General features: G+C 27.2%; 6 protein-coding genes across 7 annotated transcripts in view; 2 read left to right on the top strand and 4 right to left on the bottom strand.

Moving 5' to 3' along the window:
* The first annotated feature begins 18,925 nt into the window (after window positions 1–18,925).
* On the top strand, window positions 18,926–20,253 carry LOC145839411 (uncharacterized). The gene has a single exon (XM_082946983.1). The coding sequence runs from the start codon at window positions 18,946–18,948 to the stop codon at window positions 20,032–20,034; it is 1,089 nt and encodes a 362-aa protein (XP_082803109.1). The 5' UTR covers window positions 18,926–18,945; the 3' UTR covers window positions 20,035–20,253.
* Window positions 20,254–22,095: 1,842 nt separating this feature from the next.
* Window positions 22,096–41,781, top strand: LOC145839410 (uncharacterized). Its single transcript, XM_082946982.1, has 16 exons — window positions 22,096–22,250; window positions 22,769–22,879; window positions 23,072–23,180; window positions 24,699–24,862; window positions 28,176–28,348; window positions 30,160–30,319; window positions 30,858–31,049; window positions 34,547–34,708; window positions 35,069–35,266; window positions 37,839–37,932; window positions 37,999–38,030; window positions 38,206–38,314; window positions 38,972–39,451; window positions 39,664–39,818; window positions 40,138–40,335; window positions 40,680–41,781. Exons 1-16 carry the CDS (start codon window positions 22,155–22,157, stop codon window positions 40,815–40,817), a joined length of 2,571 nt encoding a protein of 856 aa, XP_082803108.1. The 5' UTR covers window positions 22,096–22,154; the 3' UTR covers window positions 40,818–41,781.
* A 12,391-nt stretch (window positions 41,782–54,172) lies between these two features.
* Window positions 54,173–56,044, bottom strand: LOC145838273 (leukocyte receptor cluster member 1 homolog). The gene has a single exon (XM_082945842.1). The coding sequence runs from the start codon at window positions 56,027–56,029 to the stop codon at window positions 55,277–55,279; it is 753 nt and encodes a 250-aa protein (XP_082801968.1). The 5' UTR covers window positions 56,030–56,044; the 3' UTR covers window positions 54,173–55,276.
* Window positions 56,045–57,747: 1,703 nt separating this feature from the next.
* LOC145837858 (ankyrin repeat domain-containing protein 13C-like) lies at window positions 57,748–60,242 on the bottom strand. 2 transcript variants are annotated; one of them, XM_082945321.1, is made up of 3 exons: window positions 59,546–60,242; window positions 58,847–58,967; window positions 57,748–58,760 (listed from the first exon to the last, which is right to left on the bottom strand). In XM_082945321.1, the coding sequence occupies exons 1-3, from the start codon at window positions 60,139–60,141 to the stop codon at window positions 58,119–58,121; spliced, it is 1,359 nt and encodes a 452-aa protein (XP_082801447.1). In that variant the 5' UTR covers window positions 60,142–60,242; the 3' UTR covers window positions 57,748–58,118. The 2 variants fall into 2 exon arrangements, with proteins under 2 accessions (XP_082801447.1, XP_082801448.1); XM_082945322.1 differs by having other exon boundaries at window positions 59,570–60,242.
* A 169-nt stretch (window positions 60,243–60,411) lies between these two features.
* LOC145837960 (GDH/6PGL endoplasmic bifunctional protein-like) lies at window positions 60,412–64,562 on the bottom strand. Its single transcript, XM_082945461.1, has 7 exons — window positions 64,140–64,562; window positions 63,491–63,627; window positions 63,181–63,372; window positions 62,954–63,016; window positions 62,631–62,750; window positions 61,560–62,257; window positions 60,412–61,199 (listed from the first exon to the last, which is right to left on the bottom strand). Exons 1-7 carry the CDS (start codon window positions 64,430–64,432, stop codon window positions 60,756–60,758), a joined length of 1,947 nt encoding a protein of 648 aa, XP_082801587.1. The 5' UTR covers window positions 64,433–64,562; the 3' UTR covers window positions 60,412–60,755.
* Window positions 64,563–68,355: 3,793 nt separating this feature from the next.
* The window catches only part of LOC145837937 (protein arginine N-methyltransferase 7-like), a 7,232-nt gene continuing 3,498 nt past the window's right edge, over window positions 68,356–72,089 (bottom strand). The window contains exons 4-9 of the mRNA XM_082945432.1: window positions 71,941–72,042; window positions 71,285–71,429; window positions 70,893–71,062; window positions 70,259–70,438; window positions 69,290–69,959; window positions 68,356–69,207 (exon numbers count right to left, since the gene is read on the bottom strand). Of these exons, the coding sequence (XP_082801558.1) occupies window positions 68,753–69,207; window positions 69,290–69,959; window positions 70,259–70,438; window positions 70,893–71,062; window positions 71,285–71,429; window positions 71,941–72,042 (1,722 nt within the window). The 3' untranslated portion in view covers window positions 68,356–68,752. The remainder of the gene's footprint in view (window positions 69,208–69,289; window positions 69,960–70,258; window positions 70,439–70,892; window positions 71,063–71,284; window positions 71,430–71,940; window positions 72,043–72,089) is intronic.

The following is a 72,089-nucleotide window of genomic DNA, read 5'->3' as shown; positions in this document are numbered from 1 at the left end:
GCAACATCCTGTTAGTATTGTTTTTACTTATTAATTTATACACAATATTTAAATGAGGTTGGATTTTTTTTTAATCAAAAGGATTTTCTTGTTGTATTTAAGCATTAATTTAAAATGTTTCAAGTAGAATACTTTCAGAGTATTTTAGTTATTAGAAACAGAATACTTTTAACCTTCTTATTTATACTAAAAAAAAGTATTCTGCTAAAATTTTGGTTAAAATTAGTGATCTACAGAATCCAAGATTCGGACTCGGATCTAGACAGATTTTAATTTCGAATTAAGATTATAAAATAAGAAATTTCGGATCCGGTAGACCACTTTAAACTTTTTGAATTTTACTCAATTGCTTGTCAAATTAAATGTAAAACTAAACAATAATTTAACGCTTGAGTTGGTAAAACAGTGCTTTTTCACACTTATAAAAGCCTTCTCAACTTTGAGTTTTGCACACAGTATAAAAACTATAACAAATGATTTTTGTTAGACTCTCGAAGAAAATTAAGTGCATACTTAGGCATTTAATCTCAGCTATTTAGATAACCGCTCTTATTTATTCATTATATGTTTAGTGTTTTATGTTTGCTCGTGAACCTATTTCAGTTCAAATAACATTTTGGCTTTTCTCTTACGAGAATATAAAAAGATAAACATACTTGTAGTTAATTTAGTTTATTTCATTTTAGTAAAGTTTTCCTAAGGTCACCTCAGTTCAGTGAAATCTTATCTGCATAGCTCAGGCCTTAACAGGATTTTTTTCTAAACATCTTTATTAAGGTTATCTTGAAAACTTATGACATATATTTTATGGATAAATTTATGGAGTTTTTAGTAGGGAGGTATAGTTTACAAAGACCATGTAATTATTTAAAGTATCTTTTGTGTGGTTAATATGGTTTTCAGCTTCCATTTAGATGTTATTGATTATTTATTTTATTGTGTCATAAATGACTTATGACAAGGATTGTAAGACTTATACATTTTATTTTACTTTTATCCTAATTAAAAAAAATCATATTATTGTGTCTTTTTCGGAGAGCCTGTTAGTTAAAATAAAAAATCTCAGTTATAATAAGGTGGTTTTTTTGTGATTTTTTATATAAAGGTCAATAATTTATACCAAAAAAAATCCAACTTAAATATGTAACATTAAAGCAGATGCTTGCATAGTTTTAGCTACATATTACTTTATGTTGATATTTTTTTATATATCTAAGTGGTAATTTTAATTTAAGACATATATTTAATAACTTCAAACATTCTAATATTTTGTTTACCAAACAATGTTCTAAAAAAAAAAAAAGGTTAATAATAAAATCTTAATAAATTTCAAATAAATTTTAATTTCAATTGATGTTTTATTTTTTGGAGTGAAAGATTGTTATGAAAACTAAGTCTTAACATAAATCAATTTATTTCATTCTCTTTAGCAATAGATGGGGACCTTAAATTGTTATTTATCTTTAAATCATATATCTCTTAAACCGCGCATTGGTTGAATGAAAATTTTGAGTTCAGACATCGTGTTTGGCATTGCCGGGAGATGGAGGGAGAGCAGACTGGTCAAAATTTTTGTAACTACATTCAGGATATGCTTAGTATTTGGAATATTACGTTGGAAAATTCAGAAGAACTATCAAGTGTTTGTAAAACTTTAGCCAAAAAAACAGGAGAGGCTTGAAAAAGAAGGTTCTATACTAGGAGTGGGCAACGTTTTTAATCGAGTCGGTTCTGGAAATTATTTTCTTTGGCAGGCCGAAGCATTTCGAATTAGTGATTTACCAGATCCAGTACCCGACCGGATCCTAATTTAAAAATATTATCCGGATCTGTTTGGATACTAATTTTAAATCAAAATCCGGATCCAGTCGAATTCTAATTTAAATAAAATTTTTATCTGGAATCTGATTTGTTAGATACTGTTGATCACATTTCTGAATCCTTCTAAATCACAACAATTTCTCAAACGTGAAAACTCAATATGAAGTTTAAGACATGTCAGATGTTTATGTAATGTCTAGAAATAGAATTGACATTGTAATTGACAAAGGTTGGTACGTAAAATATCAGATTTGAACAAACATTTTGCTTTGGGTAACTTGAAAAAAATATATTCTAACTAAGTTAGAACAACACAAAAATTTAAGACAAAATGGTTTTATATCAGTAGATATTAATTTGAAAAGCCATTTTTAAAGATGTTTTTATGTCAAAATCTTACAGTTTATTTTGTAACAATATGATACACAATTCTATAAAGAATTTCTAATATTGAACTTTGCGGGCCGATCATTTTTATCTGCGGGCCGGATTCCGTTGTAATTCAAAAAACGGTCGGGGACCGGTCATTTTAATTCCGCGGGCCGTACATTGCCCACCCCTATTCTATACCAATAACAGCAACTTAAACATGGATGACAATAATTTACTACTAGTCACAACATCTGTTGATCCACGTTATCGCCTTTCCGCTTTCCCTTCTTACCTCAAAAATAATGTTAAAAAGCAGCTAAAATTTATGTTAAAAAGCGTATCTTTTTCGGGACTGACCAAAAAGGTGATTCTCCTATATTGCACCAGAGATACCACAACTTTAACCCTCTGTAAATTTTGATCCGAAGAAGTTTTCAATTTACTATTCTTTGTTTAAAATAGAACCAAACACATATACACAGGAGGACGAGCAAAAGGATTCTATTGATGAAAAAAATGAAGCAGAAATAAAGGGCTTATTGCTACAGAGAATTTGAATGCAGAAACTGAAGAGGATAAAATCTTAAACTGGTGGAACTTGAACAAGACAAAATACCCACATCTTGCCAGCTTTGCAAGGAAATATCTTGCTGCACTATCATCTTCTGTGTATTCTGAAATATTATTTTCTGAACATGATAACTTGTACGAGGAAAAGCGTAATTGATTGCTTCCAAAGACCGGCGAAAAACTTTATTTCTCTACCACAACTTGAAAAAACAAGAATAGTCTTTTGTAGTATAACAGAGACATTTTTTGCAATTGTAGTTCGTTTTATATTTTTAAACAGTTGTTAAGGTTAATTTATGTTTCTTTTCTGTAATGGTAGAAGTTTAATCCTAAGTGGAATTTAAAAACTTTTTATTACAACTGTAATTCCTCAACTTTTTTAGGCCTTTACTTTAGTTGGTATTATATTTCAATTTATTACGGTTCCATTTTATTTTCAATTGCACTTTGTTTTATAGATATGAACACTTGCAAAAGTTTATGTTCTAATTCATTTATGCTTACAATAAAAACTAACTTTTAAGTTAAACTTAAAATATCTTAACCCTGTTTGTGATTTGTTTTCTGCTTTAAGCATTTATTAAAGTCGATGATTTATTTATTTTGCATTACAAAAATATAAGTTAATTGTTAGTGTTGCTTGCATGGATATCAAAATATTAAAACTTAGTTCTTGTGTATGTAGCTTAATCTTTTTTTCAGCAAGACATTCGTTTTTTGTTCGATTTAAAAATATTTTTTTCTTAAATAAAAATGTGTTTATTTATTAACACGTTAAAACTATTGTTCGAACTTAATTTACTAAATAAGTAATAATATAATAAGTTTTAGTATTTATAAACTTGTATTGTATTTACATTAAATGCAGCTTAAATTTAGGATTAAGCAATTATTAAAATATTCGGATTCGGATCCGAATTCAGCCGAATCCTAATTTGAAAATAAGACTCGGATTTGGATCCGGCCGATACCAAAATTTTTGGATTCGGTAGATCACTAGTTAAAAGTAATAGTCAGTTAAATTTTTCTTTTAATGTGACGTCATTAGTTTTTTTTTTGTAAGTTTTTTAGTTTTATTAAGAATTCTTTGCAAAACTCTTTTATCCATGAACTTATAAACAGACAAAAAAAATTGATTGTTAAGGTTTTTTAGTACATGTTTTTTCAAGAATAACTTTAATCTAATCTTATTTCTTAATTAGTAACCCATGAAAGAATGCCAATCAAAAACTTAAATCCACATCCAAAATTGACACCATGCAGTTATAACATTGAAAAATCAATACTTTTATTATCTGAAAACGAAAACAGTGATGAAGTAGGTTTACCAGAAAGTTGGAAAAAATTCCTAAGCAGTTCTCACGATGATGATTCAAAAATGATGCTTCCTGGGCTTAGATGTGCTTTAAGTAACAAATCAATCAAATTTACTCTTCAAAAGCTTTTAACAAAAACTGCAGAAATTTTGCCAGATAAGAAACTACCCATTGAATGTAGAAAGAAAATTGCAATTGAATCGGAAGCATATATGGTATGACGTAGTGAAAACCTTTTTTTTGTAAAGTTTTAATTTTACATTTATTTATGAACTGTAAATAACATATATTATTTAACAACTATAAAATGTTAGCAAAATACAAACAAACAAACAAACCAGCTTTAAACTTTCACTTAAAAAGCGGGTTTTTATAAAAGCGATAGTAAAGTTTATTTAGTGTACAATGTACATACTTTACATAAATTTAAAAAACATAAAAACTTTTAGAGCATGTGTCTTGAATGTTTAATTAAAACAGTATATGTTAATCTAAAGATATTTTGACATCGTAAATATAATAAAATCATTTTGATTTTTAAATAGCTTTTGTTTTGTAGTAAGAAATAATTATTTTATTAAAATTTTCTAACGCCTTGTTATTAATTTTAGTGCTTTATTTTTGTTTATAATTTTTTTTTATAAAATTAAAATTTTATTAACAATACAATGTTTCACTCGCTTGAAACTTCTCAAGCGAGATCTTCAGTTGTTTAAAATCTTATTCAAATGGAAGAGATTCCTAAGCAGTTCTCATGATTCAAAAATGATGCTTCCTGGGCTTAGATGTGCTAAAAGTAACAAATCAATCAAATTTACTTTTCAAAAGCTTTTAACAAAAACTGCAGAAATTTATTTTAAACAACTGAAGATTTCGCTTGACAAGTTTCAAGCGAGTGAAACATTGTATTGTTAATAAAATTTAAAATTTATAATTGATCATTCTCCTTTTATTTAAGTTGAGAACTTTAATTGTCATCTTTAAAGTATAAAGTACATAAAATTTTCTTAATGAAAAACAATAGAAATAGTTTATTTATACATACATGTAAAAATATAAAAGCAAATTACTGTATTAAGAGTGAGGGATAAGGTTTAAAAACACAAATAGTAATCGAAACATTGTCTACTGGTGTCACGAATGCTAATAACTAGCTTTTCGGCAAAATCATTGAAAAATTTTCAAAAAATACGTAACAATAAACTATCGATAACCGAAAGGTTTTTCGTGCACCAGGTTCTAGAACAAAATATTTTGAGCGTATTTGTTGTCGTTCAATAAACTATATATATCTAACTTAATTAATAAAATTATTTTACAAAACAACACAATACTAATTTCAACAGTTTTTTTCCGGTGCATAACTTGTTTATAAAATATAAGAAAGCACATTTCATTCTTTCTTTAAATTTATTTGAGATCTTTCGTAGTAAGTCTTATCAAAAATTATATCTTACTAAATTAAACCAAATTGAATCTGAAATAAGAATATACTGTAGTTGGTATGGTTTGATGGTCGTTCTGGGAAACCTACGAAAAAATACTTCTCGGCGATTGGACAATATTTGTTAGACAATCATGAATGTGCAAAAAGTTATAAAAAAGAGAACTTTTCAGTCTTATTTAGAGGGGAGAACTCTTATCAGCTACATACTCTGGAAGCCTTATGCATTCAATCTTTAAGGCCCAGTTTATGTAAGCAGAAAAAGTTCGTATACCAAACTAGACTTTTTAAATCCTTACTTTAAGTAATTTTAAAGTAACTAGTTTCTCGTAAAATTTTGTTTTTTTAAAGTGTAGATTTATTTTTATTTTTATCGCTGGTTTATTTTAGTTTGATTTTAATCTAACGAGTTTTAGTTTACAACAAAGTTCTACAGTATAAGCATTTAGTTAGTTTAGCATTCGATTATTACTTCATTTTATATTTTAAAACTTAAAACTACAGTATATTCTTATTTATATTTCAATTCAGTTTGATTTAGAAAGATATAATTTTTGGTAAGACTTACTACAAAATATCTCAAACAAATTTATAAAAAAAAATGAAATTTGTTTGTTATATTTTTTAAACAAGACTAACTATATTACAAAACGATTTGTTATCATTATATATATAAGAGACTATATTTTAGGGTAGGTGTCAGAAAAGCACAACGTCACTTTAGCACAAAGTGTCACTTTAGCACGGCGTCACTTTAGAAGGAGTGACACTTTGGCACGCTGTCACTTTAGCACAATGTGACATTTTAACACAAATATTTCAAATCTTTTAAAATGTTCATTTAAATAATGTTTAATTATTTCATAGTTGTTAAGTTAACAAACAAATAAGTGCAAAAATTACTTGTAACACTTTTGAAAGTATCGTCTTTAAAAAATTATTAATAAAGTTTTTATTAGCAGCACTTTAAATTATAATGTTTCTTAAAGTTTTAAAACAACAAAAACGTTAAAAAAGTTAAACGGGTAGAAAATTTAAGTTTATTTACCATTGTAGTAGTTTATATATAATTTTTATAACACATAGATAAGCATAAAAAAAGTCGCGAGATGCATGTAGAAATAAGAGGAAATTAAAATTTTATGTATTATGATGTTCAGAGCTATATGTATTTTAAATTTGAAATAAGTTAGTTTTCAACCTTTAAATATCTCACCTTTTATTTAAAATTTACGCTTCAAGTTTAATCTAATTAAAATCAGCTTTAGCATTTTAAAAAGTTTTAAGAATCCTAGAGCTTGTATATAGTGCTTGCTTTATAAAAATAGTTAGTAGAATCAAAATACTTTCATTTAAAATCATATAGTAAATTAAGTTAATAAAGTTTGTAAATTAACATATGTTTTAGTTTCAATTAAAACCTAAACTTGTAGCTCGCTTAAAGCTTGTTAACTTTTAGTTTACATGTTGCATAGTTCGTTTTTAGATTTTGAAAAATAATTAGTACAAATGTTATTTAAGCATAGAAAAAAGTTGCAAAATAAATTCTGTGCTAAAATGTCACACCGTGCTAAATTGTCCCTCCGTGCTAAAGTATCTCTCCGTGCTAGAGTGTCACTTTGTGCTAAAAAGACGCCGTGCATTTCTGACATGTTCCGATATTGAAAGCCAATAAGTATAAATAGTTAGTGTATGTAATTTTTATTGATGCTAGCAAAAGCATGACGACTATAAAATAATCGAGTCTGGTAAATTAAAAAAGCTTCGTTTAAAACATTTAAAGTATAAGAAATATACTGTAAATTTAAATCTAATTATTTTAATCTTAATTTTACTTATTTTTAGAAATTAAAACATAAAAAACTAAAAAAGTGGGAGGAAGGCTGGGCAAACAATTTTAAAGATTTTGGAAGTAAGTTTATTTTGCTTTTTCTTTGATATTTTTTTTTTATAAACAAAACTAATTTAGTAAATATTCATTTTTTATAACTCTTTGAATACATAGATTATTTGATTTGCAGGCGATATATTACACTAAGGTGATTTATACATTCCATAATCTTATATATTTTTAAATTTTAGTATCATAGTAATTTTGCTTTATCACTGTTTTTTCTTATTTATACAGTTCATAAAAATTCAGTGAAACTTACGATAAATATTTTTTTTCACCAGTTTACTTAAAATATAATTTAACTGAACTGTGACACGTACTTGCTATCTAAAAAACATCTTAATAACATCAAGATTATCAAGTATTCCAAGATTTAAAAGCCTACGCTGCTTACCTTTTAAAAGTAGAATAAAGAATTACGTAAAAAAAAAAATATTATGTTTATTAAAAGGTATCCAACTTGTTTGCGACTCAAAAACCGAAAGGTTTTTCGTATACCAGGTTCTTATACCAAATATAATGAGCACTTTTATTTTTGTTGTTCAATACAATTACTTGTACAAAATATTTATTTTTTTGTATTTTATAAGCTATATATTATAAAGTTTACAAAAAAATACATAGACAAAATGTATCTTAGAGGTGATCATTATTTTTTGTTCATAAAAAGTCTGAAAAACCTTTACGATCAAATATTTAGTTATACCTTTTTTTATAGTTCAAAACATAAAATTCAAAAGTTAAGAAAGTATTTTACTTTTAACACTTGTCCAAAATTTAATTTTAGAGTAACAACATCAGTAATAGTAGGCTACACAGAAAGGACTTTTTTTTGCTTTGAGTCTATTAAAATGTAATACATATAGTAGAAACAAAAAAATGCATTATAAATTTCTAAAAACATCAGGCCAATCGTTTGTAAAGCTTGAAAGACTATGAGAAGATTTGTTTGTATAAAAATAATAAAGACTGCTAAATTGTAAATTCTGGAATGTTTTTCAAAAGGCTTAATTGCTTCAATTTAATTCAATACAGATAAAGATTGTAAAGAAAATACTTGCACTAAACCGCAAAGTATAACATCACAAGTAGAATTTTTCGACCACTTCTGTTTAAAATCAGCTGGTAGAGTGTCTACGATTGAGGCTCATATTAAAAGAAATGGTTCAATTAAACAAGCTTATAACCATTTGACATTTTTTGGACCAATAGATGAAATTTGTATGGCCAGTGATAGATCGTTGAAAGTAGTTTACAAGTAAGTATTAATATTTAAAGTAGTTAAAATATAATAAATGATCAGAGTACAGTACGGACATCGATAAAGTACGCCTTTAAAACACAATGAATAAAAATTTACCTTTTTTGAACCGAATAATAGCTGATATCTACTTGTTTTTATTATCAATAACAGCATTGTATTTTTTTCAGAATTACTACATTTTAGAAAATTATAATTGTATTATAAATGTATTAATCATACTAAAGTAATGTTTTTAATCAATTTTTAAGATAATATTATCTTTTTATTTAAAAATACTTGGATTCCATTACTTTTGGAGATTTATTGCGTAACTTACGCGTGTACGTACTTTTTAAAGTGCGTACCTAATACCTTTACTGTACTTAAAGTATGTTTAACACTTTTAAAGCTGTTTCAAAACAACGTTATATAGTTAATAGTTAACAAATAAATGAAACATTAGTTGTACACTTTCTTAAAACTTAATCAAACTAATTAAGTTTTTGAACTAATTTTTAAAGTTTTTAAATCAAAATAGAGAAATATCTAGCGCAAGCAAAGCTATTTTGTACCACAACAAGAATATTGTTCAGTGTAAATGGTGGAATGAGGAGCAGAATTTACGCTTCTTTCAAGAATAATCTGTAACTATCTAATATGACACTTATGGTTGAGAAAAAACATTGTAAAATTGAAATTAGTTTTTGATTTTACAAAACAAGAATAAAGTTGAAATTTTTTAAAATAAATTCTAGGTGTGGTTTTATTTTACCTAAGTAATTGTTTAGTTTATTTCATCTGGGACATTAAAATAATTAAACACAAATATAATACTTTATTTTCACTATTCAAACAACCTTTAAGTCTTGTAATTTAACTGAATAGTAAATTCTGAATATATTTTTAAAGATTAAAGTATAAATATTTTTTAGTACATTACACTGCTCAATTTGCAGAGATAATAAATATTAGAGCCGCTTAGTTTTAGTTTATAAGCTATCGATGATAATGTTTTATTATTCTTTCGAAATATTTTTGGAATATAATTTTAAACTATTGTCATTTTAGAGAATAAAATTTTTACTAACCTTACGTTTACTTGTAGTAGCGTGATACAAAAAGAAGTTTAAATCAATTTTAAGTTAGTTAACAGCTACATAACCGCTATTAAATTGACTTAATACTTACTAGTATTTAAAAATTATTTAATATGTTAATGTATATGTACTAATAAAAAAAATCAGGTTAATCTTAATCTCATCTTTATTTAGATTTAAAAAAAAGTATGTAAAAAGTTATTTAGTTATTAAAACGAGTTTGAGAAAATTTATAAACTATTTGAAAATTTTAGATTTAAGTAATACAAGTTTCTATTTTTTTGCATTAATGTTGGTACTAATGATAGTATATTAAAAAAAGACAAGTCTATCTATTATACTAAATTTTTATACAGCATAAAATTAAACAAATAATCCGTTTTATGTAATATACATACACCTATTTTTATTGCTTATTATGCAGTTTTATAGTTTTTAAACTGAAGTCTTAAACCTAAAAAATGATAATGTGTAAACATGCGTTAGACCTAATTTATTCAAAATTTGTCAAAACGGTAGACATCATTGAAAATTAATTCTTCTTGAATGACTATAACTTGGCTACTGTTTTGAAAACTAAAAAGTTTTTTCGTACACCTGTTCTTCAGATCAATCTTTTTGAGCGCTTTTTGTTTGTTCAATAACCAATATCTTTAACTTGTCTTTGCACTAAACTACAAATATAAAGCTATGAAATTATCACCTCAATTTTTCTCAACTTCGTTTATTTTATATATATATATAAGTTTTTTTTTTGATAATTTTTTTTACTTTACCTTTATTTATTACTAACCAGATAGCATAGCAACAATCATGTTTTTATTTTAATAAAGAAGCTATACTTTAAATTTTTTAAGTAAACAAAAAAGTTTATAAATAGATTTTTAGATTTCCGTAACTATACTGTAAGCTCTTTATATAGTTTTAAAGTTGTTGAACGAAAGCTATATTATAAGAAAAGCTACACTACAACTATACGTAAAGAAAGTTTAGTAAGGTTATATTATTTTTCGGCGTGAAATTATTTATTTTTTTAAATTTTGGTTCAAGACGTATATTTAACGTAATACTCTGTTTAGTTATACATCATCAAATGGATGTCTAAAAAAATGTTTACAGTTAAATATCAAATATTTTTCAGAAAAAAACCTGTTTTTTTCACTTTAAGATTATAAAACTTTTAGGTTTCTTTGTTTTACTCTCATCAGTTGAAGCCATTAAAAAGGGGTGGCTTCAGATTTCCACAACTTTTTTTTTTTTGATTTTTTTTTATGTTTGGGTAATGTGGGTTAGGGATAAAGGTATAAATATTAAAGTCCAAATTATACTAAAACAAAGTGTTATATGTTGCAAGCAGCTTGGGCGTAATTATGGAAATCTTATAACTAATACTCAAAATTAATAGTATATGCAACAAATGCATGCATATTTGCAAAACAGATATTATAACAAAGAATTCAAAAAAACTGACTTAATTTTTTCATTAAAAAAATTTATATTAATAAATAATTAATAAGCATTGTTTTTCTGATAAGTGTTTAACCTTGGGTATTATTTAGCTGTACAACCCCTGTATTTAGTTGGTTACCACCACCATAGGAAACCTAAGAAAATCAGCCACATTAATGCAGATTACCATTCTTTTTAGCTCCATATTTTGGTCCAATGTTTTTACTTACATTGTTTAGAAACAGATGATATTTAAAAAAGAGTTTGAAACTGATGTTTTATACCTTAAAAAAAAAACTATTTTAACTTGTACTACACTAAATTAAACAAATCATATTTTCAGTTTTCAATATATGTCTTTAATTATATAAAGGGTTAATATAATTGAATCCACAAATAATAAACATTAAAATATATGCTACACAAAACAAAATAAGTTAATCAATTAATTTATTACAGTAAGTTTAATCATCAAACATTTAGTTTAATTTACCACAAGAAAGATTTGAACTAATTAGGATATAGGTGAATTCTTCCTTTTACATAGTTGGTTATTATTTAACTTACTAAGAGATCTTTAAGTCTAATTAACTTCAAAACAACACCTCAAATTATTTTAAATTTCATTTTTTATGAGCCATGACATTACTACAGTACTGTTTAAACATTTTTGAGCATTATAGTTTGACTAAAAAATAATTTTGATAATTTTAAAAGCTATCAACAGTAGTTATTATATTTACTGTAAAGATTAATTTATATAGTAAAAAAAAACCCAAAAAAAAAAATGTTGAAGTGAAAGTAGTAATTTATGTTAGATTAGTTGTATGACATCATTAGCTTCTTGTGAGCATAATAGAATTTCAATTTAAAATAGGTGTAAACATATGAAAAGAAATATAGTGGTAATAATGTACTGGAATCTGCTTTAAAATAATTGAAAAAAATACATAATTTTCCAAAAATCTACAAAAGAAAACTGTAATTCTGGTTATTCTAAAGCTGATTTTTTACTGGTTTTGAACATTCAAAGTTGTTTTTGAGTTATTAAAAATAAAAGTTGGAGATTCTATTAGATTCCTAGTAGAAGGAACTAACTAAAAAAACAAAAAATACTTTTGTTCAAGTTTAAAGGAAACAAACCTTTCAATATTTAGAAAAATCTAATGTAAAAAGTTTAAAAATAATTCAAGACACAAGTTTGGGACTAAAAAAAAATAAAAAATAAATGCTTTTTTTGACAGATTTTTACAAATGTTGCAAATATAATTTCTTGATAATTTGAGGTATTTTTTTCACAAAACTTAGGAAGAGATAGATTTGTAGTGATTTTTATTTAATCACACTTTTAGTTTTCTCCTCATATAGGAACTTGTTGTACTCTCAGAATTTAACTTTCTATATCTCAAAAATTAGTTAGAATATTTAAAAGCTGTAAAAAGCAGTTTATAGCTGTTAAAACTTTAAAAAAATAATTTAAACTGTAAGAAAAATGTTTTACTTCTTTTTAAGACCTTAAGGTTTTGTATAACTTTCTCTTTTATGTTTTTTTATAGCACAAATTTAAAAAATTGAATTTTTATGTTCTTAACAAAGGTTTTTTTACAGGCTTTTGTAAACAGTGGTAAGATACTTTTAAACAATTTTTTTAAAATTTGTTACCAACAACTTTAAAGTTAAGCATTTAATCAAACTTGACTTCAGAAAATAACTAATAAAGAACTTTTTAATTCAAGTATTTTTTTAAAAGTTTAGTGAATCAGGGTTGCCAAAAAACTTGTAAAAACCTGGAATTTGACTAGTTAAGTAAAAAAAAAACTGGAAAAACTTGAAAATTTTACATGTAAAGTAATGAAACTGCAATTAGATACCAAAAAAATATTAAATAGATAAAAAAAATTATCATTTTTTTTTTTAGATAAAAAACACATTTAAAGTAGCTTCAGAGTATCTTTTCAATATTGTATGCTATTTAAAACAGATTTTACTTAACTTTTTACTGAAAATAGAACAAAAATTAATCTTTTAAAAACCTGGAAGAAATTTAGAAAACCTGGAAAATAATTTCAAAAAATCCTTTGGCAACCCTGGTGGATCCTTTATAAAATGATATGATAATAAAATTTAAAAACAAAATTTTTATTAAAAAAAAAATTTGGTAAATAATATCTCATTTTGAATATGTAAAATCTTAAGTGTAAATAAACATTATTAAACTTAAAGTTTTAATGCATAGTTTGTTAAGAACATACTGCTAAAATACTGTTTTAATATAAATTATTTAAAAAAAGAAAATGTAGTTAGTTTCAAATCTATTCTAATACTGAAGTTTGTTTAGGACAGGGTTTTACTAACTTTTTTCCAAATGGCCCCCTTTAAAGAAGTTAAAAAAGCTATAGCACCCTTCAACAACAATACTCAAAAAACTACCATTAAAAGCAACTAAGACCTTTTTTTGCTCTTCATCGACAGCGCCAGAATATCTAGTGTAAGTTTCAAAACTACCATTTAAAACACCTAAAACCTTTTTATTTTCTGCTGTTCATCAAGAACTCCAGAATATTTAGGTGTAAGTTTCAATTTATGACCTCATGGCCCCCTTTTGCTGCTCATGACATGCTGAGTATCTGTCATGGCCTCTTAAGGGGCCACTTGGCCCACTTTGGGGAACCCTGGTTTATGATATGATCGACTCATATAATCCACAAATCTTTCACATAAAAAAATGTATTTTAACAACATTATTATTTAATAATAGTTACTTTTTATATGTAAAGTTTTTGACTAATAGAATATTATAAGTAGTGATTTACCAAATCCAAAAAAATTGGTATTGGCCAGATCCAAATCCAAGTCTTATTTTCAAATTAGGGTTTGGCCGAATCCAAACATTTTAATAACTGGAATTCTAAAGATTTAAGCTGCTTTTAATGTAAATACAATAAAACTTTATAAGTAATAATTACCTCTTATATTATTGCTTAATAAAAAAAAGTTTGAACAATATTTTTAATGTCTTAATAAATTAATACATACAAACAAAACAAAGAATGTCTTGCTGAAAAAAAAAGTTAAGCTACATTCACAAGAACTTAGTTTCAATATTTTGATATCCATGCAAGCAACATTAACAATTAAATTCTATTTCTGTTATGCAAAATAACTAATTAATAAATGCTTAAAGCAGAAAACAAATCACAAACAGGGTTAAGATATTTTAAGTTTAACTTAAAGAGTTAGTTCTTATTGTGACTATAAACGAATTAGAACATAAACTTTTGCAAGTGTTCACATTTATAAAACAAAGTACAATTGAAAATAACATGGAGCCGTAATAAATTAAAATATAATACCAACTATAGTAAAGGTCTAAAAAAGTTGAGGAATTACAGTTGTAATAAAAAGTTTTTAATTTCACTTAGGATTAAACTTCTACCATTACAAAAAAGAAATATAAATGAACTTTGCAACTGTTTAAAAATATAAAACAAACTAAAATTTCAAAAAATGTATCTGTTATACTACAAAAGACTATTCTTGTTTTTTTCAAGTTGTGGTGGAGAAATAAAAGTTTTTTGCCAGTCTTTAAAAGCAATCAATTACGCTTTTGCTTGTACAAAATACCAGCTTCAAAATAATTTTTCAGAATAAACGGAAGATTATGGTGCAGCAAGATTGCAAAGCTGGCAAGATGTGGGTATTTTGTCTTGTTCAAGTTACACCAGTTTAAGACTTTATCCATTTCAGTTTCTGCATTTAAGTTTTCTGTAGCAAAAAAGCCTTTTATTTCTGCTTCAATTTCTTCATCAAAAGAGTCCTGTTGCTTGTCCTAAGTAGATATTTTTGATTCAATTTAAAAAGAAGAATAGTAAGTTAGAAACTTCTTCAGATCAAAATTTACAAAGTGTTGTAGTTTTGGTATCTCTGGTGCAATATAGGAGAATCACCTTTTTGATCAGTCTCGAAAAAGATACGCTATTTAACTCTTAATTTTTAGCTGCTGTTTAACATTGTTTTTGAGGTAAGAAGGGAAAACGGAAAGTCAATATTAGGGATCAACAGCTGTTGTGACTAGTAGTAATTTGTTGACATTCATGTACAAGCTGTTGAAATTGGTATGAAACCTTCTTTTGCAAGCCTTTCCTATATTTTTGGCTAAAGTTTTACAAAAATTTGATACTTCTTCTCTATTTTCATAAAATTTAACAAACTTTGTCAGTGATCTTGCATGCGGGATCACTTTTGAGAGCAATGCATTGTTTTTACTACACTCCTTGAATGTAGATGTAAAAAAAAGTTTGAGCAGTAGAATAAAGTAATTAACCAGTTGCCATAGTTAAATTCTAATAATCAAATATTGATTGTTTTTATACTTAGGCACATAATGTACATTAATGTACATTTGATTTCATCATTTCCGTCTCTCTAGCATAAAATATTTTGACGTAAAGTTCCATCTTGTATCTAACTCTTGAACAAGAAGCAAGACTTTTTGTTTGTGCGTGATCAAAATCTATCTGGATTTTTTTTAGCAATTTGCTTGCTTTAAAATAATGGCTGAATTGGCAAACTAATTTTCGTACCTTTGCTAATAACAATTTTATACAAGTCTCCTCAAACAAAAAATTCTTAATGACTAGCTGAAGCGTATGGATAAAACAGGGTACTGACCAGTTTTTAACAATGGTATTGCCGTTTTATTGTTTGTTGCATTGTCTTGCAAAAAAAAACGTGAACACAATCCAAAGAAATATTTGATTTACTGAGCATATCCTCAATGTAATTACAAATGTTTTGGCGTTTGTGCTCACCCTCCATTTCCTGACGTTGCAAAACACAATGTTTGAACTCAAAATTTTCATTCAACTAATGCACGGTTAAAGAAATATATGAATTAGTTGTCAAAAAAAACAACCTTATTAAAAGTGAGATTTTTTATTCCAACTAACAGGCTCTCCAAAAAAGACACAATTACATGATTTTTTTTTAAATTTAGAAAAATGTTAAATGTATAAATCCTATTAGTCCTTGTCACAAGTCATTTATGACATAATTAAATAAATAATTAATAACATCTAAATTAGGGGTGGGCAACGTTTTTCAATCAACGGGCCGGATATGAAAAATTTTAGTTTTTTGCGGGCCGGAGCATTTTAAATTAGTGATTTACCGGACCCAACCGAATAATGAATTTTTAGATCCATATCTGACTGGATACTAATTTTAAGTCAAGATCTGGTCGGATTCTAATTTTAATAAAAGTTTTGGATCCGGCCGGAATCTAATTTTATGGATACAGTTAATCACTTTTTTGAACCCTTCTAATTCACAAAACTTTCACATATCTGACAACTTAAGATGTAGATTGAGACATGTCAGAAGTTTAAACAATTTCTATTAATAGAATTGACATTGTAATTGACAAAGGTATGTATGTAAAATATCGTACTTATAAACGCACTTTGATTGGGGGTAATTTGACAAAAAGATATTCCCACTAAGTTAAAACAATACAAAGTATTAGGACAAAATGGTGTGTTATAAGTACACATTAATTTATAAAGAAGTTTTTTAGAATGTTTTTAGAGTCAAATTCTTACAGTTTTGTTTTGTAAAAATATGATACAAAGTTTTATAATTATTTTGTAATATTGACCCTTTGCGGGCCTGTCACTTTGCTTGCGGATCCCATTAAAGTTTAGAAAACGGTTGGTGGCCGGTCATTTTCACTCTGCAGGCCAGATCCGGCCCGCGGGCCGTACGTTGCTCACCTCTAATCTAAATGGAGATTGAAAACCATATCAACCAAACAAAAGATACTTAAAATAATTACATGGTCTCTGTAAACTGGGAACGGGTCAAATACACACAAAGACACTTTTGCACAAGGGTTCACTCTTTCACAAAGACACTAGGGTCACTTTTGCATAAAGGGGCATTTTAGTACGAGAGTAGAAAAACAAACAAAAAAAAACAAAATAAAAAGCCACCTACCAAGGGTAAGGGTTAGGGGTAAAAGTAACAGAAAAAATGAAAAGTAAAAAACTAATAATAACTTATAAAATTAAAAAAAAAAGTTACTAACCGAGTGTAAGGGTTAGGATAGTAAAAAAAATCTATATTAATAAAATAGATACAAATTAAAGTTAACAAAAATAATATAAAATTTCAACCCATGCAAAAGTGTCCCTTTGTGCAAAAGTGTTCTTTCGTGCATATATGCCTTCTACCCTTGTTAACTACACCTCCCTACTAAAAACTTTAAAAATTTATCCATAAAGTATATGTCATAAATTTTCAAGATAACCTTCATAGAGATGTTTAGAAAAAATATCCTGGTTAGGCCTGAGCTATGCAGATAAGATTTCACTGTACTGAGGTGACCTGAGGGAAACCTTACTAAAATGAAATGAAATAAATTACCTACAAGTATATTTATTTTTTATATTCTTGTAGGAGAAAAACCAAAATGTTATTTGAACAGAAATAAAATAAAAATAGTAAGAACCATTAAAAAAAAAAATTCCATTTGAATAAGAATTGAAATTGTTTGTTTTTTTAATAAACAAAAGATCTCTTCAAAGTGCTTGTATAAGACTGTGACTGATTTTTTTAATGGTTCTTACCATTTTTATTTTGTTAATCTAAAATTCAATCCTGGGTCTTTAAAATCAAAAGAGGAAGACTACCTTCATCCCATTTTAATTTGAACAGAAATAGGTTCACAAGCAAACATGAAAAACTAAACCTATGATGAATAAGTAATAGTGGTTATCCAAAAAGCTGAGATTAAACACCTCTTTTATGTACTTAATTTTATTTGAGAGTCTAACAAAAATCATTTATTATAGTTTTAATACTGTGTGCAAAACTATAAATCAAAGTTGAGAAGGTTTTCATAAGTGTGAAAAAGCACTGTTTTATCCACTTAAGCGTGAAATCATTAACTAGTTTTACATTTCATTTAACTTTTAACAAACAATTGAGTAAAATTCAAAAAGTTTAAAGTGGTGTACCGGATCCAAATCCAAGTCTTATTTTGAAATATAGGATTTGGTCGGGTCCAAATTTAAATCTCATTTTGAAATAAGGATTTGGCCAAATCCAAGTCCAAAAAAGCTGGATTCGGCCAAATCTGAGTCCAAATCTTGTACTTGGTAGATGACTAATTATAATTCTTAAAGTGCTTAAAATTTTGAAAAAGAAATCGATAAAAAGCATTATTTTGTTATACTATTTTTTTTATTCTGTTTATGTTTAATAAAGTGCTCAAGTAAGTACGTTATAAATATATAAGGTAGTTTATATACTAAACAAGATTTCTACAATTTAAATCTATATAAATAGTGTGTTTTTAACATTCTTAATTACTTTTTAATTTATTTTCAAGTAAAAAAGCTAGTCTTAAATGTCTTCATTTTAACATTTTTATCTTATGAATAGCTTCAAACTAGTAAAGTATAACTTAATTCTAATTAAATCTTTAAAACCATTTCTTACATTAAATCTTTATGATGTAACTATTTTTAGATAGATATTTAAAAATCATTATAAATAACTTAATTTATTCTATATTTTTATCAGTTTTTAGCAAGTTTATTCTGACGATGTGCTAAATGAAATTAATCAAAAAACTTCCAAAATTTTAAAAAATGAGTGATTTGTGTTTGAACTTTAAAACAATTTGTTAGAAATTTATTTTATTGAAAATAAATTTATAAACTTGATTTCACAGTGAAATGTCAAGTAATAAACCAAATAACAGTTCTCCTCCAAAGCCATGGGAAAGAGATCTATCAGTTCTCCACTCTTCTTCAGCTGTGCCCACAAGTCAACACCCTATAAACACCAATATACCACAAAGTAACCAGGATACATTTGTTAGTTCATTTGACAACAATGCCAACTATACAGGAACAAACAATAATTACAATTATAGATCATTATTTAATTCAAATAACTCACCATATTTTGGAGCAAGTTATGGAAATAGTTTTGGAAATAACTTTAGAAGTTATGGAGGTTCAAACATGTATAGAAACAATGGTTATTATGGAAATTCAATGTTTGGTAGGAATCGTTCATATAACAATGCTTACTCAAGTCCTATGTATGGAACTAATAATAGCCTTAGTAGTTTCACAGATTATATCACACAAGCATCACGCTCAGCTGAGCCAACTTTTGAGTTGATTGAAAATATTGTGCAGTTATGCAATTCATTTTCGTATGTAATGGAATCTACATTTAGTGCTGCCCAAGGAACTTTTAATGCCATACTTAGTTTGGTAGAAAGTTTCGTTAGACTCCGGCATAGACTTGTAGACAGCAGCTTTTTAAAGCTTATTAGGTTTTTATGGAGAAGAGTGGTTAATTTATTGACAGGAAGAAAATCAGATCTTTCTGATGCCTGGTCTTCTCCTACAAAACCAGGTAAAAGCAATAAACCTTGGCCAATACTACTTTTCTTAGCAGTAGTTATTGGTGGTCCTATGTATGTTTTATCAATGGTCAAAGAACCAAAACCAGTTTCTATTGAAGATATTAGACTCGCTGCCAGTATGGGTAAGTTAAGAAAAGTAGTAGAAGAGCACACACCAAGTTCTTCAAAAGAAATAGGTCTTAGTAGAGGAAGCATTGTAACAGTTTTAAATGAGAACATAGGTCAACCTGGCTGGGTAGAAGTGCAGTGTCAAAAAACGGGAAACATTGGTTTCTACCCTGAAAAATGTCTCATTCAACCTCAAGCTTTAAAACAAAAAACAAGTATACAAAGAGATTTTAAACAAAATGAAATTAACAAAACAAATAAAAAAGACAATAAATAAGTTTATCTATGATTACAAAATTGTTTTAATAAACGTGAGCTCAATTTACAATTTGCTATCATAGTAAGTACATTCCATATTTATTAAATAACCTTGCTTTTTTAATACTATTGCAGTAAAGATAAAAAAAGTAAATTGTAAAATAATGTACTAAATTGTTTTATAACATTAAATATTTTTATCAGTTTATATTTTTAAAAAGGAGCAAATAATTTTAAAAAAACCTACGTTTATGTTCATGAACATTATTGAAGAACAAAAATAAATTGAGAATGAGTGCTCCCTTTTTTGTCATAAAAATATCAAACTTGTTTTTGAAACTAGGTTTTTTTTTTTAAGAGAGTATAAGTTTTAACTAAAATTTTTATTAGAACACAAAATGACTTTTAAAATGACTTAATTTTTGAAATGTTTAATTGTAGTAGTTATTATTAATAAGTTCTTGAGCTTTTAATATTTATTTGTTTGTATCTCTATATATAAAATAAATACTAATTATTGTATGCAATTATTTAAAATGATTTACTATTTAAACAACTACTAAATTTATTTAAATTAAATATATGTTTTAATGTTTGTTGTACCAAAAAGTAGTTTTGGTATATGTCTAAAAGGACTTATAGATTTAAGAATCATAATAAATGCATTAAATTTTCTGTATATCTAATGTTATTGGTTTAATCACTTTTAACTATATCTTTTGGAAATTATTAATTTTAAATATTATGTTACTTTTAGTAAAACTAAGATTTATTTTTATATTTTTATGTTTAATATAAACGTGTTTGTTTTGTTTTTGTTTGAATATTAGCTGTAAATAGTTTTAACTAAAACAATTAATTTAGTTAGCTTTGTATTCGTTTATAAATTCTTAAGTGTACTTTTATTTACATAGATTAAAATATGAGACATGGATGACCAGTTCATTGATTCTAATTTTGATTCAGTTGTTTTTAATTATCAAGACACAGAAGTTTCAAGTTTAAATGAATATTTAAATGAAACTAAGTTTAACTTTTCAACTGCGAAAGTAAATGATACTGTCAGTGAAAGAAATTTAGATGAAGACAGCAATGCAAGTAGTGCTGAAAGTTCAGAAAAAATTACTGTTGAATCAATTTCACCAATAACAAGCAGTGATGTCTTCAGCAAAAAAGAGTCATTTATAGAAAACAGTTCAACTAAAATTAAAAACAATACTTTAAATAAAGGATTATCTACAAAATCTGTAGTGACAATCTCCTCCGATCAAAAACATGACCATGAAAAGTCTAAACAAAAATCTTTGTCTCATGAGCCACCACTTAAAAAAGTTTGCCTTCTATCACAGTCAAAAGAATCCAGTGGAATAAATGTTAGTGAATGCATAAAAAAAAATAAAGATATCACAAAAAAGACCCAAAGAAATGATTTTATAGAAGAGCAGATTGAAACTATTCTTACAATGAAACAACTTGGCTTAGAAGCTCCTAAAAAGTATCCAAAAGAAAATGTCAGACCTGAATTAACGTCCACACAAGAACTGATTGAGTCCCAAGAAGCATCACAAGAATCAGTGGGAACAAAGCTTTTGCAGCAGGAACTAGCAGCTCAGTGGGGAAGCGATGAAGAAGAAGAAAAGGCGTTTGAGTCTCACCATCAGCACTTTTCCATGCTGCAAAAACTCAACCGTCATCTGCCTGAAATTCTCAAGCTTCCTTTGTCTTACATTGAATAATAAGATCTACAGTATTTTAAATGAAGTTCGAACTGCTATTATATAGTTGTATTTTAGGGAGAATGAAATACTATCCCTATGATGGATTTTTGTTAAATTGTTTAAGTTTGGGATTTTTTTTGGAACTTCTTTTTGTATATGTTGAATTGGCTTTTGTATTAATAAATATACTCTTATTTTTTATTACATGATAGTGTATTTAATTCAAACTTTTAATTAAATCTAAATGAGTATAATAAAAAAAATCTAAATAACTATTAATTATGCTACTTAACTGTTTTCAAAAGTTATTCTGCTGTGATTTTTTCTTATTTTAAAAACAATTAAAATTTTTATGCAGATAAATAACAATTAATCAACTTATAAATGTAAAATAGTTTTAAAGCTTGGTGATAAATAAAAAATGTCAATTAACGGTATCCAGCAACAAGAAAAAGTTAAATATGATGCAATTTTTCAGACTTTAAATCCAAAAAATGGAAAAGTTCCAGGAGATCAAGTAATTTTTATACACTTTTATCAAAACTTGTTAAATAAATGTTCTGATTTTAATAATTTTAAATTATAAACAAATGTTAAATAATAAATAGTAACACATTCTAATAAAAGTTTTATTTTAATTTTATAAATGCAACGAAAATATTATCTATGACTTTTTGTTCATGACGATTTCGTATTTTGTAATCTTTAGACATGTAAAAACTTGTTGTTTTTTAGCTCTTAAATATTCAAGTAAAAGTTTAAAATCTCGAAATTTATAATGTTAATCTCCTTGTCTTTTGTAGTTTCGTTCAAAAGTTAATTATATGATTTATATTAAATACTTAGCAATAACTGTATTTTTTTATAAAATATAATATGAATGCATGATTACTTTTATAATTTTTTTTAAGTTAAAAGTAACAAGCTAGTAGAATAGTATATATTAAATTTATAGACTAGTTTTTATTGTTGTTTACTTTAGTTTGGTAGAAAAATAAATTCATAAAATTTGAGGTAAACTTCTAATTTTAACAGGTAAAGCCTATATTGATTAAGTCAAATCAGCCAATTGAAGTGCTTGGGAAAGTTTGGGAGCTTGCTGACATTGATAAGGATGGTTGTCTGGATAGAGAAGAGTTTCATATTGTAAGAACTTTTTTTTGTTTAAATTGATGTAAATTAAGAAAACCTACAAATATTTTATTTGTATTCAAAACTTAATTGAGGTTTTTATTTGTGTTGATATTTCTCTAATGAAGAAAAACTCTTTTTAGTATAGTGCTGATAGTTTAAAAAATCATTAATCTCATTTGTTAGTGAAATCAAATAAATATACAGGCCATGCATCTCGTTTACCTGGCAATCAAAAATGTGCCACCTCCAGCTGTTCTTCCTCCTAGTTTGATTCCTGCTAGCAAGCAAGCTCCAAAGTCCTCTATTTTACCTGGTTTGTTCACGATAAATAATAATACTATAACTTTTTGAATATTTTTGCATTTTTTTAATTTATTAATTTGTAATAAGTTTTGTCACGTTTAATTCCTTAAATTAAGGGCATAGGGGGTTCTAACTTTTTTACAATTTTGTTTTAATTATAGAGTTTAAACAAAGCTACAAGATGTTTTTTACAGATTTAAAAGAAAAACAGTTTTTGAGATATAGAGGATCAAAGTTGGAGGCAACAATAGGCTCCTTATGGGAGGCACAAACTAAAACGACGAAAAAAGACTATTTCACTAAAAATCTATCTTTTCCTACGTTTTTGGAGAAAAATACCTCAAACCATTCCTTGAAATATTTAAAAAATTCTGTCTGAAAGAATTAAAAAAAAGTTGAAAAATAATAACTTTATAAAAAAATCAAAAGAAAAACTGTTTTTTTTTTTTTTTTAAATATTATTTTTTTAGAATTCTTCCCGACAAAATTTTCTAAGTTTTGAAGGAACATATCCTAAAAGTTTGAGGTATTTATCTCAAAAAACGTAGGAGAAGATCAATTTTTAGTTAAACAGTCTTTTTTTGATTTTAGATTGCGCCTCCCATAAGGAACCTATTGTTGCTTCCGACTTTGACCTGCTATGTCTCAAAAGCTGTTTTGATTTTTTAAAATCTGTAAAAGCATATTGTAGCTAAGTTAAAACTCTATAAAATAAGATTAAATTGTAATAAGAATAAAAAAGTAATTCACCCCCTATGCTCTTAATTAAGATGTTATTAAATTTTAAAATTATGTTTTAATGAGTTATGCTTAGTAAGTAGTTATGCATAAATGAATAAAAAAAGTTGAAGTTACTTAAAGTGCTTGAAAAATTGGAGAATATGTTTTACATATTTATTTTCTTCTTTGTTTTAGATTTAGTTATTTTTAAAATTTTTATTTCAAACCGTAATTATAGAAATAGTTTTTATGAAAAAAGTAAATACAATTTTATATTAAAGAAACAAAAAGAGTTTGATTACCACAATTATTTCAACTCAAAATGAATACAATGTTTTTTTGCTCTGAGGTTTAAAATAATTAGGAACATTTGTTACCTCTTTTATTTAGCTTTACTTGTTATAGTTTGTGTAAGGCTGTTATAAAGTGTATTTAAAAAAATAAAACTGTCATTAATTTACTTATAAATTTTTGTGTTATATGGTAAAAATAAATTATTCTTAGAAACAGCAACTTTCTAAGCTTTTTATGTTTGACCTTGTTATTATAAGAAAGCTTAGTTTATAAGACACAAGTAAACATTTAGATTTAAATATAAGTAACACTTAAAAAAAATTGTTTCCTTGTGTGTAATCAAAATAATTAGATTTTTTATATCTCTGTTGCTTCTATATAATATTCAAATAAGTTTTATTTTATTTTAACACTTTTTGGTTAGTTTTGTATATGAAAGAATTATTTGTTTTAAGTTTAACAAAACCATGGATTAGCATATCTAAAAATGACTAAATGAAGTATTAAACAACAGGAGCTGTTCAAGTTTTACCTACGATGCAACAAGCCCGAAGTACGCCGCCCACAATTCAGTCACCTGTCATGTTGCCGATGACGAAGGGTAGTCAAGAAAATATTTCAAGTTTGTCAAACAAAAGCAGTCCCTTGCATCAAATTCATCAAGCCAGCAATAGCATGGTTGGTAACTAGTTTTAAGTAAAAAAAAAGGTTTAAGTTGTTGTTTTGTTACAAAATCTTAATATTATAGTTGTTGTTAGCAAATTAAAACAAACAAGACGTAATTTTCTATTTTAAACAAACATTGATGCCTAAACTACAACTACTAGATTTGAAATGGATTGTTTACGGTTGTTAAGTTTTGAATAAGTTTTAGTTTAAAACATTTAATTAATTTAAAATTCTGTTATATTTATGCATACTAGTACTTCAGTATCGGTTTTGAATAAATTTTCATTAGAATTAGTTTAATTATTAAATTGATAAGAAAACTTGTTTTAAAATGAAGGTTTAAAACTCTAATATAAAGTAATTAGTTTTAAAGTGATGTTAAATGTCATTTGTTATTTTGCAATTTTGCATTTGGTACTTCAAAAGAATATTGTGCATTTGTAAGCTTTACTTACAATGTTTACAACGAAAGAAACATGTCAAAACATTCAAACAATGTTTTGCAGTATTCGCTTTTCAGTGTACTCAAACAAAACTTTGTTCTTAATAACTTACTTTCCATAAGACGACGTCTAGATTTTACGCAGCAATTTCTTTCTGACTGTTAAAGCGCATCACATTATTGTTATGATAGCTGAGCCAAACAGTGCGTGCAGCCGATCATAAACAAAACGGCAATAAAAAGCATGAAAGTTGGTTTTTATCAGATTTTTCAGCTGAAAATGGTTGGCAGATTGAGCTTTGATAGAGCATGCAACCGCCACTTGTGACTCACTTTCGGCTATTTTTGGAAATCGGCTGGTCGCCGCCGTAAATACCGCCTTTGTGTGCGGTGGTCGCCTGCCGACCCCTGAGCGTAACTCGCGTGTTGTTAATTAGCACATTGTTTCGCATTTGTTACAATTTGTTTAAACGAAACGCTCTCATGGAAGTTTGTAATTAAGCACTTGTCATCGAAACAAAAAAAGGATTGTAATGCGCGTTTAAAATTCCATAGTAAATCTCAATAGATTAATTATTTACTTTACTATAAATTGTATAAATGTATACTAAAATGTATAATTTACAGCTTTCGGCTTTAATAGTATTGAATAGACTTTTCAATAAACGTTCGAAAATTTGGTACGTTTGATGTATAAAAGCAGACTGCAATAAGTTTAGACGTTTCAAGAAAGTCGACGAGGTAAAAAGCAAGCGATTTCGTCATTAGATGGCTTTCAGTAAAAAAAGCTTTTGTTAGCACGAGAAAGCTGACATGGTGGGAAGACAAAGCGTTCCGTTCTTCCCTCAATACGCCTCCTTGAACGGTTGTCGTCAAATTTGTCCGCTAATCCGATGTTGTTGCTTGGATCATTTTTTACAACAAGTCTTCCTGCCGACGCGAAAACTCTTGATTTTTACCGTTAATTAAATGGCATTTACCTTGATTGTTTGACCTTTTAGTGTCAAATAAAACTTTTTTGTAATTAATTTGTTTTTGGAAAACATATGATTGTATTTTCTCATTTTTTCTATTAGCTATGAGTTTAAAATATTTTTGGCTAGAAAGGACATTATTATTTTTGACATAATTAGGTTTTAGGTTTAATAGTAATGCTTAAGTAAGATAAATATTTTATAACATAAACATAGGTTTTATGAAAAAAAAAACTTACTATATTAATATCAATTAATTTTCAAATGATGTAACACTTAATATTGTGAAATAGTATTTTTTTTTTTTGCACGTTTTATTGCTGTCTAGAAATAAGATAAATTATGTTGATTGAATAAGTTTTTAAAATGTCTCAAATATTTATTACATTTTTTTATTAAATTTTTACCATAAATTAAAAAAAAAAAATCAAAAAAACTATACGAATTTGGTGATAAACTAAAATTTCAAAGAAGTACGATCGTGATAAAAATATTTCTTTTATATTGTTTCTTTTTAAGTATTATAACTTAATTTTATGGTGTCAAAAAGTCTCAGCGTAAAAAGCTATAACTTAGTTTAAAAGTATGTAAGGTAAAAATTCTGTTTTTTTCTTTCCTGTGTCAATTTTTAGCTTATATATAGTTTTTAAAATCATAATTTTTACATTAAAAATTATCTAATAATTAGACGTGTTATCTCATTTTCACACGTATTATATTTCAAACATGTGCTAGCTTGAGTGCCTGGTTTGGTATTAAAATGAAGTTAAACAATAAGTGTTGCTGCCTTAAGCTTAAACCTTGCAATATTCAACTTGTATATGTGGTTTTTGAGTAGGCAGTTCTTTGCTTTTCAGTAATTACTTACCTGAGCTATGTGATGATGTTTTAACATGTGTTTTCTATACTATTGTTTTCTATATTGTTTCAAGTTATTTATTAGTTAATTTTAAAGTTATGCTATAAATTTAATCATTTTATAATTTTAAAGTTAATAACTATTCGTACGCACTATTTTATAAAATGTGTTTGCGAGTTCCTTATTAGAAAAAATATGTGCCAATGACTAGTTAAAGCTTTTAATAGCGTACATACAATGTTTAAAAAGTTATAAGAATATTAAAATATTTCAATCAAACTAGACAAGCCACGTTTTGCAGCGTTAGTGACGTAATAATTACTCACACGTGTTTCAGTAATACAAAATTATGTTTCAGTACAAAATTTCGATTGATAAACTTGGTTGAGGCATTACCTCATTTTTGACAAATGCTTTAGCTTTGTTGCTAGAGTTTTGTTCTTTTTCTGACAACTGTTATTGATTGGCTTATAATTAATATGTTTTAAACTTTTAAAAGTTATACTTCTAGTTATTTAGATATTTATGGCAATTTGTTTAGAAGTTGATTTTAGATTTATTTTTAGAATTTAGTATTTAAAGATTGAAGTAGCTAAGCAAAACACATACTTTTATTACTGAAAAGAAAATAAACTTTTGTTATAACAACAGCAACAAAATGCTTTTTACTTTTGTTTTATAAAAACCGGTGCTTTGATGTTTGTAATAAGTTTTCAAGGTTTTAAACTGAATGCTTTTTAAGAAGTCTAAGAAATTCAACTAAAAGTTTTTACATATAGTACAGTAACTTGCTGCGCAACTTTGCAAATTGAACCTTGAGTCACAAGTGTGACTACAGCAGGTTACTCTTACAATTATATAATTAATTATTTGTTATTGTTTTTACATTCGTATTTAAATTTTACCTATCAAACAGAGCTTAATTATATATAAAATTTCATACAGCAGTGTAGTGTGCATAGCATAAAAAAGTTAAAAACATACTAAAACTTATATCGCAAGCTTTCAATTACTGACGACTTATATATAAATCAAACTGATTTTCAGTTACCAAGCGCAGTGTCGCAGAAACAAAAGATTTTCATTCCGCCAGCCGACCATTCGAGATTCTCTGTTATATTTCATGATAAGAAAGACGCCATGGGCTACATCAGTGGCGTTGCAGCTAGAGAAATATTCGTGCAGAGCAACCTTAACCAGAACATTCTCGCTGAAATATGGTTAGTTTGTTGTTAGTCGAAGGTAGTTGTTATTATAATGCCTAACTATAAAACTTAAATACAATCAATACCTAGCTGTGCAAATTGTTTAATCATAACTTAATTGTACGAACAAAATAGAATATTCTTATAAAATTAATTAAAATCCTTCAGTTAAATATAATCCGGATGGTAATTTTACAGTGTTATGAAATGTTTAGGAACTAATTGAAAATGAATTACGTATATAATTTATAGGAAAAAATAACACATTTTGATTTTACTTTACCTTAAGAAAAAATAACAGCAGTATATAACTATTTTTAAATGTATAATTTTTTAGATTTGCTATAACTAATTATCAAAAAAAAATTTTTTGTAAAAAAAAAACTTAAATGGATGTTGATGTTTATAAGTTACTAGAGAATGGTGAAAATAAGCGTTAAAAAAACTATGTTGCTCAGTTAAAATTATTTAGTAATTTAATGATACCTTCTAAATTGAATGGTAGTATTTAAAGATACTTAAAAAACCTAAAACGGTTTTATTTATATATATATGTATATATATAAATGTAATGTTAATTTATAATAAAACTTTGCTAAATATTAAATTACAGTTCTGTATTTAGATTAACACTTATCACTTTTTAAGATGAAAATAATTGTGTTAAAAAAATGTCGTTCTTGTTTGTTATAATCTTATTGTTATCTATTATTTTTATAATTTGAGTTTTATTTATTAGTTATTGTTATACTTAATTTTTATTAAAATTAAACTAAAACAAAGGTTTTAACATTTTATAATAGTTTTTTTTTTTTACTTTTTAAAAGGTAGATTTAAGTAAAGTATACTTTACTTTTAATTTAAATGGAACATTAATTTCAATATAATCACTTTTTTTAGATGAAAAATATTTCAATTTGTTATGAAATAAAAAAAAGTGTATTTAAAAGCTGTTTAGTATAATCTACTATTATTAAAATTTTCAAGCTCTACCTTTTTATTTGAGGTTATCAAACATTCATTTCTTTATTTTATTGATTTCAGAAAAATGCATTATACTAAACTTAAGCTTCCAAACTACGTTTATCGATTATCCATTTAAGTTGTGTAAAATCTTTATTACTATTGGATTTTTTTATACAACTAATAAATTCCATGAGTAAAAGATAAGCATTAAAATGCAATTTTATATTGTTGTTAAAGTTTTAAAGAGTCTGTTTGTTTTTAAATTAGCCTGCAAGATAAATTTTTAGTTATCTGGTGTACCAAAATTTGCTATATATTTTGCACAGTTTAAAAGTAAAAAAAAAAAGTAGAGGTAGGTATACACCCTGAAAAGGAGATACAATAAAACTATCACATTTTTTTACATAACTTTGTTTTATTAATAATTAAAGTAACGCCGATACAATGGCTTGTTAGATCAATTACAAAGTTATAAAGCAAAAATTGGATAACTATGGTGAAGTAGTTTTAGTTTATATTATTAACAACAGTATTTTATTTTATTTTAATATATTAACATAAAAAAAATAAATTGTTTATACATATCTTTTGTTACATATTCCTATACTAAAACAACTATTTTTTTTTATAATTTTTTTTTTTTATTATTACAAATATTTTTATGTATATTTTTTAAAATGGAGTTTTGCTTTGTTGCTTTGTCAATTGTTTGATGAGCAGTTGAACGTCGAAAATAAAAACTTAAATTCATATGGAAATACTTTTAAACAAAATTCAAAGTATTAAATAAATAAAATAATTTTTGTTTTAATAGCTGAAAACAAACGTTTGAATTGTTTTTATTACTTTTATTTTTTCAGGGGGTTATGCGACCCACTACAACAAGGAAGGTTGAAACATGATCAATTTGTCCTGGCAATGCACCTCATCTACCAAACTGTCAAGGGTGAAGAAATACCAAAACAAATGTCCCCTGATTTCACTATTGTCACAACGGAAACTAACAATAATGGATTTGGGGTATTCTAATTTAAATTTATAGTTATTATCATTATAAGAACTTTAAAGTTAAATTTTTTTTTGGTTTAGGATAAGAGAACATTACAATATCGCATCATATTTTAGTCAAGTTTTCGAATATAATGCGCTAAATTAATATCAAAGTTTGTTTAAAACATTCGGCTGTAAAAAAAGAGTTATACATAAAATTTTATTTTTATCCTACCAAACAACTGTATACATTTTCCTTATAAAATGTGTGCTAGTTTTCAAACTATACTTTTATAAGAAGTTTTCTAAAAGTGCATACTTGATATCATCTGTTGTTTATACACTCTAGTTTGATGTGCATGTTAATTGTTTTTATAACTTAAAATTTTTTTAGAGTCTTTAAATAATACTTTGTTAGTTTGTTTTTATTATTAAAATATCGTTTAACATTTGTTTAACTAAAGTATTAAGCTCAAAATTTAAAACAGTTTTCTTCACTTCGTGTGTAAGTAGGCATCTTCCTCGAAGTTACAATGTTTTAAACAAACTAAAAAACTTTCATCAACAGGGAGATCTGGTCGGCATAGAAACAGGATCAGATGCGGGAAGCAGCGTTCTCAGCGGAGTTTCCGTGGAAACCAACAAGGAGTTCGAGAGCTTGCAGAAGGAAATTGACGATTTGAAGAGGGAGAAAGAACACATGACGTCAGATATTCAAAAGAAAAGTGAATACGTGCAGCTGGCCACTAAAACTGTAAAGGTTATTAAACTGTTAACTTTTGTAATTAATTATTTTTACTAACCTTTCACCTGGTTGTTAGTAAAAATGTATAAGTAATGTCAATGTTGTGCACAATCGATGAAACAAGCGGATATTGTTGTGTAAATGTGATTTTCAAGTCAAAAAAAGTTATAAATAATTTAACCGGGTGAATTTCACTAAAAAAATTCAAATTTTCTACAAATTTGTTTAAAGTTGTTTTTATTTGATGTGAAAAATGTACTTTTAAAATAGTTTTAAATAACATTTGTTTATTGTTTTTATAACCACAAAATATAAATAAATAAGGTCTGTTAATCTTATGAATGTAAACATAATGGAATGTGGTATTTTGTATTAACGAAAATGTTATGTTTTTTAATTATATAAAAGTTAACTATACTTTAGATTGTGAAAACCAGTTTACATATAGTTGCTATTTAATTTTTTTTTTTAGTTAAAGTGTTTTTGTTATAATCTTTTTAAACCAGTAGATTTTAAAGAAAACTATTTGTTAAAACATAGTTTATTTTGTTTAATTTGTATATTAGTAACTGTAGAGTTTCATTAGTGCAGTAGGCGTACCCTAAATTATAAATGCACAACTGAAGTTCTATATTAAAATTGTTTGTTTAAGTTTTTTTTTTACTTAATATTAAATGTGTATACTTATTTTCTAATTTCATTAATTTATAAAAATAGAATACTTATGCGACGAATAGCTTTTGTTCTGACAACTTGATGGACAAAATTAGATTACTGAGGTATTATTTTAACTTACTAATTTCTTATGATTGCACAAGCAATGCAGGTGTTACGTAGTTTAAAAAAAATATTTTATATTATTTACTTGTATTGAAAAAATAAGTTGTATCTAACAGAACATAAATTTTTCTTAAATGTATTTCACGTTAGACTAGTTAAAGTGGAAATTTTGTTTCAAAACAGTATATTTTGATTAATGAGATATATCAAATTTTTATTTTTCAAACAATTTGACATAATTATTTTTTTTATTAGGCATATTAAAGTTAGAAGCATTTTAAAAGACTATAAGATTGTTGTTTATGTAGAATTGTATTTAAGTGAAAATTTAAATTAGCCTAGTATTAACTGAGGAAATTGATATATTGCTAATAAACAAAATTAACTTTATAATGTATTAATTTTTAGCACAAAAAATCTACGACGAACCATTGTTATCTCACGTATTTATTACTAATTTATCTATATAAACGTGCGAAAGTACTTTTGAGATTTGTATATTAATAGTTGTCAACAAGAAGAAAAAAGTTAAATTTGAAACCGTTTGTTTGTTTTTGCCAAACTTCGAACGTCACAAATGTAATTTGATTTTCCACACTTTTGTCAAGCCAATTTTAGTTTGAAAAATTTACGACGACTAAATTGATTCAAAGACGAGGTTTAGTGACGTCATAGTATCTGCTGAATGACTGCGATGGGTTGGAACGAAGTTATTTATAATTGATTCGGATGAATTATGAATGAGCGAGCTTTTGGTCGTAGTTAATTTTTGCAACAGCAAATTAATACTTTAAGCGGGTAATGGCTTTGAAACGAAGTATGTGAGCGTTAAAAGTTGTACATAAGTTTATGACTCTGCTGAAAATAAAATACAATAGTGTAAGGTTGACAAAACGCAGTTCAAAGTATTGATTAGCTGCGACTCTCATTTTTGCATGAAAAACCGGAGAGCAACTTTTCCGTTGCCTTTTTTCACAGTTTGATATTGGAAAGACAGTTGAGTTGTCAGTTGGTGTAATTTTCTGCTCGATGAAAAGTGTGTTAAGAGTTTGTATTTGTACAAACATGTAAGAAACTTATGACAGTAAATACTGTTCTGTTTATTTTTTATGTAAATTTATGTTTGTTTTGTATTTGTATTTCTGAGGAAGTTCAAGAGTGTTAGAATTTTTATAACCTCAATGTTTTTTGTTTTGAAGTGTTTTGTTAAACTCTCTTATTTAAAATAGTGTGATAAAAAGTAGAAATATATACCCTTTTTTTTAATTTCCATATAATTTTTAATATAAGGATATAAACTTAAATCTAGTTTTTCAATAATTCTATTACAATTAAATTAAAAAAGTACTAGTTTATTTTGATACTTAAGTTTCAGATAGGTTATTATCGATTAAAATTTCATTTACAATAAATTACAAACTAGGTAAATAACAGTGGATGTTTAACAGTTAATTTATAATTCTTTGACAATAAATTTTAAATCTCTCTTAAACTTAAATTGCAAATTATACTAGATTTGCTGAATTTGTTGATAATAGTAATTTTTATTATATAATGATTTCAGAAAAGTTCTAATAGACAAAAACTATATATTAGAAAAGTTTTGAAAAAAAAAATTCTTTATTAGTTTTATTTTTCGAAAATGTTCAGAGTATTTATTGTTGTTGTTGTTTGTAAATTTTTAGACAATTATATAAAATATGTCAAAAAAAGATAGAAAAAATAGTTTTCAACAAATATTTTGTTTATTTAAACTATTTACGTGTACCATAATATTGAAATGATATGTTCATTATTTTTCTAAGATAAGTATCGAACTTACATTGATAAGTAAGTACAAGTTTTATTTATTATAACAGTTATCTAACATTTATTTATTTAGTCTATAGTTTCTATATAATTTATTGAAAGTGTTTTTATAATTATAAAAAAAATTTAATTAAACTTTTAGAATTTTTATGAAGTTTTAACTTCAAGTTATCTGCTTGTTAATGTATGAATGTAAGTCATAAAGCTTTGGTAGTATAAATAATTTTTAGTTGAAACACAAACAAATTTAATTAATCTTGTTTAATCTTATAATAAGTTAGAAGTTCACTAGCACTTTATATGACTAAGGTGCAGTAATATATTTTAAACTTGTGTCTACATTTAACTTAATGAAAAAGACAAGCTTTTGTTTATATTTGAATGCATAACACGCAGTTATATTTTCATCATTACTATAGTTGATGTTTTACTTTAAAATATATAGAACAGCGTAGTAGTATTTGTAAAATGTTGATTAGATTTTAACTAGTACCATGGGAGGCTTGTGCGAAAAACCAAACATAGTTGAGGCTAGCATTTTAACTTTTTTATTAAACTTAATTAATAATAATTAAACTCTGCATTTAGCATAACTTAACATTTAATTATAAGTTTCATAAGTAATTGAGTAATTTACTAGGTTAGAAACAAAGATAGTGTTTATTTAATACAATGTAATAGTTAATTATTAAAGCAAATTAAATTTTAAATGAAAAGTAGTTGAATATTATTTACAATAAGCAACTAAAACTTATCTTTTTGATTTAATCATAAGATTTATTAACTAATTATGAACGGTAGCAATTAACTATACTTCTTTACTTTCATATTGTAATACTTAATAAATTTAAAGAAGTATATAACGTATAAATAAATAAAAAAATTTGCTGCAAACTAAATCTAATTGTTTTATTATTTTGTAGGAACTGCAAGAAAAAATTGACCGTGACTCGGCTCAAATTGAAAGCTTGGAAAAGCAAAAGAACGAAATGCAATTGAAGTTGAACGAAGTTGAAGTGAACAAGAAAAAACTCGACGAATTAATACATGACATGAACACTAAAATTCAGAAGGAAAATTTAAACGTAAATGAAATTTAAAAGACTGAATTTGATTTCAATTTTTTTATTCAAATTGTTTTGTTTAAAAGTCTTTAATCTATTACAACTCGTTCTAAAACAATAACTATTTATATATTTATTTATAAAATTTTGTTTAAAATAATAACAATGTGTTTAAAAAAGTGTCTTTTTTGTTTGTAAACATTTAGTTTAACAATAGCTTTTAAAGTAATTTAAATAACATACTCATGTTAAACGATATTTTTGTTTTACGTTTTAATATGATAAATTAAAGTACTAAATTTTTTAGCGATAAAAAAATATAGAAATTTTTAAACGCACAATTCGTTCTAATCTAGTTTTTCAATTTTAAAATGATTGCAGATAGAGCAAATGAAAGAGCAGTACAAGCTGCAGCAGGAAAGCAACTCGAAGCAGGAAGCAGAGTTCGGAAAATTGAAAGAGGAAATTTCAACGTTGAAAGAAGAAAAGAACAAACTTCAACACGAAATTTCTATGCAAAAAGAACACGAAATACAAATGATGACCAAAAGCGAAGCCGCTAAGTCAGAAAAAGCACAGGTTTGATTTTAACAAATACTTGGTAAATTTTAAACAAATCTAAAGTTATATATAGTTTAGGCTTTAAAAAACTTGTAATTAAAAAAATTTGTTTTTTTTCCTGTGCTTTTACCTGTCATCTAAAATATTATCTTTTATAGCATCCAAGATGAGTTGATCCAAAAGTAGTTGATTTATTTGTTGTTAATTCTTTAAAAAAATATACTTAATATTTAAGTTATTAATTGCAACAATTTATTAGTGAAGTATTAAATCTTTTTAGTTATGAGTTTACAGTTTTATTTATCAATTGTTAAACATAATTAATAATTATTTAATGTATATGACTTGTAACAAAGTTACAATACTAAAATAAAGTTTCTAATAGTGCTATTTCATTCTTATTTAACTATGTTTAACAAGTTTTTATATTTTAAACAAAATTAAAAACTTTTTTCTACACTTTTAATGAAATATTAATTAAAATTAATATATTACCATAAAGTTTATTAGTTTATGTACTTAACAGCTACATTGTAAGTATTTTTTAGATGAATCTGTTGGTTGCACAATTAGTTTAGAGCAGGGTTTCTCAAACTTTTTCATAAAGCCCCCTTTGAAGAAACTAAAAAAGCTATGGCCCTCTCTCTCAAAAAATTGATGTTAAATACGTCTAAGACCTTTTTCGCTCTTCACCGTCAACTTCAGAATATCTAGCAGGGTTGCCACTCGGTCAGGAAAAGTCAGGAAATCAGGAAAAGTCAGGAAAAAATGGGGGGTTTTGAAAAAAAGTCAGGAAATTTGATTTAAAAAAAAAAAGTCAGATTTTGTCAGTTTAAATTTACAATTTTTTTTGTTTTCCAAAGCCTTCAAATGGTAAAAATTAACTAAAAGTCCTTTAAAGTCAGAAAAAATTCCAAAATTTTCCTAGAAATTAAAAAAAGTATTTAATTTTATTACCAATTTCTTCATCTGTAAAAAAAAGTGAAATATTCTTTACAAAACTGTAAAAATTTTGTATTAACATATTGAACAAGTACCCTACTTGAACAAGCAGATTTTGTTAGGTTTTTTGTATTGATGATCTGTAGCAAGGACACTTACATAGTGAAACTGTGATATATACACAAAAGTTTATCTAGCATAATTTTAGAATCAAAGTGTTTTTTGTTTAAGTAAATAATTGAGTTCTTTATAACTAAGCAGTTAGTTTAGTATTTTATGTAACAAGTTAATGTGTATACTTTACCTCTTTATAATTTTTTCAAAGTTGTTTAAATTTTTAAAATAAGTTATAAGAGAGGTATATGCCAAGATTAAGTTTACCTATTATTTTTATTTTTGTAGAGTAACTTAAGTTTTTAAAGTAAATAAGAGTATACTTATTTGTTACAAATTTTATACTAAATAATAAGAGGACATATTTTTTAAATGAAAGTAAAAACAAATGAGTGCTAAAAGAAAAGAAATAAAGCCCACAAGTTGTGGCTTGATTTAGAGAAAAGATTCTTTTCAACAAGTGTAGGGGTAGCAGATGAGAACAATTTAAATAAAATGAGGCAAATGATTTAACTGCCAAGAAAATGAAGCGGAATGCAGTTCAGATGAAGGAAACCATATCTTCATTACATGAAGAGGTTGAAGTGCTAATAAAAAAACGGAGAAAATAAATTTTAGTACATACATTTAAAAAAACAGTATTTGGTTAAGTTCTTAATTGTTTTAATGTTTTAAATGTAAAAGTTCGTTTTTGTTTTAAGGTTTGAGTTGTGAAAGTTCCTAATTGACTTAAGGTTTTAATTGTAAAAGTTCCTTATATGTCGTTTCGTTTATTTAGATACATTTATGCTAGGAAATTCTAAAAAATTGTGTTCTTTATTGTTTTAAGGTTTCACCTGTAAAAGTTTGTTATTGTTTTAAGATTTTAGTTGTGAAGTTCGTTATTAAATAAGGTTTTGATTATAAAAGTTCCTTATGTGTCGTTTGTTTATCTAGATACATTTATGCTAGGAAATGCTAAAAAATTGTGTCTTTTTTCAGACAAGCTGTGTTTATAAGGTAATAATACAAGTATTTTGCTGGTAGAGCTGTTTATTACAAACATCAATAATACACAGATGGTTTAAGTGATGTACTGGAAGTTTGATGATAGAATTCAGCGAAAAACTGTTGTTTTTAACCTGTATTAAAATTAGATTGAAAGCTTTATATAGTTTCAAGTGTTAGATTATGTATTTTAGAATAAGTTTAATTTAAGAGTTTGATTTAGAAAAGTCAGGAAAATTTTTGTAAAAGGTCAGGAAAAAGTCAGGAAATGTTTCTCAGCTTGATCAGTGGCAACCATGAAATTTCAAACTATGGCCCCCTGTAGCCCCTTTACAAGTCACGCTCCTTGTGATCACTTTGCAGCTTATGGCCCCTAAATTCCTGGAATAGTCGCTAAGGAGGCCGTATGGCCCACTTTAGGAAACCCTTATTTAGAGTTTGGTATCCCAGAGTTCACTGCTTTAAATATAACTTTAATATACGCTTATTACAAAATGTAATATATATAAACTTCAATTTAAAAATAATTAACATACAATACATACAGCTCACTGAAAGCATTGAAAAAATAAAGTCCGAAAATGCGACAAATTCAATTAAGCTTGAAAATGTACAAGAAGAAATTAAACAAATTCAAAAAGGTTTGTTGTTGTATTTTATGAATTTAGTTATTTTAATAACTTAATCTAATGCTTAATAATATTCAGATCACCCTTCAATACAAACAAGTGGAGATGCGGTTAGTTAACTTAGTTCCAATTTGTAATACTATTACATATATACACTTTTTGTTTAATCTTATTTAAAAAGGACTTGTTTACTTTAAACGGCATAAGTTTTTAGTCGATAATTATGTAAAACATTCACATGTAAAAACAAATGTGGTTTGAAACACTAACAAGTTGTTATTTAAGATGATGGCAAGTCAGAGTGTGTTCAGCATGGGCGGAATGCAGGAAAAAATTGAAGATTTGAAACATGACTTTTCTGAAGACAATATGTTTCAGCAAGAAAAAAACCCGTGTATGTGTATTTTGTTTTTTAGCTGATTGAAAATTACTATTAATAATATTTTAAAGCAGTCTGTTAGTTTTTTATCTTTTTAGTCAGTAGATTGATAAAAAATCATATACAATTGTCATTTAGCTATGAATTTTAGGAAAAGTCTGCAATAGGGTTAGGAAAATTGAATGTATTCAAAGAAAAAATCAGGAGTTTTTAACTGTTTGGGAAGTATGATTTTTTCTCATAAGAGTAGAAATGTTTATAGAGTTTTTTAAGTACTTATCTTTTAAATTCTTCACATACTATCTCCAAAATGGTATAAGACAGGGTTTCCAAAATTAGGCAATTTAAACTAGGATTGGTCAATATCTAGTTAGGGAGCAAATAAGTAAATGGGTCGTTAAATAGTAAAGGGGCAATTATTAAAACGAGTTTTGGAAACTCAGGTCTAAAACGATTAATAGTATAGTTATCAATTTGAGCATTTTATAAAAACGGCTACTACCACATTATATCAGATAGTTATTACACTATTAAATGTTTACTATAATTTGTAAAGAAGTACAGCTTTTTAAGATATCCAGCAATAAGCATGTCTGTAGTAAAATAGCATTTTATAAATGAATCCTTAAAAAAAACTGAGAAAATTAAATTTCAAACATTTTCATCAAACAGCTTCCAACTCCATGTTTACCACACAACAAGAAGACCCATTTGCCTCAACTTCCCGAATCGAGGAAGACCCATTCAAGCAGCAGCCGTCACAACAAGATGACCCGTTTGCCTCGCAACAAACCGAAGACCCGTTTGCGGTGGTCAACACCACAAGTTCTGATCCTTTCAACCAGCAAAACGATGTCACTGAAGACCCCTTTGCCGATTCTAAACCTCATAGCGATGACCCCTTCGCCCCCAGTAACCAAGATAAAGAAGAAAAGTCAGATTTTTTCTCATCAACTGCAACTGCTCCACAAGACACAAAGTCCCTAGATCCTTTCTACTCATCTCCACAGGATCCGTTTGCAAGTAACCAGCGGGAAAGTACCATAGCAACTGATGTGGTCAGTGATGATCCGTTTGCTTCAAAACCTTCGGCTCCTAAACAAAGTTCCCCTATAGACGACCCTTTTGCAAGCAGTGATCCGTTTGCTTCTTGTAAGTTTTATTTAAGACGCAAGCTAATTATAAATTACTACAACAAACATTTAAGTACGCCAAAAACTATATTAGAAAACTGTATGAACATTTTCAAGTAATTTAGTTTTGTTTCAGATTGCATCATATAATTAAACTGTCTGTTAAAGTATTTGTAGGTAAAGTTATTTATTGAACAAAAATAATTATTTCATCTCGTTATTAAAACTCAGCATCTGCGTTCACGTCCGCTTTTTCTCCTCCCAACGCAACAAGCAAAGCAGCGGAAAGTCCATTCAATGATGACATGGCAAATGACCCGTTCAGTCAACAATCCTCACAACAAGATGATTTCTTTAAAAGTGATCCTTTTGCTTCTTCTGATCCTGTTAGTTTCTTACATATACTATCGTAATCATTTAAGGAGATTGTATTTTACTCGGTAGTAACCAAACATTATATAAGTCCGAACTTGTTGAATTTTGTTTTATTAATTGTTTTTTTACTTAATTACTTAGCAGTATTATGTTTCGTAAAACTTATTTAAAGCTGTTATAATACGAAAATATGATTCGAAGTTTAGATCTAGTACAGCCTAATTTTAAGTGCCATTTATTACTTTTTAACTAAAATAAATTGATTTTTTCTACAAATAAAAATTAAAGTTTAGTTTAGTTTCAACAAAATTATACAATTAAAAAATTCAGCCGGCAACGTCTACTGGAGCTGATCCTTGGGGAAGCGCACCTCCAGCAGCAAACTCATCTGATTTTGGAGGGGGATTCGGAAGTTCTTTTTACTCCACACAACCTCCGCCAGCAAAAAGTTTCTCGCCACCTTGGGGAGGTGACCACAGCGATCAGCCCCCTCCTGTTGTTACCAAAAAAACAAAAATTGAAAAAAAGGTTCATTGAAAAATGTATGAAGATTTGGTAATACCACTTCGATCATCAGATGATCTAATTAGTGTGATCAAACGTTTATGTTAGCTTAAGCTTGTCTCACGGTCAACATTGCTTAATTTTCTTTTGAAATCTAAGAATATGCGTTTAAGATAAAGTAATAAGCTTTTGCATTCGAAAATAACTTTTTTTTCTTAGGGAGTAAAAAAACTAACATATAAGCTTACTTTTCAAATCATAAAACGCACTTCACATAATTTCAAAGTTAATTAAGTACCTATGTCCATGATGATTAAGTACCTTATGTCCATGATGAAAGTTGTTTATATAAAATCAAAATTGAACAGCCGATAATGACGGAGTCTGAGCAGTTGGCGTGGGCCCAGCAGGAGAGCAAAAAAGAAGAGGAAAGGCGAAAGAAGATCAGGATGCAAGAGGAGAGGGAACTGCAGCTGGCAATACAACTTTCAAAACAGCAGTCGTGATGATGACGCCAGCATGCGGATAAAATTCATATAATAATTTGCAGTTGCTTTGTTTATAGAACATTTTAAAGCGTTGACGTTTGTAATGGTCATCTCAACTCTTGACATTTGACTATACATTGACTTAAAGTACCTATATTGATACTTGTTGAAAAGTTAGCAACTTAACATGAAAGTTGTTTTAAATTCTGATTTTCTTGTAGTTGTTACCTCAATAAGGGGTCTTGAAATTTTTTTTGGTGATCATCATTTTACACATGTGAAAATTTCGTGTAATTTTATTGTTCAAGTATTTAAGGTTAAAAGTTGTCTTTTTAAACCTCATATTCGCTTAAGGTGTTTAAAATTTCAAGTAATTTATAAAAGGTATTCCATATATTTGAGCTTCTTAATCATCTGTACACTTGCCATTTATAAAACGTAGCTTTTTTTGATAAGTTAATGTTCTTAAAACATCAAGTTATATGAAGTTTTTATAAATGTTATTAATGAGTTAGAATTTTTTTGATTACGAGACTTCTTTGTATAACTAAATTGTATTAGATTTCAACGTAAATACTTTGATTAATAGGAGCTTGCAAGATTGACATGCTTGTAAAATAATTTTTATTCTTTTATGTACTTTATTCATTTGTTGCGACCTTTAGTGCCACTAACTCTGGTAATATTTTTAGGAAATAGTTTTATATTTATGCCAACAAAAAAGCAATGATCTTTCTCATTGTGAATAAAGCAACATATTATATTATTAAAATAAAAATTAAATTAATTTTTTTTTTCTCGAAATAAAACAACCTAAGTTTCTACAACTTTTATGTTTGACTAAATTTTTGGAATATTACTTTTAAACTTATAATCTTAATAAGAATTAATAAAGGAAAAGTTAATTGTTTGTTACATTTTTTTACAGGCACTTAATATGAAAATAAAACTTAAAATTCAATCTGATTATTTTTAATTTATCACGTCCATTCTTTTTCACATTTAAAAAAATTTTTTAATTTAATAAAGTACATTTTCCCTTGAAGTTAGAATTTTATTTTAAAATAGAAATGTGTATTTTTTTAATTTTAAACATTTAAAATTTTTCCGTAATTTACTTATATAATCAAGAACACTCAGCTGTTTTTAATTTAGGATTTTTTTTGTTGTTATTAATTACAATTAATTAACTTCACACTCATTTAGATATTATTAAAATTACTATATAACACTTAATATTGTAACTTGTTTTAAATTAAACAATTTAAAGTTCTCGACTTAAATGTCTTTAGGGAGATTTTTATCCAATATTTAATTTAACAGTTTATTACTAACAAAACAATGTTTCACTCCTATACTTGCATATAGGAGATCCTCAGTTGTTGTAAACAAATCTGAAAAGATTTTTTGAACAAAATAAATGGAAGTAAAAATAAATTAAACTAATGGTTTAAAAAGTTTATGTAATCAATTTTTTTAATTTGTAATCTTATGTAATCAAATTAAAATTTTGATTACATAAACCTTTATCCAATTAGGCAATTTAAAAAAAAAATTCTAAATTTGTAGCTAAAATATATTAATTCAAATTGTACAATTATTTAAACAACAATATAGTTACGTCACAAATCTAAGTTAGAAATTTTGATCTTTAAATTTCAACAGTCTGTTTATAACATTATCAATTGCAAATGTTGTGCTTATTATTCTATTTCTGTTTTTTGGCAACTAACTTCAATGTGAGTCATGTTTTACTATTTTAACGTATATAACTTTTTTTTTCTAGTCTATATTATCAACAAAATTCTTAAAAGCATAACATAAGCATTACATTTTTACTCAAGTTTTGTATCTGTAAAATTTTTCTTTTTTGTTAAACCATTAGTTTTTAATTTAGTTTTACTTCCATTTATTTTGTTCAAAAAATTTTTCAGATTTGTTTAAAACAACTGAGGATCAACTATGTGCAAGTATAGGAGTGAAACATTGTTTTGTTAGTAATAAAGTGTTAAAATAAATATTGGATACAACACTTAATGTCTAAAAACAATGCTTCTTAAAAGTAAATTTATACAAAACAATTAGTTTTATTTTATGTTAAATAAGCTGCCGGCTAACAAATGTTTTTAGACATACTTTAATTTAAAGTTATTAATTTGTATTTTATATACAAAATGAATTTTTTTCCCTTGAAAACTTTAAAATGCTTAGTTTTAAGTAACACTAATGGTTAGATCAAGAAAACTATAAATTATTTTTTTTAATATTAGATTTTTAAAGATCCGAACAAAAACAAACTCGTCGAAATATAACAACAACAGTTTTTCAAAGTACTTACTTTATTCAAATTTTACGTACGTTTCTCTGTGTTAATTTTTAACACACTTCCACAATTTTTTTTGAAGAATCTTTTTAGCTCTATCAATTTAGATGCAAGGTTTTTGACTATCTTCAGCAAAGTCGAGATTTTCTCCCTCCATTAAAATTATAATGGGTGCTTATAAAAACGGCGACCTTTGAGTTCTCTGCTCAAATTTTCTTTTACATATGGAAAATATCACAAAAATACTATGTGCAAAATTTTATGCAACTTAAAAATCTATCAGACTAGCACTGTTCGATTTTCTGAAAACAACCCCAATGCAAGCTGTATGAGACCCTAAAAATTACGACTTTTTCAGTTTTTAGCTGGAAACTGTTTAACATGTGGCAAATATCTCAAAAACAAACTTTGCATAATTTAAAAAGTTTTAAAGAAAGTTTCATTGAAGCACTTTTTGATTTAAAAAAAAAATTAAATTACATAAAATCAAGAAGTGCCTTCGTGAAACTTTCTTTAAATTGTCTTGAATTGTTCACAATGTTTTTTTGTGATAATTGCTACATGTAAAACAATTTCAAGCTATAAACTTTAAGGTTGCATTTTTTGATTTGCATACAGCTTGATTTTAAGTTATTTTCAGAAAATCAAAAAGCGCTAGCATGAAAGTTTCTTCAAATCATCTAAAATTTTACAGAGAAATTTTTGTGATGTTTTCCAAATGTAAAAATAACATTTAGCGAAAAACTAAAAGGTCGCCGTTTTTTAAGCACCCTCTTGAATTGCACGACCATCATCAACAATCCATGTGACATTCAGCGACCTGGTCTTGTCCTCATTAGGTAAACATAGTCAAGATTAATCGTTGTAGCAGTCAAAATGAAATTATTTAGAAGCTTTTGCAGTGAAGCGTCAGTTTATTGGTTTGAGTTAGGAGAAAATAACAAAGATAAATCAACAAAACTCAAAATCTTTTTTGACATTATCAGTTTTAATGTCAGATTGTAGTTAATAATTGTCAAAAAACCATAATTCCTACAGTATAAATTTTGTTTGATACAAAGCTAAGATTAGACTGAGAAATTTTAAGTTTGTTTGAAAACAATTGCTTTAAAACTGTAGAACAGTGTTGCCACAAAATCAGGAAAAAAATACAAAAGTCAAGAAAAAATGGGAGATTTTGAAATATCAGGAAATTTGGTACAAACATGCTCTTAATAAGAAAGTTTATCATCACTATAAACTGCATTTTTGCTAAAATTAATTTCTAAAAAATTTGGCTCTTTCAATTCTTTTTTTTTTCATGGCTTTGTTAAACTTTTGGAATAAATAAAATCTTCTATGATATCATGTGTGTAATCAATGTGGTGAAGATACAAGTATTTTGTTTATAGAGGTATTTATTGCATATACATCGATCATACACATATGGTTTAAATGAATGGAAGTTTTATGATTGAGCCCAGAACTGTTGTTTTAACCTGTATAAAATCAAGGTTGAAAACTCTTCCTAATTTCAAGTTTTTGTTTGTGTATTTTGAACAGGTTATAGTTAAAAATTTGATAAAAAAAATTCAAAAACAGTTATTAGCCAGTATTTATTCCGGCCATCATCAACAAAGTTGAGATGTTTTATGCCATCGATAATAAACGATGAACTTCACCGCACGATCAACAACAACAGCATCCGAGACAATCCTACGACCAGTTTCGACCTAATTAGGTCTCATTAGGCAGGAAGAGTCGCGAGAAACCGCTGCTGTTAAATTACCAAGCGAGGTTAAGTACGAAGTACTGAAGCGACTGTTTCTGAGTGAAGTCCGAAAAATTGACGCAGGCAAATCAACACAAACGGTCGCTTTAGTACTTCGTACTTAACCCCGCTTGGTTAGATAACAGTAGCGGTTTCTCGCAACTATTCCTGCCTGATGAGACCTAATTAGGACGAAACCGGTCGTAGGATTGTCTCGGATGCTGTTGTTGTCGATCGTGCGGTGGAGTTCATTGTTTATTATACAAAAAATAATTTCAGCTCGATCTGTGGCAACCCTAGTAGAAGATATATTTCTAATGGAATATCCTATTTAATTTCGTTTAAAAGTGCTCTATTGCAATTAAAAAAATAAACAAAAACTAAGTTTGGTTAAACTCTGCTTAATATTTGATGCCAAAGGAAAAAATGCTTTAGACATGTATAGCAGATTAGTAGTTAGAAATAAGTTTTCTTGATAAAAGAATCATTTTCTACATAAAGATAATAAATAACAAGTTTTTTTTTCAGAAAAAAAAAAGTTTTTAATTTAATGATTAATTGCTCATGCAAAAAAAAACCTAGTACTTGAACAAAACCTAATAAACTTAACTGCTACATAGCACATTCCATAAAAAAACTTAAAAGAGATTAAACAGTTAAGTTCGAAAAGTATTTAAGTGAAACAATTCTTTTCATAAGCATATTTTGATGGAAAGATAAATTTTTTACCACACAGAAATTTACGTTTTGTTTTAAGACTTACTTTGTGTTTACCGCTATCTACATTCACTCATCGATAAAGGTATACTGTGGCGGAATAAAATCTTATTAACAGAAGGCTGCTGAAAAGTTAGGTGTTTAATATTAACACATAGATTTTAATTCATAAAATTAGTCGTGAACTAATATTATAAGATCTATAAATAGCAATATAAGTAAGCGATGCTATTGGCTTCACCAATTAATGTAATGACTGCTATTCGGCAATCATAACATTAATTGGCTAATGGTCCATGTCACCACGTAGAGGTTAGCATCTCGACATGGTTTACCCTTTTTTAAGTGGGGGTGTCACATAGATTCATTTTAATAAATTTTGCTAACATGAACCTAAGTAATAATAACCACTTATAAAAATATAAAAAACAAGCAAACATTTATATACAGAAACAATAACAACAGAAAAATTAGTAAAAACACATGCAGGTAGATTAAATCTAAGAATTGTTTATGTTTTTTTTATCGTTTCTTTTTCTGTTCTAAAATATATGCTAGCCAGTATTATTTATTAATCTTTACTCTTTAGTAAGATTGATAGTCATTGTAAGTCCCTGACTCCTTAAGCCCTTCAAAAGTTCTTCATTAACATCTATTTTAATGTTAAAGGTAATTGGAGTCTTTGTAGCATCACCGCAGTTTTTCGAAAATGTCTCTTTTTTTAATGGTATTGTAATGTTCTGAGAAACCATCACTTGGTTTTCAGTTTTTGATGTGACTTTTCCCGATTGGTTTTTGTCTGTCTTTTGTGATGTTGTTGTTGACACAGACTGTTTTGAAATAGTTTGTGTATGTAAATTGGAGTTTGTAAAAGTTGCTTTCTCATGAGCAGTTTTTGTTTCTTGAATTTCCTTTTTTGTAGCTTTTTTTGTATCAGCTTTGGGTTTCGAAGAGGAAACTTCTTTGGATGATTTCACTGGTGAGGCTTGTGCTTTTTTTTGTAAATTTTTAACATTTTTGGTATCTTTGGACTCTTTGAGAGTAAAAGTTGTTGACTTTGAAGAACCAACTTCAGTCGTCAACTCCTCATTGCGAATCTTGTCCAAAATGCAACGTCTTTTTTCTCTCTGAACTTTTTGTTCGATTGAATTTTTTCTTCGATAATTATCGATTTCACCTTCGAGGTCGCTAAATGTCAGTTTGATGTAATAAAAAAGAAACCTTATGCCTTTCCAAATACCAATTGGTCTGAATTTATTGAAACTAGTCGCTCTTGTGGTTACAATTTTAATCATCCCGTGCCATCTCCTTCTCACATCCCTAAACCCAACAAGTCCTTTCAACTCACTTTTCCTCAAAGATCCCTTTTCCCCATATTTATTAAAAACAATAAGGAGCGATCTGAACCATACCCCTTCCATCCTCGCAAGGTTAGCTAGATTTTTTCGGTCTTTTTCAAAGTTTGTACCTTCCATCGAATCAACAACATACACTAGCGCATGTGACTCTCCTACAAAATCTTCCCACTTCAGTTGACGATCCTGATTTCCCATTTCGGTCAGGTTGCAATTGTATCTTCCTTTTTGGAAGAACCAGTTTTGGATTCCGTTTGTTGAAAGTGGGTCGGAATCGGGCTTGATCCCTGCAAATGCAGACGCAACAGATGACACTCCCGATCCTTTCTGCCCAGTGATGAAGATATTTGCCTGTCTTTCTTCTTTTTTTCTGCGAATCAAGCTCATAACTTTGCTCATTTTCATTTTGTAGTAATTTAGTAGTAATCAAGTTTACTATACAAATTTATAAAAGTTGATCAAAATGAAAAGTTTTTCTTTCGACAAAAAATGACGTAATAAAAAAACATTTTTCGTTGGTATGCAAATAAAAATATATTGCATAATCGTGTAAAAATGTAAAGAGGTTATAATTGTACACAAACGATTGGCAGCCATTTACAAAGTACAGGCCACATCTAATAGAAAAAGTCCTTTGCGGGCCAAAGTAATTTTGAAAACTATACTGGAAAAGTATATGGAAAAAACTGTCCTAACGAATATTTTTAATGATTTTATTCAAAAAAACCTTACTATTTACTAAAAGTTTATATAGTATTATTTTATCAACAAAAACGTCGGTGAAAGTCTGCAGAGCAGACGTCTGGGCTTTCGTATGCCGTAAGACAAGGTCAAGTTTAACAAAAGTTTTATTTTATATATTTATTCAAGAGTTCATTTGAACATAAATGTTATAAAAAACTTTATTTTTCTAGTGTTTTATATTTTTCAAGCTAAAAAACACGTCGCGGGCCACAAATATCTGTTTGGCTATAGATCATTTTTCAAAATTTTCGGTATAAAAACTTGCAAAGTAGTGAACTTTTTTTTAGTTTTAAAGCATTTTTATTCTTTTAAATTGAAATAAAAGTATTCAAATAGTCTTTTTTTAAATACAAGTTAAGTTTAGTGTATACAACCTTTTAATCCAACTTCAATTGACTTAAATTTTTATATTTTAAAATAAAGTAATTATCTATTCAATCTTTAAAAAGGAGTAATGTAAATTGGTAAACTAAAGTAAACTAGTTTTTGATTGTTAAAGCCCGAATCTGATTTACAGATTCATCAAAGTATTTAAACTATTTAAACAAAGTTTTTGTTTTTATAAAATCAATAAATAACTTAGGACGGTTAGAAGGGTTGTTCTCAACAAAAACAAAAACAGAGTTTTCTAATCAAAATAAAATCTAATACCCGTAAAAATGTTTTGTTTTTTTTTCCTAAAACTGTTTTAATAACAAGCTTTTTATAAAAATAACAAAATTTTTGCTTCTTTAAAGCAAACATTTATTTGAAAAAACGATTATAACTTTTAACCATTTAAAAGTATAATTTTAAGCGTTTGCTAATAAAGATCCTAGTGAAACAAGTTTACTAAAATATATAATTATAAAAATTTAAACAATACTATTTCTATTAATTTAATTTGTTTTACTATTTAAAAATTTTAAATACTATTTCTTAAACTTCCGTTGTTTATCTTTTAAGCTCCGTTGAAGTGTGTTGACTTGTAAACTAACAGAAACATGTGTTAGTGTAATAAAAAAGGAATACTGTTTAAATTTGTTAAAATTTAATACTTTTAACACAATATTTACGAAAACTAAAAGCTCCTTTACTTACTAAATTTTAAAAATCAATTGGAAATCAAGTTAGCCGTAAATACGGGGTCAGAACAAATGCCAGTTATCTATTATTTCAAACAGTTAAACAGTTTTATTCAATCAGAAAGCCTATACAGCTCAGAAATAAACTGTCAAATGAAATATAAACCAAACTATTTATTCACAAAGCTTTCATCATTTATTTGACATTATCAATGTAATAAACGGCTGTTTTTAACAAAAAATATAAACACAAAGTTTAAAAACATAGACAAAACTACTATAAATACAAAAATTAAATAAAGTAAGCTTTACTTATCTACACAACAAATTTATTTTACTATGCTAAACAACAAAACATTTCACTTAATACTTTAAATCTTAAAAATTCAATTAAAATATTTTTATAATAGTCTAATCTAAAAGTCTAGTGTGTTAAAGGGCACAAAATTAGGTAGAGCTTTTTTGATCTGAAATACTAAAAACTATTTTGTTAAATAAATTAAATTAGCATATTCAAAATCAAAAATATAAAAGACTAAATAAATTATTTAACTCACTAAGATTAAAACTTTTATTTTTCCTCTTTGCATATTGCTAAACAACTATTTTCAAAAGGTATAAAGTTTAGAAAAAAACTACTTTAACAATTTATTTTTCAAGATATACTTACGTTGCTAACCATACTGTTGAGCTGTGCAAAATTCTCTTTCTTAAAACATCAAAAGCTTTAATAGAACTCACACTACTCACGAAGGAACCATAAGAATTTAAAAATGTTTGTGACAATATACGCCAATCTTATATTATAAACGATGCATTAGAGACTTTATAGTAATTTCATTTATCTAATGATAGTTTTTATTGAGTATATTGTATAGTATAACTCACCACAGAAAAAAAAATGTTGCAATTTAGGTATTTATTTTTGTGGTTGTTGTATTGCTGGTAATTAGTGGTTGACATTAAGAAGTTTTAAATCTGAAAAGACTTGCTCCTTTTTAGCTTGGTTTATTAAAGTAAATGGTGGCAAATCGTCTACTGTCTTCTACTTGATGTAGGATATTGATGTGAAATTTTTTTCTGAATTATGAAAGTTTCACAGCAATACATAGAATATTGTCATTTAAATCCGAAGGTTTTTTTTTTATAAAGTTTATCTGTAATACAATTTTTTTGTATTTCAAAGACTTGTTAGCTTAGAGTTTTTAACATTCGCAAGGTTATTTCTTGTTTGTTTTTTATTTATATTTTAAGATCAATTTCTAAATACAAAATATTTCAAAGATAATTGTTTTTTAAATAATAAGAACAAAATTAAAGCTCAAAATAAATTTGATATTTTCACCAGAACTATATTCAATCGTGTAACTTAGCATACAAAATCAGTTAAGTAGACGCACATAAAAAAAGACTTGCTTCAATATTTTGCCAACTTCACACACTTTCACTTTATTTTGTTCACATTTTAATAAAAGTTTAAATAATAAACCACACAGCATATATGATTTAGAAGATTTTATCAATTTTTACGTTTTTAGTTTATGGATTTAAATTTATTATTTATTACATAAGTTGTAGATTAGCACAGTAAGTACTCAAAAAGAAAGTTTTAATAAACAACATTCAGGTACTTGTCAATTTTACAACCAATTTAACCGTATTTTATTTATTTGCGTTTAATACTTAAAACTACAGGTAGGCAAAACACGTTGTTAAATGTTTATATAGATAGTTACAAAGAAAATTATTGTAGTATAATGATAATGTAGTCTAGTATGAGCACCACTTGGCATTATACATTACATAAATCTTTACTTCATGTTTGTCAACAAACCTTAAAGATAAATGTTAATAGGATTGTTGACAAAAGGTATTAATAGGTGCTCATAAAAATTAGACATGGTCGTCAGATTTAGCATAGACTACATGAAAGCTCAATAATTTGGTTTAAATAGTTTCTAAATAACATATCACAAAAAGTACTTGTTAACCATATATCATCAATTTCCATATCTGTTTTTAGGGAAGTACCCAATAAGGGCTAATCGCGTTTGTCATGAAATAGGAAGTAAATTTTCTTTAAAAATCGATATTTGTAAATCTTTATAAATACTTTATTCTAATGTAGTCTAGTCTGTTGAACTTTCAAAATTAAATTAAAAAAAATAATAAAATAAAAAATATTGGACCTTAAGTAGTAGCTCTCATAAAATATCTTTCAATATGCATTTCTCTTATTATAAATATCTATGTCTGAAATTAAAAATAAAGAAAAATAAACTTATATTTCAATTGATTTCGCTTTTTGACACCTTGTAGATGTTAAGTAGATACTAAATATAAATCTTTATTAATAAAAAATATTCCTTTTTTTGTACTAAATTTATCTAATTAATATTTGAAAAATTTATTCTATAGGTAGTTTTCGGAAAAGTTGTTGGTAAATTCTTTTTAGTCTGCTTCTTATTAAAAAGTTCTAGTATAAGTGGTACGTTTTTTGTTAGTGTTTTTAAAATTTACAAAATCTGAGATTTAGAAAAATATACCTATATGTGCCATCCTTGCCAGAAATATATTATTTAAAAAAACTATAAATAAATGAGAAAAACACTCTTTTTAAATATTTAACAAAAAAAGTTTTTAATTTTAATGATTTGTTATTTATTAAACGATTATTTAAAATATTTTTATTTTTTTTTTGATGGTAAAATAGTTTTTTTTAGTTTTTTATTTAACTGTTAAATTTATACTTTTGATGCTATCAAATTTGAACATATCAAAATATCTTCAAAACGCTTCGCGCTAACTGACATAACTTTTATTATAAATGATTTTTTTTAGTTTAAAGCACTAAATGAGCTAGTATCTTTCTACCCACAAGTTTTCAAAGATAAATTCTGATCTTTTTTTTTTATGCTTTTCCCAGTTGCGGGTCCACTGTGGTACCACAAGGTGGAGTGATTGGTCCATTTCTACTTATAGAAAATACTAATGATATAACAACAGAGATAGGTAATTACAGTGGCATAAATTCACTTGCCGATGATGATAAAGTACTTAATAAGTCAAACGATGCTTTACAATAACTTCTATATAATGTTTATCAATGGCTAAAAACAAGTAAACTAAAATTTAATCTTAATAAAGGTAAAATTCTTACTTTATACAAAACTAAATCTAACACCAACTGATAGTAATGACATCAAATTTTCTCCAACCACAGTAACAGAATACTTACGAGTATTAATTTATGAAAACATAAAAATCATTTTAACGGTATATACTAAATTGCATTAGTATCATACTTGTAAATATTAAAAAAAATAAAATCTAATTCAATTGTAATTCTGACAAAATTATTTGTACTATACGTTCGTCCTAAATTAGAAATCAACACTCTATTTTGGTCTTACAAAATTTAAACGATACAAAAAAACAATCTCACGTTTAACCATCGAAAATATTATATTGAGAAAGAATGACTAAACTTTGCTTCTAGTTTTGGGATATAGAAAATAAGAATTTGATTCAAAAACTCTATTTAAATAATAAATGGTAAAGCAAAATAAGTTTTGATAAAGTTATCTCTAAACTAAAGAAATAAATTACGCAAGTAATATGCAAAAATGTTTTAAAAGCTATTTATTTTTCACAGAACAACAACTTTGTGGAACATATTATCACAGGATGTAATTTCGTGTGAGAGGGTATAGAACTTTTGGGAACGGGTCAAATATGCACGAAGGGACATTTTTTTTTTGAGTTTTAATTTTTATTGAAATGCAACAACAGCCCTATTTTTTGAGTAATTTTAGAATAAAATATTTTTTTATTTTATATGTATTGTCCTATTTTTTTCTCTTCTTGTGCTTTCTTCTTAAGTGACTCGGATTTTGATGTTTGAAGCTAATATTGTTGAAGTGTAAATACGAAGTAAAAACAGTATTGAAATTTATGGTTTCTATCATTATAACCATAAGACATAGAAAGCACATTATAAATATCTAAACATTTTATTTGATAATGAACAGCTTTTTCAGTAAAAGTTATTGTATTGATTTCTCCCTTCGTTTTAAATGACAAAACTAAACACATCAATCCAAACCATTAACTGAATACGAAAGCCAAGATTGAAAAATACATTATTTCTTTAGGGCTTCCAATTACGAACGCAACTGACCTGAAGAAGCTGTTATAATATTAGGTTGAAAATTACTAATAGTTTTTAAATACTGGGTTGCAAAAAGTCTTTTGTCAATTTCATCCAGGTTTTTAAAAAACTATTTTTTTTGTCTGTTTCTAATACAAAATTAAACTTCAGTTAAAACAGTTTCTTAACTAGTATAAAAACATTGAAAAGATACTAAAATGTTGCGTTTTTTAACGCAAAGAATTTTAAACGATACAAAAAAAAATTTATGAGAGATTTCATATCAAATAGAAATTTTGTTACTTTACATGTAAAAAAGTTTAAAATTTCAGCTTTTCTTCAAAATTTCTCAAATTACAGGTTTTTTAGTTTAAATTGTTAAGTTCCAGGTTTTTTGTCAACCGTGCATATAAAATTATAAAAAAGTACAGACAAGACAAAATAGCCGATAAACATTTGTAGTCCTTAAAAAAAAACTACTTTACATAGTCTATATAAATTTAATCTCTACTGTAACCTTATTTCTGTGCATAAAAGCATTTTGTTCCCTCAGCCGACTTTAAAAGCTATTAATTTCTAAATTATCGAACATTATTAAAGAATAACTATAAAAAAACTTGACCGTGGGATAAAAAAAAATATACTGTATAACTTTAAATCATATATAGAATCCATAGCTTCAAAGAAAAACTAAAAGCTTACAAATTTTGTTATCTTTAATCAGAGATAAAGGATATATTATTTAGGGTTATATTAAGAAAATAAAAAACATCAGCAGAAAAATTTAAACAAAAAGTTTAGTGAATGATAATACGCACTACATGTCTTAATACTATAAGTTGATTCCATTAAAAACACAGGGTTGTCATTTTTTGAGTCGAAAAATGCTCTGAAAAAGACCCTAAACTATCCAGAGTCATCCGCTAGTTATCAGTGTAATGGCACGTTAAATCTTAAAATTTAAACAAGCAAGACCCTTCAAAAAATTCCAAACAACTATTTAATTATTGATTAAAAAATCAGTACCTAAATATTTTATTCATCTAACGACGTATTGCTGTTTTGTAAAAATAAACAATTCTAGTATATCGGTAAAGCTTAACGTATATTTGTAACATGTAAGAGAAATTGTGTTCAATAGTTTACTGAACGACATAAACAAACGATCAAAGTATTTGGTCTAGAATCTGGTATGTATAAAGTAATTCTATCTTTTAGTAAATAACTTACAAATAGAAACAAATAATGGTTTCACGGTGTGTATAAAAAAACTACTTTACTGTGCACGGAAAATCTAGTAAGGTAAAAAAAAGTTTAATAAAGTATACTTTGTCTTTTTATATTATAAAAAGCTAATTGTAAAGTAAGTTAACAGTTAAAACGTATTATTTTTACATAGACTATCACAACATACATGAATTTTTCAATTAACATTTGTTATACTATAAGTTTAAAGTTCTTTTTTTCCAGTAATTTACTGTGTACAGCTTTTGAAAAGGTTAAACACTAATGCAATTGAGTAGTTTAGTTTTTGTTTAATTACGTATACATAGTTTAGTTAGCTTAATTACATCATATTATTATTTCAAAATTAGTTGTAATCTAAGAACAGAATGCAATAAACTGTCTAAAACAGGGTTGCCACAGATCGAGCTGAAAAAAAAAATTCCTAACGTTTCTAAAACAAATCCTTAATTAAAACTGATTCAAAAATACATACACAAAGACTTGAAATTATTTAAAATTTTAAAATAGGTTAAAACAACAGTTCGTTTACTTTTAGAAATTAACATTAGCAGAAAGCAGTTTTAAGTAATAATAAACTTTATTATTAAGAGCATGTTTATATCTTTTTTTTTGAAATCCCTCCTTTTTCCTGACTTTTTTTTTCTGACTTTGTGGCAACTCTGCTAAAAAACTTCATAAATAAAAACTAACGAATAAGTAGTTATTTAAATTGAATTAAAAATTATCAACAGTCTGGTTATATTATTTTACTTGAGATATAGAATGTTAGCATGAATACTACTGATTTTTATTTACTATAAAAGTTTTTAACTTATAATTTTAAGTCGCATAATTTTTCAGCAACAATATTCTAAGAAGTTACAAATTTGAAAAAATATAACAAGTCAAAAAGAAAAAATAATAAAATAAAATGTTTTTAAAGTATCAAGTCTCTAAGCTTTCGAAATTTCAGTAAGAAAAAATAAGATCATACTAGAAAAAAGTTTAATCAATAACATATCATTAATATCATAATATAATGATCATAACAGATCATTAAAAACATATCATATATATCATTATTTAGAGTTATTTTACTCATTAAGAATTTGATGAATATACAAAATATGTTTTTTTCAATGTTTCATTATTTTTTTCTTATCATATCAGGAAGAAACTGATTGTTATAAGATCGTTTTCTCAAGTCCATTTCTACGTCTTCATCCTGCTTAGCTTTTTTATTATCTTTATTTAAAAGTTGGTCTCTTCTTTCTCTTTCTTCTTTCTCTCGCTTCAATCTTGCTTTTCGCAAGTCTTTGATTGATAGAGTTTTCTTATCTTTCTTTTTCTTTTTTAATTTTCTTTCTTTCTTATCTTTTTTCTTTTTATCTTTCTTTTTTTTACTGACCTCTACATAGTTTTTTAGATTTACCAACGGATCCAGGTTGGACTTTCGTTTAAGTTCAATTTCGTCACCTAAACTGTTTGTTTCGGGAGCTTTGAAATACCAGGGTCTGTCTATATCCTGCTGCAATTCAGCAGATCCCTCTCCTAAATACTTCAAAATTCCCAACTTCCTCTCCAACTTTTCCTTCTCGGCTCTCTCTTCTGCCGCGTGCTCTTTGTTGTCGACTCTCTCGTCGTTGGCTTTGAAAAGTTCAACATTCGAACTCGACGTCGAAGCTGCGACCAGCGCCAAGCTTTCCTCTTTTCCCGCCAAAAAGTCGTTGTTTCGCGCGCTTTTCTGCCGCAGGAAATTCGTTCTGGCTTCCTGCTCGGCCAAAGCGCTCCTCCTCAGTTCTTCCTTTTCTTTTTCTCTCGCCTCCTTCTCGTCTTTGCGCACCTTCTCGATGTTGTTCCTGTTGCGCACGTGCCAGCTCTTGTGGTGCAGAATGTTCATTTTATCTTATGTTAATAGTCCTAAAAATTTTATTGTCTTTTAAAAAAGTTTTATGTTAGAGCGTTGATCGAAGTAGTTATAATCAAGTTGTGAAGATTTTGAAATACAAAACAAAAACACTATTGCTAAGGCGTAAAATAAAATTAATTTGTAAAAGCTTATTTATATTTTTAAAACAAAACAAAATAATTAAAAAAAAACAAGTAAAACGAAAATTTTCGAATTGTTGTTAATAGAAAATAAAAGTCTATAACTAAACAAAAATTTATAGTGCTCAAAAAAAGACGGTGAGCGACAATATTAACAACATAGGTGATCAGTTCTATCTTTATTTAGTACGACTAAGTTTCCTTGCTCAAGTGCAGATCTTCACGTACAAACAAAAAACGAGCTAAAGCACTCTATATATACAGATAAATTTATAATTGGTAGTAATTAGTAATAATAACTAATAATAAGTTTTTATAAGTATTAATACAAAACTCAATTAAATTAAGCATTTACAACACTATCAAACTGTTACAAAAATTTAAAAATCATAAAATCTAAGATCAGAGCTTGCTGCCTCATGCCCTCATTTCAAATCGTCCTGCTTTTAAACTTGTTTTTAAAGGTTTTAGTTTAATTTTGTTGTAAATACTTATATTATTATATATACTTATTATTACATATCGTTACTGATTAATGATAATTATAAATTTTTCTGTATATATAGAGTCCTTTGTTTGTTTGTACCTGAAGATCTGCACATGAGCAGTTAAACTTAGTCATACTAAATAAACATAGAATTGAACATCTGTGTTGCTCATAATCATTGTTAAGAGAACTCAAATTATATTTCAACTCTATTATAAATGATAGATTATTTCAAAACAAGCTATTATTCAACATGAGAAAGCGTAAACTGCAATTAAAATTAAAACCAATGAAACTTAAGGTAGAAAATGTATCAAACATTATATGGTAGTAATTTCAAAATACTGTTAGAACATTTTAAAATGGTTATTACTTAAAATTAAAAATTTTAAATGGTTTAATTTATTTCAGTATATAAACAATGTAGCATTTAATAGCATTTCGGATGTAAAACTTTTTTAAAGTAGTCTCTCGCAATTTTATTATTATTTTATTTGAGAACAATTTAAGAGCTACTGATGAACAATTTATGTTCTAACATTTTCATTAAAGTTTAAACATAACACTAAACTTTTGAAGAAAGAACGTTAAAAAAGCTAACTTAAAATATTAGCTTTTTTTCGTTATAGTTGGCACTTAAAATTTTAACAAATAATAACTATCTTATATATAAAGTTCACTTAGAGTACTTATAGTTTTTATGTACTCAAGATAAAATAAAACACGACTACTTTTTTATTCAAAAAGTAATTAGTTAATCCTAAACTTTAATTATAAATTTTATAACTGATAAAGTTTTTAATTCTATAACTGATAAGATAACTGATAAAGTTTTATTGCATCTGGAAAAAAATGTTAACAACATTTTCTTATTACAAAAACTACTAAAACTACAATATTTTAAAATAACTGTTTTAATATTTGCACAAATTTTAAGCAGTAAAAACATTGAGATTATTAAAAAGTATTATATAGAAAGTATTATTATAAAAACAATAAAGCAGTTTTACGATTTTGAAAAAAAAAAGTTTATCACATAAAACAAAAATTTCTTTCATATCTTTAATATAAATTTTCAAGCTTAAGTACTAATGGAGTTAAATGGACAGTACTGAAAAAATCTACCCACCAAAAAAAAAAAATTAAGTAGTCAGAAATTTGCATAACAGTTTTTATAATCAGTCAACTTCAATAACAAAAAGTTATTATATGAATACCGAAAAAATACTTCAAGTATATCTTTAAACTACTAAAATTTGAAAGAAATCTAAAACTTCAGTAATGGATTTACTCGCTTTAAATTATAGTATTAAATTAGAAATTAAAAATAAAGTTTTTTTTTTTGGAATTTTGTGTATGGCTGCAAACATAACCACATTCAACATGAAGACTTTAGTACAGCTTTAGCTTAAAACATTGAGGTCAAGTTTAATAAAAAATTTCTGCAAACAAACTAAGTAGATGACGCGTTCCTGCGCCACCCTTTGATCTTCTTGTAATCCGAAGGCACTTGGAACAGCGAAGCGCTCAGATTGTCAGCGTACTCGAACTCGGGAAACGAAACGGTGGCTTTGACAGTGGGCACTATCGGTATGTTTATTTTCACAGGAAAGCCAGGAGGCAGCCTCAAATCGACAAACTCCCTGATCCTTTTGTAAAACTTCGCCTTCGGTCCCAGCATTTCAAGCACCACCAGGAGCTGGTCCACTTTGACCGGGAACTCCTGGCTCATGGACACATTGGCCTCAAAAGTCTTGGACACCTGCTTTTCCTTTTTCGTCCGAGCCAAGTTGTAGTTTTTGCCCAGCACAGTGTATTTCTCCCAAGTGTACTTGCATTTGGGGGGAGGCGGCAAAGACTTCCTGTTTTCTATTTCGTCGTCTTCCAGACCATCAATATCAAAACTCTCAGGACCTTTCAGCGTGTCTTTGATAGCTTTGTTCCTCTGGATGTCTTTTTCAGACAGATGCTCCCTTCTTTTCTTTTGAGTGAAGGTCAGGTTTGATACCTTGTAGCAAACAGAGTTGAACCTGCCAACAACCTCCGTTTTCTCCCTCCTGAAAAACCAGCCGGATGTAGTGCTTCTGATATCGACCTATTAATTTTAATAAATCATTATAACGGTTTGTTTAAACTTTGACTAATCAACGATTTATTCAACAGAAAACTACGCATTTAAACCTCCTGGGTGTTGAACTTGGCGTCCACAATATCCTGACTCATCAGGATGTCGCAGTTTTCATGCACAGTCGCTTCACTTTCCTCCTTAGTAGGTTCGTCTATCCTGTAGTAGGTCTTCTTGCTGTGAAAAATACCTTGTAAGAACACGTTTCAGAGTGAGGATGTTTTTACAATAAAAATTGATGTAAGAAAGCATTTAGACTTTAAACAAAGACTTGATATTGTAAATATAAAAATTTTAGTAAACAAACCTTAATTTTATTTTAGTGTCTACATTTGCACTTTATTTTTAACTGAGGGCACATAAAGAAAACTAAAATTATTAATAACAGCAGTTTTTATTGGTTGAATCTTCATTTGCAAAAAACTATTATGATGCAAACATTTAAATATAATGGCAGAATGAATTGTACTTGTTTTATTAACAAATCAGTTTAAAACTATCAAAATTTTATAGGTATAAACATATTTCAAATGAATATTTCTGAGTAAATGCAAAACAAATTGAAAACTTTAACAGCTCCTTATTAATTATTTAAATAATAAACACTTTTTAATTTTTATCTAAATTATTTGTTAAATTTTTGTTTCTGAAATGTGTTTTAAATCAAATCAGATAATTTTTGTAATTGATAGCAAAAATAAACCTTAAACAATGATACCTTTAGCTGCTTAGCTAAGTAGTATAAACAAACAAACTTGTTGTCAAGTAAAAACACGGACGGTTTAGGCTTGTTGTTGAAGTCTGCAATCAGCGACAAGTCACCTCTGACCCACTTCAAATTGCTGAAATCTTCCAATGTAGAATCCATCCTTATAAAGTTCTCCTTCACCCAAATCTGACATACATCCGACGGCAAGACGTTTGACACTAAGGGCAACCAAGAGACGAAATCCCAAGTCATCTTGAACTTGAAGTTCTTACCAAAGCTCTTCAACACTTGCTGAGCTTTCGGTTCTTTCTGGTTATTCTTGTTCTTGGTCATATTGCTCCTTAGTAAAGACAGAATGGTTTCTCTGTTGCCGTAGGAAACAGCTTCCTGCAATGGGGTCCACCCCTGGTTGTTTTTGTTGGACACTGGGTGTCGCTTTTCAAGCAGTAGATTGGTGATTTCGTGGTGACCGAGCATCACTGCCAGGTGCAACGGTGTGTTGCCATGCATGTCTTTAAGAGGCGACTTTTCATTAAAGCAGTTTTGAGCATTCAAATACTTCCTAGCTTCCGCCAAGTCGTTGTTGAAAACCAGCTTGTGTAATGTGTAATCCGGTTCGCTTCCGTTTGTTGTTAAGTTCATTTTTTATTTTTTTTTACTTGTACTGTTTATGTTAATAATATGAAAAAACCTAAAGTTGTGCATGTTACACTTTAGAAATTCAACATTTGAATTTTCAGGTATCGTTGTTTACTAAATATCTAAAAAAATAAAAACAGATGTTAATTTGAAAAAATACATAAATAGTTATTGATTTTTAACAAAGTAACTATAGCAATTAATCACAATGATTGTACATAATTTAAGCTGCTTAAATAATTTCAATTACTTACTAGGAAAAATGGTGCTAAATAACAGTTGAAACATAAAAATATTACTTATAAAGCATAAACAAATCATAATTTAAATAGAGTTTGTTAACAAGACATTAATGTGAAAACTTAATTAATGTTAATAGTTTATAGTTTGACAATATTTAGTAACAAGTAAAACAGGATCAATTATACTTGTACTAAATTAACGTAACCGCCAAAGCTAATAAATGATTGAAAAAATAAACAGTAATATGAAACTTAGTTCTTAATTAACAAGCATATATAATACAGTACTAGTAACACTTCCTAGGTAGGTTTGTAAATAACATGTTTATCGAAATTCGTAATAAAACACAAGTAATTCAGGCTTTTTAATAAAAATTAAAGCTCATCACGCATGAATGAATAATCAGCAATGTGTTCATCTACAAACCACGTGACTTTCTTGTTGCTGATCACTGAACACACAGAGTACTTTTCCACGTCTTTACAACCGTCCTTTTTCATTATATCGTGATACACCAACCCTTTATGGGAATCGCCCATCACGAGAATTGCGATAACGTCTGAAAGTCGAATAGTTTTGTGAGTTATTGTCGCCCTGTTTGGAGCTTGCCGGTTTGGAACGTTTACAGCTTTGACGGCGTATCTGTCTTGCTCGAGTGAAGCTTTGTGATTAGCAAACAGCGAGGACACGTGACCATCATCGCCCATTCCAAGCACTACAAAGTCGAAACCTTGCAAGTTAGAAATTTGTTGTTCATATTCGGCAAGCTCGGAAATTTGGCACGGAATGGCATGAACGTTACTTCTTGGAAGCGCCACCTTTTATTAATTGTACTAATATTAATATTAGTACTAATATATAATTAATATTAATATTGGCAAAATGTTTCTTATTTAGAAAATTATAAAAGTTTTGCAATAAGACTTGTAAACTAATTGTTAGTAAAATTTAAACTACACATAAATATAAAAAATTATATCAAAACTTAAACTAGTCTGAGTTTTGAAAGAAATAAAAGTTAAAATATTCTAAAAATATTTACAAAAACGAGACAATTTATAAATATATATAACTTAAAAGTATCATAAAACTATACAGGCAGCTAATTATTGTTCCAACTGTTGTAAAATGTTTCAACTATTTAGCTTTTCTAAACTAGTTCATTCAAACAAACTTACTTGACTTAGCAAGTATTTGTGCATCATGTTGAAGTTAGAAAGTTTTGGGTCGTCACTGCACCTTTCATCTGTCTGCCACACGTGTACCAACTTCCAATCGAAACTTTTTCCCATCTGACTCGATATGTACGCAAACAAGCCAAGAGGAGATCTTCCTCCAGCGAAAGCAATGTGAAACTTCTTACTTAAGTCCGTCTTTCGCTTCGATTGACGCAGGATTTCAAACGCCAAGTTTTCTGCTATCATAACTCGGTTCCCGCTTATAACTCGCGATTTTTCTACATCATCTGGTACCTCTGCAGATCTATCAAAGTGCAACTGCACAAAACTTTCAGCTCTTGCCATGAACTCTCGAGAACTTTGGACGCTGTACTTGTACAACGTTTCATCATCCGCAGGCTTCAGAGCGTTTTCCCAGATTTTCCACGATTTCAGAAGAGATTCTGTGGAAACAAAACACTGTTTATCTCCAAAAAAGACTTTCTCTATTAAATAAGAGTAGGCATCTTTTGACGCTTGAGGCACGTAAACATTGCTGTTGGCAAGGCTCAAATTGAACAGCTTAAATCTTTCAAACTTATTTGTCAAAAGCCATCCGTTGTCTGTAAGAGAAACGGCGTTAATTTTAAGTGATTTTGAAATGATGACAGCTGGAGTTTTAAGAGAACCGTGTCCAATGTAAAATATTACATGACTATCTGTAAAATAATTGACTTATAAATGATCTATATCATTAGCATATATGCTTAAATGCAATTACAAACTATTTTTATTTTCTTTATATTTTTGTTAGAAAACAAAAATTTAAAAAAAGTTTATTTAACTCATAGCTTAACAAAAATCTGACAGTTTACTTATTAAAAACTTCAAATTTTTCACAAACACCTTAAATTTATTTAAAATCAATACTCTAAAAAACATTTCGTAGTGAAAATTTTTGATTTCTTTATGTTTTTCTATAGGTAAAAACAAAGTTGATTTAGAAAGTTATAGTTTTAAAATTCTGTTAGTAAAGTAATACTTTAGTAAATATATAGTAAGACTTAAAAATCCTTTTTGAAAATAATTTACTTTCAGTTTTATTTTTTATTGAAATTTTAGCATAGCCCACTCTTTCATCTAGCATTTTTCCTGCCGTAACTTTGACAGAAACATTTTTCCACAGATCAGAATTAATCTTTAGTAAAGCGGCTGTTAAAAAAGATTTAAATTTTTAAGCTTAAAAACATATTACATCTTAAAATAAAACCGATTTAATTCAATGTTTTATTCAAATTACATTGAACTCTATTTTTTTAAACATTTTAGAGTTTTTTGAGTATTTAAAATTAGGTTTTATATTTATACGTTTTAATTAACTTTGTCAGTTTATAAACAAATAACATTCAACAAACTAGCAAACGTGGGAGTTTTGGAGGAACTTTTCCCACTTTCTTCAGCAACCTGATCCGCATAGCCTGAATAAAAAAAAACATTAAGAATTTTCTAATAACCTAATTATTATACCTTATAAATAACTTCAACAGTCGCAAGTTACTTATCAAAAATAGTAAATATCCAGATTAAATTAAATTATCACATATTAAATTATCACTTTCAAACTAAATAAAAAACATAATACCTTTATACTGGCCAAACACAACATTTTTGTTTTTGTTAACTGCAAAAACTTGATCTTGCAACTTAAGTTTATCCTCTTCATAACCATGCAAATCTGCGCTGGAATCTTTAGTGATTTTGTACAGAATTTCTGACAAGTGGTTTTGTATGACATCGCTAACGACTCCATAACTGTCATAAAATGATGTTCTGCCTACAAAAATGAGTAAAAACTAAAGTTTAAGAGCTGAAATAGTACATAATATGAATTTCATTAAATATTTAAAGCTTTTGAATAAAAACACTTTTGATACAAAACTAAGTAAAATAACCTTTGACATCAACTGTTTCCTTCATTACAACTTCTATACTATTGATAATGTTTTTATTTAAAACAGATTCAAAATTTGAAGATTGCTTCAATATGTCAATGGCTTGAACAGCTTGCTTACCCAAATAATGGTCAATTCTATAATTTTAAAAATTATTTTATATAACATCAATCTTATTTTTTTTAATATTAAACAGTCTCAAAATATTTACGTTAGATTAACAAATTAGATTTTGGTATCACGTTTTTATTTTGTAGTATAAAAATCTATACTTTTTTATTTATTCAAATTGAGGGTGGGCAACTGTGAAAATTTTCTTTACAGGCCAGGTAATTTTGAAAAAGTTATAGTATAAAAGTTAAATAAAAACCCTTTATAAACAAAACTGAAATGAAACTATATCTTGTTAATCATTTTTGAGTACTATAAACCATTTTGAGGGCATTTTCAAAATATTTGTTAAAAAAACATTATTTTAATAATTTTGCAAAAACAGCTTTCAAGCTAAAAAGTACAATTCCGGTAAACATTTCTGCATTGTAGATCGTATGTTGCCAACCTCTACTTTAAAGCACTCACAGCTTTATATATTTTAAAGTTTATCAAAATCAGTTATTTTTTTTAAATATCAAGCTGAAGTTTTAGTCACCTGTATAATTGATCTTCAGAAAAATATTTTGATAGCTTTTTCGAAAGGTTTATCGCCGAACTGTAATCATGACCAAATGGCTTTTCTAAAACAACTTTAAGTTGAAACTTTTCGATGTTGGTGCAATATTGAGAGATGTGCTGCGATATTCCTTCATAAGCAAACGGAGGTACTGAAAGGTAAAATATTCTCTGCCCACAAGTTAAACCATCACACGAAACTTTATTTAATCCAGCGCAGTGCTTATTATAATGCTCTCCGCTTTTAAGCTGTACATACTTAATTTTTTTCATAAACAATTCCTTAAAATGTGTGCAATTATTTAATAAAATTTTATCGCAGAAGTCTGTTTTATCAATAATTTTTTCAACAAGTTCCGTTCCCTTTTCATCATTTTCTCTCCCAGAAGCATAAATTGAAAATTCTGTATTGTGCTGATTTATAGCATACAGCTGAAAGATTCCATTCCAAAGGTATTTTTCAGCTAGATCACCGTATGCACCAAGTAATGTTATTTGCACTGTCTGTTTGTGACTTTTTGCTAAGCCAAAAATCAATATAAACAGAACGAGTTTTAACATAATTCTGAAATATTTTATAGTAGTTTTCAAAAAATCAAAACTTATAATATTAATTAAGAAGTTAAATTTTATTACAAAAAAAATTATAATTTTTAATACTACTTTAAATACAAATTTTTAAACTACAGAGATAAAATAATAAACAAACTTTATCATAAAAATTTGTAGCACTTAAAAAAATAAATTTTCAAGAAGTCTTATTATAAAATGTTCGTTTCCATCTTAATTGAAAATAATTTCAAAATTTTTTCGAAGTACAGCGCGATAATAATAGTTATATAAGCCTTTAAGCAGACATTACTAAAATACTTTTATAATGAATATTAATCTCATTTTGTTAACAACATTTTAGCCAACGAGCTAAAATAGTTTTTATAACTCGTTTGTGTTATAACTAAGACCTGTTATCTTCATGTGTCCTTTATTTTAACTATAAATTTTCGCATTTTAGTTTTCACTGCTAGCAAACAATTCAGGTCTTTTAAATGAATTAAACAACATGGTGAAACGCACACCCATATGACTATGTATGTATATTTAAACGGCTGTACGTACAGATCAAAAACTGTAAATAATCATTAAAATATATTTTAGGATACAGTAGCTGTTAATAATTTTAGTAGATTCTTTTGCAATTGCTAGCCAGCGTCTTATTAACTCCGGTTGCCGAAAGTCTTTGACATACTTGGGCAGCTCAAAATAGTGTTTATGTAGTAAAAAGCTTTGAATTATTGGAAAATAAAAGAAACTTCCAAAAATTGGATGTAGAATAGGGTTTCCCAAAGTGGGCGATATCGCCCCCTGGGGGCGATTTTAGTAAGTTGAGAGTCAGTAATTAGTAAAGGGGCGAAAGGGGACGATTTTAAAATTTTGGAACCTACACTAGACATTCTTTAGTTGCAGATGAAGAGCAAAAAAAAGAGATTTCAGGTATTTTTATTAGTAATTTTGAAACTTATACTAGACATATTGAGTTGCAGATGAAAAGAAAAAAAAAAGTCTGAGATTTTTTAAATGGTAGCTTTTTGAATAGTATTGTTGGAAGGGGAATAGCTTTTTTAATTTGAAGTGGGCAATTTGAAAAAATAGTTTGGGAAACCCTGATGTTGAACAATACTTTTGCTATGAGTAATTTGCACTTGCTAAAATAGCTTTTATCTTATATCGAACTAAACAATGATCTGTTGATTTATGTATAAACAAAGCTTTCGATTCTGTTAAAGACAATCTTAATAAAAGATAACAGTATGTACTATTTTGTGTCCAAGACGTTCATTTCACATACGCTCAAAAATGGGTGCACGACTACTCAAATTCGGTCAATTCAAATTCTTGAAAAAAAAGGGTCACAACTCAAAAGTAATATAAGTTTAAAGATAAGAAAAAATATATACGTAGGTCTCATTAATATCTTAAAGCCTTTTTTGGCAAAATTTTAAACATATTTTAAGATATGGCTAGAATAAGTTTCAAAATATAATTGTTTTTTGTAATCTTTATATATCTCAAAAAGTATTTAAAATTTTGCAAAAAATAAAAAAAATAGTTTGTAGATATTTATAAAACCTACACACGTATTTTTTACTTTTTTCATATAAGTTTTACTTTTTGATATATGGTCTCTTGAATATTTTTAAAAGATTTGATTTGTCATGTAACCTATAAAAATTCAGACTAGCAGTTCACAAGATAGATGAACGTTTATATTTGCTTTTATAAAACATTATTTTTAAGCAGGGTTGCCACAAATCAAGCTGAATAAAAAATCCTGAATTTTTGATCAATTTTCTTATTAAAATCGATTCAAAAATACATAAACAAAGACTTGAAATTATGTGAAGTCTTAATTTTAATTTTATATAGGCTAATAAACAGTTCTTTTGCTGGATTTAATAATATAAGTTCCATTGCACCATTTGAACCACATGTGTATAATCGATGTATATGTAACAAACAGCTCTATAAGTAAAGTACTTGTATCTCTACCACATAGTAAATACACACGTGAGATCCTAGAAGATTTAAATTTATTCCAAATATTCAATTAGACTTCGAAAAATAGCAAGATCAAAATTTTATAGAGATAACATTAGAAAAATGAGTTTAAAGTTGTGATAAACTTTCTTATCATAAGCATGTTTAAATGAAAATTCCTGACTTTTCCTCACATATATTTCAAAAACTCCCACTTTTTCCTGACTTTTGTCATTTTTCCTGACTTTGTGGCAACCCTGTAAGTAACTAAGATTGCATAACAAGGCAAATTATTTGTTATAATGGATGTATTGAGATCTGAAAGGCTGTTTTTTAAATATTCTAATTAAGTTGTGATACAACGTTTGATATAAAATGGTTAATAAAAAAAAATATTTATAAAATAGCTTAAAACTTGGTGGTAGGTATAAAAACATCATATTTATACCTGTTGCAAAATTTAAACAAAATTAAGGAAAAAAAAAATATTAATATATGAAAATTATTGCTAGATGGCTAACTTTTACAGGGTCGACTGCCAAATCAACCCCAACCTTCACAAGTAGCTTGAACTATTTAGCTATTTGATCATTAGGATATATTGGTTGAATTTAAAAATTTGGCTAAGATTTTTTAATTCCAAAAAGTAACAAATTAACATTATTATTAAAAAACTAGTTAAGCTTTATTTCTTAAAACTTTTAAAACTTTTGTTAGCATTTAATTTTTCTATTGTTTATACTTTTTTACTTAGTCTCTTGGAAAAATATAAAAATTAAACTAGTTAAAAAATTTTTTTAAATAAATAAATATAAGTAAAATACACATCACTCTGTTCATTTTTAACCCATTATCGATTTAATAAAGGTAAAATACTAGTATCAAAAAATTTAAACATAAGCCACTCATTCAAAAAAGGTTTATTAATTAATTTAATTTCGCACATCATCAGGATAAAAACTGATAATATTATAGTGTAAATTTAGTTATATACAATGAATTTTAAAATGAAAACTATTTACAATGTATTATTATCAGTTTTTAAAAAGATTATTCTGATGATGTGCTAAATGAAATTAATTAATAAACCTTTTCTAAATAAGTGACTTATGTTTAAATTTTTTAGTTAAAACCAGTACTAAAACAAAACTAGTATCAAAGTAATCTCATAAAAATAAACCACTTATAGTAAGTTTAATCATAGAACCTTTTTTTTACAATTAAATCATATTAACTTTTAAAAATTAAATTACCTTAACTGTAAATTAAAAACACTAAACCTGAGATAAAAATTTTAACATTTATATAAAAATTTTTTTTATAACTTTAGAGAGCTACTAAGAAATCAATTTAAAATGTATTAATTTAAAATTACTAATTGAGCTTATAACCTATAGGACTATATTTTAAAGATCTCAAATAATTCAAACTTTTTACAATTTATTTTATGAGCGAATTATTTGCTTAAGTAAAATACAGGGAAAATAATTCAATTCAAATGATTTGTATAAGCTTAAGTGCTTTAACATAATTTATTTCAAATATTTAAAAGTGCTTTTTTTTCAATTCTAACGTTTTAACTAAAAAAACAATAAAAATATTAACTAAAAAAAAATTGATAACTTTTTCATTCAAAAAAATTTAAAAACAAAAATCGCAGTAGAGTAGAAGCATTCAATAACAATAACAAAAAAAATATTTCTTGTTGTAACTGCGCATGTAAATGTGAAATAAAAAAGCGAATAAACCAATATTAATTACATTTTTCCTAAACATATTGTATAACATAAAATAATGTGACTAAAAAAATTATTTTAAAAAATATAAAATATCTATCATATCACTTAAATCAATCAGTTTAAAATAAAAAATATCAACGTGAACTTTTCATTAAACATTTATTATTTCAAACTCTACACACTAAACCAGCTGTTTAACCTAAAACTATTTCTTAAATACTAAAATGAGGAGTTTTGTTATTCGGTTAATCAAAAAAACTGTTTCAATTAAGAATTCGATTAGACATCATTAATTTTCTCAACAACGCTGACAAAATTTCTACTCAAAAGAAAACTTAGTTACGATCTCACCGCTTGCAGGTTTGAATCTTACGTCATAATACAGATCAACACCTTCCTCACTCACAACACCGGTGTCCTTAAAAAAAAATACCGCCTGTCTGTGGTATGTACACCAATCAGGACGCTTCTTCTTTGAATTCCACCAATCATGTCGCACCAGCCCAGTGCTCAAAGTTCTTTCTCCAGCAACGTCCAAATCGTACTCCATCCACATGACGACGCCGTCACACCCGCGCCCGCAAGAAAATTCCCCTTCAGCGGCGGAGGAGGATGCTGAAGGCTTCGATGACTTCATGACGCCTTGGAAGTTTAAGTCGTCCGACGGCACGGTTTCATTGAATTGGAAGGTTGCCAACTTTGTGGGAGTGGTGACCAGCTTGTTGGGATATTCCCACAGAGAATGTGGCTCTGATACGTGGTGCTCGTTTTTTCCTGTGAAAATAATATTAAGCTATTACTATTAGTAATTTACTTATCAACAAAACACAGTATTTATAGTAAAATAAAAACATACCAAGCGCACTGTCAATCATTTGGTCCATTAAAGAGACATCGAAACCTTCTACGTTACCAACAGGAGCCCTGATCTTATGAAGATCTCTGAACTGAACCCCAACTCCCCACAAGTGACACCTGGCAGGCATTATACGGGTCTCGTGCGGAAGGTCAAGTTCAGACCTGGCGTACCAAAAGTACAAATCGTGCCAGGGCAGGTAGGAAGACGTGAAGAATGGCTCGCATATCAGATGCGTCACTTTCCTTCCCTTCAGCTCATTCTTCAAATCTTGCAGCGCTTCGGCGAAGGAGATATGTAGCTTCTCGCTGCTCACTCCATTGTGCTTGCACAAGTTAAAGAGTCCGACTCTAGCAAGCTCGGACTTTTCGTGAGTCACAATTTTGCCTTTAAACTCCGTAAGTTTTGACAGCAACAAGGGCAGCAGGCTGAAGTCACCCAAGCACAAGGCTGTGGAGTTCTCGTCAGAACCAATTGAAACTTGCTGCAGACTTTCGATCAACCGTTTGTTTCTGGAGACATCGTTTATCATTGCCATGCGAGGCCTGCTAACCGCTCCTCTCGGTCCGTACGTCCACATGGGAAGGTCGAGATTTCCGTCATTTTTTAACAGCAAGTCTTTGCTGAACTTGCCTGCTTCGAACCACATTGTATGGCTATCATGGAAAGCCTATCAAAGATAATTTTAGCATGGAAAACAGATTGCTTAAAAAAAATAAACTATTTTTCCGTGAAAGTCAGTTTATCTAAATTAGTAAGTGCATATTGTAGAAAGAAGAAAATATTGTTGGTTCAATATCATATATTTTATTTTTAGTTTTTTATCAATATTTATTTTTTAAGTCAGTTTGGTTTTAGCTCTTCTATGGTTTTTTAACAATTTGAAATATAAACTGTTATTTAACAGATTATTGAAATATGGAAACATTATTCAAAAGTTTAAACTATCAACCAAACATTATAGCTTACTTGTAAAACAAACTTTTCATTTTTGGCAAGAGTCAGTTTGTATGGCAGAAAGTAAACACTCTGCATCCAGTGGTCCCTCCATTGCATGTTATTCGGAGTTGGGTGCTGCCACTTGGGCGCAGTAGAGAGAACTATTCCACTGTCACGATGCATTTCGAGATCCCACCATGAAAACACCACCTAGCGTTTAGGACTACTTTAAAAAAATATACATATAGTAGTATATTAAAAATAAATAACTAAATAAAACTGCAAGTGAGTTAGAAATATAACGAGCTAAATTTACTCCACTGATTGAAATTATTTAATTGTTTAAAAAAAACAACAACTACAAGTTTTAAACTAAACTAATTTCTATAACCGCCTCCTTTTCAAAAATTTTAAAAATAACCACCTTTATTCGTTACAAACCACAAAATATGTAGTGCAAGTTTCAAATCTTCCCTGCTTTAAACCACAAATCCATGTAAAACTACTAAAAGGCAAAAACCACTGTACAATATATGTAAAAATACTTTTGTAGAATGTTTCGCTAATTTATAATTAAATAAGTTTTTAAAGAGTAAATAATTTCATCCTAGCAATTAAAAAGCAAAACATTTCTAACAAACTAACTAACAAATCAAAACCAAACCTGAGCCTCACAATCTATTTCAGATTTTGCTTCTATGACTGTTCTTTTAGAGGTATCTGAAATTTTAGAATCACTCCAGTCAATTTCAAATATTTGCACAGGATTACAGACTTGTACAAACTTATCAGTTTCTAACTGTGACAGCTGGATGTCATGAACAGTTGACAGCCCTTCAAAACGATAAAACTGATTTTAAAATGTAGCATTAATTACTTTTGATAAATCTAACTCTAAGGAAGAATACTTTGGTGACCATTTTTGCAATGTTAAACTAATTACTTTTAGCATTTCTTTACTAATCATAACAAAATTAATTTTCAATAACATTTTATACTTTTCTTAGTGTAGATCATTTATTGGTACATTTGTATAGTAAACTATGTCAGACAAACCTCTTCCACTACTCATTTTTTCATCTGGTAGAAGTCGTGAATGAGTAGAAATTTCAATTGGTTTCAATTCATTAAATGAAGTTAAAAAAGGAGATTGTACAACTTGAGCAAAAACGGTGGCTTTATGAGGTACAGCTAAGCAATTCTGAAAACATTTTTATAGATATTGCAAGCTCAAAAAATATAAGTTTACAATTGAGCGATTATTTAAAATACTCATCAATATGAATACTTCCAAAATTAAAAACAAAATTTAACTGTAAACCAAGTTAAGTTAATAAAAAAATTAAAAGTACATCTCTAAAAAGTAATGTTATACAGTATATATTAACATATTTAAATTGTAGCTTAAATTATTTAAAGTATGATTCAATTAATAGATGATCCCAAGCCCAATCTAAAATATTAAAAAAAAAAAGTTAGCATTTGAAAAAATAAAAGTTGTGTACAAAACTAAACCTAACAAGTTTCTATACTTTGCAGGTAAAAAATTGTCTAATTTTTATTTTCCTATAACTAGAAAAACAATTAAATATAGTACAAGTACTAATAGTAATACATAGTCGTAAAGTTAATAGAAGTTTAGCTTTAAACGAGAATATATAAAATGGTAACTATAACAAATGCTTTGTTTAAAAAACATATATGAAACAAACCTTTTCCATAAAGTTTTCATGAGCATGTTGATAACTTTTTAAAGCTCCCTCACCAATAAGTTCTGTGTCAAATAACTCAGTTACTAATATGTTGCACTTTTCCTGTTTTATTTGAAGTAATTTAAACATACTGACAAACACCAAACATA

Source organism: Thalia democratica, chromosome 6 (assembly GCF_965202585.1).
Source record: "Thalia democratica chromosome 6, ktThaDemo2.hap1.1, whole genome shotgun sequence".
Lineage (NCBI taxonomy): Eukaryota > Metazoa > Chordata > Thaliacea > Salpida > Salpidae > Thalia > Thalia democratica.
The sequence above is the reverse complement of the archived record's forward strand: the minus strand, read 5'-3'. Positions and strand labels throughout refer to the sequence as shown.

What these genes read in the sequence shown, in the direction of transcription:
- LOC145837858 (XM_082945321.1), bottom strand. Translation starts at nt 60,141, where the DNA reads ATGAACTTAACAACAAACGGAAGCGAACCGGATTACACATTACACAAG. An exon ending in GTGTTTTTACTTGACAACAA is followed by an intron (nt 58,968 to 59,545) that starts GTTTGTTTGTTT and finishes TATTTTTCACAG; the next exon opens with CAAGAAGACCTACTACAGGA. An exon ending in CCAAGTTCAACACCCAGGAG is followed by an intron (nt 58,761 to 58,846) that starts GTTTAAATGCGT and finishes TAAAATTAATAG; the next exon opens with GTCGATATCAGAAGCACTAC.
- LOC145838273 (XM_082945842.1), bottom strand. Translation starts at nt 56,029, where the DNA reads ATGAACATTCTGCACCACAAGAGCTGGCACGTGCGCAACAGGAACAAC.
- LOC145837960 (XM_082945461.1), bottom strand. Translation starts at nt 64,432, where the DNA reads ATGAAAAAAATTAAGTATGTACAGCTTAAAAGCGGAGAGCATTATAAT. An exon ending in TCTGAAGATCAATTATACAG is followed by an intron (nt 63,628 to 64,139) that starts GTGACTAAAACT and finishes TTAAAATTATAG; the next exon opens with AATTGACCATTATTTGGGTA. An exon ending in AATAAAAAATAAAACTGAAA is followed by an intron (nt 62,258 to 62,630) that starts GTAAATTATTTT and finishes ATTATTTTACAG; the next exon opens with ATAGTCATGTAATATTTTAC.
- LOC145839411 (XM_082946983.1), top strand. Translation starts at nt 18,946, where the DNA reads ATGTCAAGTAATAAACCAAATAACAGTTCTCCTCCAAAGCCATGGGAA.
- LOC145839410 (XM_082946982.1), top strand. Translation starts at nt 22,155, where the DNA reads ATGTCAATTAACGGTATCCAGCAACAAGAAAAAGTTAAATATGATGCA. An exon ending in AAAGTCCTCTATTTTACCTG is followed by an intron (nt 23,181 to 24,698) that starts GTTTGTTCACGA and finishes ATTAAACAACAG; the next exon opens with GAGCTGTTCAAGTTTTACCT. An exon ending in AACATTCTCGCTGAAATATG is followed by an intron (nt 28,349 to 30,159) that starts GTTAGTTTGTTG and finishes TTATTTTTTCAG; the next exon opens with GGGGTTATGCGACCCACTAC.